The sequence below is a fragment of the Rutidosis leptorrhynchoides genome, chromosome 11 (assembly GCF_046630445.1).
Source record: "Rutidosis leptorrhynchoides isolate AG116_Rl617_1_P2 chromosome 11, CSIRO_AGI_Rlap_v1, whole genome shotgun sequence".
In the NCBI taxonomy this organism is placed as follows: Eukaryota; Viridiplantae; Streptophyta; class Magnoliopsida; order Asterales; family Asteraceae; genus Rutidosis; species Rutidosis leptorrhynchoides.
This window is the reverse complement of record NC_092343.1, coordinates 179,816,176-179,888,264: the sequence shown is the minus strand read 5'-3', so window position 1 is coordinate 179,888,264 and position 72,089 is coordinate 179,816,176. Positions and strand designations below refer to the sequence as shown.

The following is a 72,089-nucleotide window of genomic DNA, read 5'->3' as shown; positions in this document are numbered from 1 at the left end:
TTTCACAATTAACAGTTTGTACAAAAGAATTACAATCTTTATGAAGATATACGTTCATATATATATTCTTCGGATGTAATCATGGGTTTAATGAGTTAATATAAGATTAAACTCCTTTGATTTACGGTTGAAACGAGAATAAATAATCTCCAAAACCTTAGAGATTTCATATTTGTCACCGAATATTTCACTAATGAAGTTATGAATCAATACTTCATCGTTCATTAATGTTGATATACTTCGGTATATGAAGTTGGTGCTCGTGGAATTCTTGTGAAATTCATAAGGCACTAATGATGTTTTCTAGAAAGTTTCGAGTACATCGAAAATGAAAGTATACAATCAATCATGTATTTGAGCAATACACTTGGTTTATTATGAAATGGAGTTTATTGTGGTGAAGCAGTGATTAATGATTGTTAAGTCATTAACGAAGGAGGTACATCATAGCATACTAGTGATATGAATTAACCAAGTAGTACATACTAGTTAATAGCTTAGTATGAAAAGGTTTATTATTGTTTCAAACTATATATATATAAAGTATACATATATAATTCTTCAGGAAGAATGAGTCAATACATCTTAACTCATTATTACTAATATTCCTTGGTATCTATGGGGTGTATGATGTTGATGTTTGAGGTACTGAGTGTGATGTTGAGGCGTGGGATGCGGATGTTGTTGTTGGTAGTACTGGTGGTGATGATGCTGATGCGGGTATTGCTGCTGTTGGTGTAGTAGGCGTAAGTCTACCTTCTAAAATGCGTATTGTACTTTCCAGAGACGCTATTCTTTCTTCAAGCCTATCACGAAGCTCCCTGACTTCTTCCACTAATCCTACTTGATTAGTAGTCAGGAGTAGGGGTTGAATTACAAACATAATTCTATGCATGCGCTCCTCGAGGCGGAATATTGTAACACCGACCATTTTTTTTTTTATATATATATATACACAGCGGAAGACTTCATTTACATAATTACCCTTATTCGATAACAACATGATTACCATAAGTCCTTAGTTAATTACTTTATTACAAACCACAAGTGTTACGTTATTACAAAACATTATTTAAACAAAAGTCCACATCAGAGTTGGTTGTCAAACATGTCATCTGCTGTATCACCCATCCCGACTAGCAGTACCTAAACCTGCAAGGGGGAAAACATGTGGGGGATTAGCGCACCGCTAAGTGAATGGAATCTATCTAACAGATATAGCTTAAGTCACACACAAGCTATATACATCAACAATACCTGCTAACTACCAACTAGCATACAAAAGACAATACGAGGATCGGCGGCTTGTACGAGCACACGACTCCCAGCTGATCGGGCCTGAGTCTACCGATAGTCCCTGCTACTCAATTAACAGTATAGTTATCCAGATGCAGGGGGTGCATCGTTCACACTATACTCCACAATCAGTAGCCTATGGACCCAACCTCCCCTAGGCACGGTTGACCTCATACGGACTCTAACCTCTCCTAGGCACGGTCTCGAGTCCCCAGTCTCCCTAGGCCCGACTGGTGCCATTCACACAGTGTACACATAATTCACATACAACATCAGGCAAACGATATTATTCTATCATGGCAATTCCTACACTATGCATGGTAAAAGAGTCAACCACAGTAGCATGATATGCTACTTAAACTCTATCCGTAGATAGACCCACTCACCAATTACCAGCAACTGCTCAGTTATTATTTCTGAGCTTCTTCCTTGTCCTTATCTCCTGAGAACCGCAAAAACCAAGTTAGAATAGTGTTCCCATCAAGATTAGACACACTGACAGCGAATTATAGCAAATTAGTAAAAAATGCGTCCGCTAAAATTTTCATGCTTAACACTTATGCATTTTCAGAATTTACATCCTGAAAATCATAAAAACACACGGACAGCATAACGGCTAAAAATCAACACTTAGTAAAAATTTCACTGCCTAAGACCATCGGTCGATGGTCCCATCCATCGGCCGATCTTCAACACACCATCGGTCGATGGTCTCCCCCAATCGGTCAATCGTCAAAATTACATCAGTTGGTCAGAAGTCATACACCATCGGTCGATGGTCCTATCCACCGACCGATCGTCCCTCACCATCGGTCGATGGTCAACGACCATCGACCGAAGGTAGTTCATCAGCTGCAACAGCAGCAAAGTGACGGGTTTCAACCCAAAATCACCAAATCTCGACTTTAGACACGTTTTTGACCTCAAAACTGAACACAACTCGTACACTAAACTTTTTGGAACATAAACCCACAACATTCAAACACAAACAACATCAATTTCTACCAATTTGACACAAAACCCCATTTTCATAAAACTTGACTAAAACACCCATTTTGACACTGATTTGATCACGAAATTAGATAAACTTTACCTTGTTAGAATCACAACAACATAAGGAACGATTTGACACCAAAATCAAGCTTTAATTCGAGATCAAATTATTTAGGGTTGTTTGAAGGAGGTGAAGTTAGGTGAGAGTGAGTGAGAGGAAGGTTCAGGAGCAATTAAGAGGAAATTAGCTGGTCTCACACTTAATTTGGGGTTAAAACCTCATACCCCACAACACACGGGTATTTACCAGTTATCTGATATCTTTCGCACAAGATTAGGTAACCCAAACGAGGTCCAAATAAAATAAACAAACCTGATCTGAGACCCTTGTCACAAACTGGTCACAATACAACTATAATAAAACACTAATAAAATAATTAAAATAATAGCACTTAAGACTAAGCACAAACCCTAAGGGCAAAATAGGCAACTTACAACTAGCCCGGGTTTCAGTCTGTTACAAATATTCTGGCAAAGAGTGTGAAAACTGTATTGCGAATTGGTTATCCGGTGAGCGCGTCAAGTTCTCCGATGTTGGGAGGTAAATTTTGTTCGTTGTAGGGTTCACCCTCTTCATTCCTCCATCTAGTGAGTATGTCTCGAATCCATCTGCATCTCCTCCAGAAAGAAGTGTAGTCAACCAGTTGAGGCATTTCGGTCACACTACCTTCAGAGTCTTCAGAATCGCCCTCAGAACTATAGGAACTCGAACTTTGTGCAGGATCCATCTTACACGGTCAGATAAAGGATTTTTCTATATGAAATGATTTTTGGATATCAAATGATATTCTAATTACATATATTACCTATATATAGTAAAAAGGATCCCGTAGATTACGGAGGGAATTAAGGAAATGTGTCAGACAAGGTCTATTGTGATAGATATGATAAGATATGATTTGTCTATACTCCAATTATGGTAGTATGACTTGTCGAGATCATAAAATGATGAGTATGCAATCTAATAATCTTTCGATTAAAGACTTTCAATTCGTACACTGTGATAACCCAATGACATTTTTCCGGTTTGCAAACCGATGCATAAAGGCATAAGGCATATAGGTACGTGATATATAACAGGGAGTTACATACGTTTGAGTGTGAGTAGTAACAAATATAGGAGTTTCAAAAATCATGGATAATATTTCATGTAATACATATGTAATACACAAAACCATGATAGATGACATAGGAATGTCAAGAATTTCAGAAATCATGGTGTCGCTTTTAAATGCGGTGGCGTAATTGGATAGTACTTAGGAAAATTCTTAGATTGGCTTGGCATTCTAAGATAAGTAAAGTTTTTAAAGTATAGTGTAGCATTTAACAGTTAAAGGCAACAATTAAAGGCACTATGGTCAAGGAAAGTTGTAGTCCTACATTGCTAAGGTACCTAATTGTATAAGGCACACATAAAATGCAATCCTGGTTCTCTACAACAAACCTGCTCTGATACCAATCTGTCACACCCCCAAATAGGGCCTAGGGTATTTGTGACTAATTATATCAAATCACAGTTGTATAAACGAGAATGACTCTATATGAGACGTTTTGAATGAAACATTTATTAATAAAACAGCGGAAGCATTAAAAGTTTTACATCAAATTCAAACTGAAATAATAATAGTAGTCTTAATGTAAAGTAAATGTAATGAAATGAAGACTCCATGTAGCAGCATTCAATTCATCAAGTAGCAGTCATGGAAATCATCTTATTCGTCACCTGAGACAAAACATGCTTAAAGTGTCAACCAAAAAGGTTGAGTGAAGTTCATAGGTTTAATAAAAAGTTTGACCGTTGTTTTAGATCACAAGATTTAGTTTGTAAAGTTGATCTCGAAAGATCGAAAGAAATAGTTATGCCAATTCGTGATATTTAAACTAAACGATAGTATGCCCCATGACAAGTTAGTTCTACTTGTCGGTTTAATTTCATTATCAAGTAATACAAAGACATAGTCAAATGTATCGGGGACGTTACTCCCGATAGGCCTACCCCAAATAACCTAGCATGCCGAGCACTTAAAAATATCACTGTAGGGACTTTAGCCGAACAAAGCCGGGTATAGCATAGTTTAAGCAGTTTGGTACTTGTGTCTAAAGTGTAAAAAGTAAAAAAAAAAACATAGCATGTGTCTCACCCCAAAAGTAAATAAGTTTTGCTAGCAATAAAGAGGGGCTATGAATTCACCTTAAATAGTAGTTGAAGTATTCCACGCAAGAAAGGAAAGTAAAGCAAGTAAGTGACCGGGATATCAACTAGAAGTAGTTCTTCAAGAGAGAAATGAGAGATTAAGGTGCAAGTTTGAAATGAAAAATGTATGTTGTATTTATATTTGAAAATGTTAGGTAAAAAATAAAATAAGTAAAAGAAATAAAAAGAAAAATGTATATTAAATCTTAAAATAATAAAAGTAGTTTGTATTTTTATTAAAATTAATTCTTAAAAGTTAAAATAAGAAAAAGTAGTTTATATTTTTTATTAAAAGTAAATCTTAAAAGTTAAAATAAGAAAAAGTAGTTTGTATTTTTATTAAAAGTAAATAAGAAAAAATAGTTTATATTTTTATTAAAAGTAAATCTTAAAAGTTAAAATAAGAAAAAGTAGTTTGTATTTTTATTAAAAGTAAATCTTAAAAGTTAAAATAAGAAAATGTAGTTTGTAATTTTATTAAAAGTAAATCTTAAAAGTTAAATTAAGAAAAAGTAGTTTGTAATTTTATTAAAAGTAAATCTTAAAAGTTAAAATAAGAAAAAGTAGTTTGTATTTTTATTAAAAGTAAATAAGAAAAAGTAGTTTGTATTTTTATTAAAAGTAAATCTTAAAAGTTAAAATAAGAAAAAGTAGTTTGTATTTTTATTAAAAGTAAATCTTAAAATTAAAATAAGAAAAAGTAGTTTGTATTTTTATTAAAAGTAAATCTTAAAAGTTAAAATAAGAAAAAGTAGTTTGTAATTTTATTAAAAGTAAATCTTAAAAGTTAAAATAAGAAAAAGTAGTTTGTAATTTTATTAAAAGTATATCTTAAAAGTTAAAATAAGAAAAAGTAGTTTGTATTTTTATTAAAAGTAAATCTTAAAAGTTAAAATAAAAAGTAGTTTGTATTTTTATTAAAAGTAAATCTTAAAAGTTAAAATAAGAAAAAGTAGTTTGTATTTTTATTAAAAGTAAATAAGAAAAAGTAGTTTGTATTTTTATTAAAAGTAAATCTTAAAAGTTAAAATAAGAAAAAGTAGTTTGTATTTTTATTAAAAGTAAATCTTAAAAGTTAAAATAAGAAAAAGTATTTTGTATTTTTATTAAAAGTAAATCTTAAAAGTTAAAATAAGAAAAAGTAGTTTGTAATTTTATTAAAAGTAAATCTTAAAAGTTAAAATAAGAAAAAGTAGTTTGTAATTTTATTAAAAGTAAATCTTAAAAGTTAAAATAAGAAAAAGTAGTTTGTATTTTTATTAAAAGTAAATCTTAAAAGTTAAAATAAAAAGTAGTTTGTATTTTTATTAAAAGTAAATCTTAAAAGTTAAAATAAGAAAAAGTAGTTTGTATTTTTATTAAAAGTAAATCTTAAAAGTTAAAATAAGAAAAAGTAGTTTGTATTTTTATTAAAAGTAAATCTTAAAAATTAAAATAAGAAAAAGTAGTTTGTATTTTTATTAAAAGTAAATCTTAAAAGTTAAAATAAGAAAACGTAGTTTGTATTTTTATTAAAAGTAAATCTTAAAAGTTAAAATAAGAAAAAATAGTTTGTATTTTTATTAAAAGTAAATCGTAAAAGAAAAAGTAGTTTGTATTTTTATTAAAAGTAAATCTTAAAAGTTAAAATAAGAAAAAGTAGTTTGTATTTTTATTAAAAGTAAATCATAAAAGATAAAATAAGAAAAAGTAGTTTGTATTTTTATTAAAAGTAAATCTTAAAAGTTAAAATAAGAAAAAGTAGTTTGTATTTTTATTAAAAGTAAATCTTAAAAGAAAAAGTAGTTTGTATTTTTATTAAAAGTAAATCTTAAAAGTTAAAATAAGAAAAAGTAGTTTGTATTTTTATTAAAAGTAAATCTTAAAAGTTAAAATAAGAAAAAGTAGTTTGTATTTTTATTAAAAGTAAATCTTAAAAGTTAAAATAAGAAAAAGTAGTTTGTATTTTTGTATTTATTTATTATAAGTAGATATAGTTTTGATTTTTTTTAATAAAATTCTAAAAAAAATTGTTTAATACATTTCTAAGAACATTTAACATTTTATTTCTATATTTGTTTAATTATTAAATACGAATTTTATATAAAAATTATTATTATATTTAGTTTTTATAAAAATTAAAATTTATGATTATTAATTTATAGTTTTTATTAGTTTTATAAATGTTATAATATTATTTATTATTTAGTTAATTATATATTTTATTAACTAAATAACAAAAGTAATATAAATATTATATATATATATATATATATATATATATATATATATATATATATATATATATATATATATATATATATATATTCATTGATGTAATTATGTTATATTATATAACATAATCAAAATTTATAATATTTATAATTATATTATTTATTTTAAGCGTACGTTTATTCGGTCAACGTTAAATTTATTCGTATATAACAACTCGAGGTATTTTAGTAAAATCGGAAGTCGAAAAGTGAGGGTTGTTATACGATGTTATGTTTGACTATAAAGAAACTCTGATGTGTCATTTCGGTTAAAACTGAATTTTGGTTGTAATGTCACGTGACACTAGAATTATTATTTAATATTACTCGTCAAATAATTTGGATATGTAATTAAATATGTTTATGTTATTGTAATGGTTAACTAATACTAATGCTTCCGCCACGTTTAGAAAAAAAAATAAATTTTTTTAGCTATGTCAAAGCTTTAAACTCATTCGCTTTTCCAACTAATAGAACGTAGTTATTGGCTCTATTATTGGGAAGTCGTGAACCCCGATTTAGAGTACACTATCTGTGTCACCTCTTGGTAAGAGAAGTCTATCGGATACAACGTAAGATCGACTGAGGCACACCGGTTGTAGTAAGTCTATCAAGCTTTAGATTCCGACTGAGGACTCTTTCGTAGTGAAACATCTAACTAGACCCCTAGTACATTTTCGGTCTCAGACCATGCTAGTGGTCACCAAGCATATAAACTTCGTACATGCATGCTGAATCACAACGGTTGTTGTAAGTTGCACCTCTGCTAAGTAAGGCCATGGAAACTGGTCAGTGCTGATTAGTACACTGCACCATAATGCGGTCTCAAGCATTGCACCCCGCTTGAGGGATTCTTAGTTAATTCGGAACTGTTTGTTTAAACATATAAAGGATTGGACCGTTAGGATAACCGAACGTGTTCATGGAAGTCAACTTGACTTGACCATGGTGTTCTTTATGGTTGAACTCTTTTAGGGGCCTAACTATCTTTTAAACCCAATCATTAACGAAAGCATTGAAACACATCACGTCTCTCGGATATGGTAAACCTTGTATTCTATTATGCTTAAGAAAGTTTAGACCTTTGTGTAATGTTAATACATCACCCAACCGAGTCGCTCAATTGGATGAGCCATCTGAACATGTATGCTTGTAGTCAGATTGCACGGGCGTCGGGGGTAAGGGACGTTGCTGTCTATTCAGAATCTTCAAGCCTATCGCATTACCTAGTGACATGTCTTATGACAGGGGCGTTTAGGACCAGTGTAATGAATACACGGCCTCTACATATTCATGAGACAACATTAGATAGTCTCGACAGAATAATTGATGAAATCATAGTATGCACTTGTTTTAACCTTATCTGAATTACAAATTTTATTGAATTTACTTTATCTATCTTATAAACTAGAAAAACCCAAAATTAGGTAACCACTACTCCTTTATAACTATCTTAAGCTTTAAATACAGGTTCGATTCTACTGATATCTTAAAAATACGACCCTAGGTCATACTTCTCTTACTCATAATAAGGAGTAGTACGATTTAGGCCCCGCTAAATATAAATTTAAAACAGTACCCCCTCTTGGTGGTTGATTCTGACGTGTTGCGACCTAACGACACTGCATAAATAAAACCGTCCGTTTTGGCCATATCAAGAGGGATGCTAGTTTTTGGCACCGCTGCCGGGGACTTGACATAATATAATACTGCTATCTATCAAACATATTCACAAGCATTCAGTGGTTTCTAAGAAAGACAACTATACACGGACTTGGTTTTTGGATTTTCCGAACTATCTCCAATTATATTGGAACCAAAAGGATCATGCCTCTCCGTAGTCGGTCTGGCCACTTGGTTTGTTGAATAGTTCGTACGAAGCTCTGTTATCAAAATACCAGGGAATCAGTAGCAAGAACCAAAAACATATTCAACCTTCGGATAGTTAGATTAAATTAGAATACTTTAAATTAGATTACCTTAGATTAAGATTACCTTAGACTACCTTAGAAATTTAGTTTATCTGCTTAATATTAAAAACAAAAAGGCATACCCAATGTATGACCCAAACCCGATCTAGACCAGGTCCATTGTTTTTCGTACCTGATCCAGACGCAATAATCTCTAAAGCACGTAAGGAAGCACGAATCAGAAATCAAATGGCGTTATGCATTACTTTAGCACAAAATACCAAACCCTCGATTGAAGGTCAAGTGTAGTGACCCGAACTTTTCCATGTTTATATATATTAATTGAGATTGATATTTACATGATTAAATGTTTCCAACATGTTAAGCAATCAAACTTTTTAAGACTTGATTAATTGAAATGTGTTTCATATAGACAATTGACCACCCAAGTTGACCGGTGATTCACGAACGTTAAAACTTGTAAAAACTATACGATGACATATATATGGTTATATATATAGTTAACATGTTTTTATTATAAGTATGTATCTCATTAGGTATTTTAACAATGAGTTGTATACATAAAAATGAGACTATTAATTTAAGAAACTCGAAAAAGATATATATAACGATTATCGTTATAACAACGTCTTACTAGGTACATATGAATCATATTAAGATATTGATACACTTGGTTAATTATGTTAAATGATAAGTAAATATATTAGTAAGTGTATTAACAATGAAATACATATGTAAAAATAAGACTACTAACTTAATGATTTCGAAACGAGACATATATGTAACGATTATCGTTGTAACGACATTTAACTGTATATACATCATACTGAGATATATTATATATCATAATATCATGATAATATAACAATTTAACATCTCATTTGTTATAATAAACAATGGGTTAACAACATTCAACAAGATCATTAACCTAAAGGTTTCAAAACAACATTTACATGTAACGACTAACGATGACTTAACGACTCAGTTAAAATGTATATACATGTAGTGTTTTAATATGTATTCATACACTTTTGAAAGACTTCAAGACACTTATCAAAATACTTCTACTTAACAAAAATGCTTACAATTACATCCTCGTTCAGTTTCATCAACAATTCTACTCGTATGCACCCGTATTCGTACTCGTACAATACACAGCTTTTAGATGTATGTACTATTGGTATATACACTCCAATGATCAGCTCTTAGCAGCCCATGTGAGTCACCTAACACATGTGGGAACCATCATTTGGCAACTAGCATGAAATATCTCATAAAATTACAAAAATATGAGTAATCATTCATGACTTATTTACATGAAAACAAAATTACATATCCTTTATATCTAATCCATACACCAACGACCAAAAACACCTACAAACACTTTCATTCTTCAATTTTCTTCATCTAATTGATCTCTCTCAAGTTCTATCTTCAAGTTCTAAGTGTTCTTCATAAATTCCAAAAGTTCTAGTTTCATAAAATCAAGAATACTTTCAAGTTTGCTAGCTCACTTCCAATCTTGTAAGGTGATCATCCAACCTTAAGAAATCTTTGTTTCTTACATTAGGTTATCATTCTAATACAAGGTAATAATCATATTCAAACTTTGGTTCAATTTCTATAACTATAACAATCTTATTTCAAGTGATGATCTTACTTGAACTTGTTTTCGTGTCATGATTCTGCTTCAAGAACTTCGAGCCATCCAAGGATCCATTGAAGCTAGATCCATTTTTCTCTTTTCCAGTAGGTTTATCCAAGGAACTTAAGGTAGTAATAATGTTCATAACATCATTCGATTCATACATATAAAGCTATCTTATTCGAAGGTTTAAACTTGTAATCACTAGAACATAGTTTAGTTAATTCTAAACTTGTTCGCAAACAAAAGTTAATCCTTCTAACTTGACTTTTAAAATCAACTAAACACATGTTCTATATCTATATGATATGCTAACTTAATGATTTAAAACCTGGAAACACGAAAAACACCGTAAAACCGGATTTACGCCGTCGTAGTAACACCGCGGGCTGTTTTGGGTTAGTTAATTAAAAACTATGATAAACTTTGATTTTAAAGTTGTTATTCTGAGAAAATGATTTTTATTATGAACATGAAACTATATCCATAAATTATGATTAAACTCAAAGTGGAAGTATGTTTTCTAAAATGGTCATCTAGACGTCGTTCTTTCGACTGAAATGACTACCTTTACAAAAATGACTTGTAACTTATTTTTCCGACTATAAACCTATACTTTTCTGTTTAGATTCATAAAATAGAGTTCAATATGAAACCATAGCAATTTGATTCACTCAAAACGGATTTAAAATGAAGAAGTTATGGGTAAAACAAGATTGGATAATTTTTCTCATTTTAGCTACGTGAAAATTGGTAACAAATCTATTCCAACCATAACTTAATCAACTTGTATTGTATATTATGTAATCTTGAGATACCATAGACACGTATACAATGTTTCGACCTATCATGTCGACACATCTATATAAATTTCGGAACAACCATAGACACTCTATATGTGAATGTTGGAGTTAGCTATACAGGGTTGAGGTTGATTCCAAAATATATATAGTTTGAGTTGTGATCAATACTGAGATACGTATACACTGGGTCGTGGATTGATTCAAGATAATATTTATCGATTTATTTCTGTACATCTAACTGTGGACAACTAGTTGTAGGTTACTAATGAGGACAGCTGACTTAATAAACTTAAAACATCAAAATATATTAAAAGTGTTGTAAATATATTTTGAACATACTTTGATATATATGTATATATTGTTATAGGTTCGTGAATCAACCAGTGGCCAAATCTTACTTCCCGACGAAGTAAAAATCTGTGAAAGTGAGTTATAGTCCCACTTTTAAAATCTAATATTTTTGGGATGAGAATACATGCAGGTTTTATAAATGATTTACAAAATAGACACAAGTATGTGAAACTACATTCTATGGTTGAATTATCGAAATCGAATATGCCCCTTTTTATTAAGTCTGGTAATCTAAGAATTAGGGAACAGACACCCTAATTGACGCGAATCCTAAAGATAGATCTATTGGGCCTAACAAACCCCATCCAAAGTACCGGATGCTTTAGTACTTCGAAATTTATATCATATCCGAAGGGTGTCCCGGAATGATGGGGATATTCTTATATATGCATCTTGTTAATGTCGGTTACCAGGTGTTCACCATATGAATGATTTTTATCTCTATGTATGGGATGTGTATTGAAATATGAAATCTTGTGGTCTATTGTTACGATTTGATATATATAGGTTAAACCTATAACTCACCAACATTTTTGTTGACGTTTAAAGCATGTTTATTCTCAGGTGAATATTAAGAGCTTCCGCTATTGCATACTAAAATAAGGACAAGATTTGGAGTCCATGTTTGTAAGATATTGTGTAAAAACTGCATTCAAGAAACTGATTTCGATGTAACATATTTGTATTGTAAACCATTATGTAATGGTCGTGTGTAAACAGGATATTTTAGATTATTATTATTTGATAATCTACGTAAAGCTTTTTAAACCTTTATTTATGAAATAAAGGTTATGGTTTGTTTTAAAAATGAATGCAGTCTTTGAAAAACGTCTTATATAGAGGTCAAAACCTCGCAACGAAATCAATTAATATGGAACGTTTTTAATCAATAAGACCGGGACATTTCAGTTGGTATCCGAGCGTTGGTCTTAGAGAACCAGAATTTTGCATTAGTGTGTCTTATCTAGTATGTTAGGATGCATTAGTGAGTCTGGACTTCGACCGTGTTTACTTGAAAAATGATTGCTTAACAAATTTTGTTGGAAACTATATATTTTTAACATGTGAATATTATGTGATATATTAATCTCTTAACGCGTTTGATATTATGTGATAGATGTCTACCTCTAGAACAAGTCCCATTGACTCACCTAATAATAATGAAGAGTCAAATGTAAATTGGAATGATTCGTGGACTGATTCATAAGTTCCCGAAGAGGAACCGGAAGAAGAGTCGGAACCGGAAGAAGAATCGGAACCGGAAGAAGAATCGGAACCGGATGAAGAAATAGAACCGGTGGGGGAAATAATAAAACGGTTAAGTAAAAGAAAATCCTCAACCAACCGACCAAGGTTAATTATGGTCAATGGTGTTTCCGCCAAGGAAGCAAAATATTGGGAGGATTACCAATTCTCCGATGAATCGGATTCCGACGAGAATTCCGATGATGTTATAGAAATTACCCCAACTGAATTTAAAAAGGCAAAAGAAAATAATAAGGGAAAGGGCATAAAAATAGAGAAATCTAATTCCAACCCCGATGAACTTTATATGTATCGTCAACGCCCGAAGTCCTTAAGTTGTAACAATGACCCGGGAACCTCTAAACCACCAGGTTTTTCTAAACCAATGTGGACAACGACGGCTCGTATTAGGGGAACATCATATATCCCTAGAAACTTGGCAAAACGAACCAAAACTGAAGAAGAAGAAACGAGCGAGTCGGAATAAGATAGTTGTATTCGTATGGTGTAATATATGTAATATAGTGTTCTTATGCTTTATGATATATGTAAAAATTGCTTGTATTAATAAGTATTTTTTTATGAATCTAACTCTTGTCTATTTTACAGTTTAAAAACACAAAATGGATAGACAACCCAATATTTTAAGAGACCTACCCGGAGACATGATTGATGAAATCTTGTCTAGAGTCGGCCAGAATTCCCTGGCACAACTATTTAAGGCGAGATCAGTTTGTAAGACATTCGAAGAACGTTCCAAGAATGTCTTGGTTTATAAGAGACTTTCGTTTGAAAGATGGGGGATATCACATTGGGAAACCCATAAGTTACGATGTGTTTACTTTGACGCATATATTGCGGGGAACCCAAATGCTATTTTACGCAACGGGTTAAGAAATTATTTTGACTCAATATATCCGAATATTGGACTTCGTGATTTAGAAAAAGCGGCTAACATGCAACATAAAGAAGCATGTTATGCTTACGGATTAGTAATGTTCGCTTCTCACCAAAGTGAGAACAAGAACATCGGGCTACAACTATTAAACAAAACGTTTCCACAAGTGACGGAGTCGGTAATTGGGGTAAGAAATGAGGTTTTTAGATTATTACGGGACTGTTGGACATTACGTAACCCTCTTCCCTTTGACGACGTTACAACGTCTTATCAACGGCCATAACGGTTATGTTGCACAAGACCAAGGATGGGAAGTAGTCCTAGTAAAACCAGAATGCATGACTTGTTTCTGGACGTATGAATTACGTGTCTTTATTGCCTTTGCTGAACGACTTGTGTACTAGCTAGAATTATCTTCACAACTATCTTGTATCAAAGTTATTGTGTGCTATATTTCATGCTTTATGTAAAATAAGCGGTATTGTAAGTTTGTAAAATATTGTATAAAAGTTTGAACGCGAAATATTATTATAATCAGTTTTTCATATAGAATTGTAGTAGTTGAATTGTATATTAGCTACTAAGTATGAACTTAACGGGTAGGTACTACCCAAATTTAAACTTATAAAACGCTAATATGAAGAAAAAGCTTTTATAAATGAGTTCATATTATGCTACGAAATACTATTAACTACTCTTAATATTCTGTATGATTAACTTGTTCCATTTAACTATTTTGAAGGAAAGGGCACCGACTACTCGACACACCGTGAATATGAATGAAGAGGAATTCCGTACTTTTCTAGCTTCAAACATAGCCGCAGTACAGGCTGCGCTACATACCAACAATAACCTTGGATCTAGCAGTACAGGAAATCGTGTAGGATGCACCTACAAAGAATTCACTGCCTGCAAACCTTTGGAATTTGATGGAACCGAAGGACCGATCGGATTGAAATGGTAGACCGAGAAGGTCGAATCGGTGTTTGCCATAAGTAAGTGTACTGAAGAGGACAAAGTAAAGTACGCTACGCATACCTTCACAGGTTCTGCGTTAACATGGTGGAATACCTATCTAGAGCAAGTAGGACAAGACGATGCGTACGCACTACCGTGGTCAGCATTCAAGCACTTGATGAACGAGAAGTACCGTCCCAGAACCGAGGTCAATAAGCTCAAGACAGAACTTAGAGGGTTACGAACCCAAGGATTTGATATTACCCCGTACGAAAGACGATTCACAGAATTGTGCCTATTGTGTCCGGGAGCATTCGAAGATGAGGAAGAGAAGATCGACGCATTTGTGAAAGGATTACCGGAAAGAATCCAAGAAGATATAAGTTCACACGAGCCCGCCTCCATACAACAGGCATGTAGAATGGCTCACAAACTCGTGAACCAAATTGAAGAAAGAATTAAAGAACAGACTGCTGAAGAGGCCAATGTGAAGCAAGTCAAAAGAAAGTGGGAGGAAAACCGTGATAAGAATCACCAATACAACAACAACAGCAATTACAACAATAATCGCAACAATTATCCCAACAATCGCAACATCAATCGCAACTACAACAAACGGCCCAACAACAACAACAACAGCAACTACAACAATCATCCCAACAACAATAATAACCGCAACAACAACAACAATCAGAAGCAGCTATGCCAAAGGTGTGAAAAGAATCACTCGGGGTTCTGCACCAAATTTTGCAACAAGTATAAAAGAAATGGTCATAGCGCGGCGAAGTATGAGGTCTACGGACCAGGGGTTAATAGAACGAAAGGAACAAATGGTGTCAGAACGAGTAATGGTGGAGCAAGTAGTGTCGGAGCAAGTTATGCCAATGTAGTTTGTTATAAATGTGGAAAACCGGGCCACATTATTAGAAATTGCCCGAACCAGGAGAACACGAATGGACAAGGCCGTGGAAGAGTTTTCAATATTAATGCGGCAGAGGCACAGGAAGACCCGGAGCTTGTTACGGGTACGTTTCTTATTGACAATAAATCTGCTTACGTTTTATTTGATTCGGGTACGGATAGAAGCTATATGAGTAGAGATTTTTGTGCTAAATTAAGTTGTCCATTGACGCCTTTGGATAGTAAATTTTTACTCGAATTAGCAAATGGTAAATTAATTTCAGCAGATAATATATGTCGGAATCGAGAAATTAAACTGGTTAGCGAAACATTTAAGATTGATTTGATACCAGTAGAGTTAGGGAGTTTTGATGTGATAATCGGTATGGACTGGTTGAAAGAAGTGAAAGCGGAGATCGTTTGTTACAAAAATGCAATTCGCATTATACGAGAAAAAGGAAAACCCTTAATGGTGTACGGAGAAAAGGGCAACACGAAGCTACATCTTATTAGTAATTTGAAGGCACAAAAACTAATAAGAAAAGGTTGCTATGCTGTTCTAGCACACGTCGAGAAAGTACAAACTGAAGAAAAGAGCATCAATGATGTTCCCGTCGCAAAAGAATTTCCTGATGTATTTCCGAAAGAATTACCGGGATTACCCCCACATCGATCCGTTGAATTTCAAATAGATCTTGTACCAGGAGCTGCACCAATAGCTCGTGCTCCTTACAGACTCGCACCTAGCGAGATGAAAGAACTACAAAGCCAATTACAAGAACTTTTAGAGCGTGGTTTCATTCGACCAAGCACATCACCGTGGGGAGCTCCTGTTTTGTTTGTCAAGAAGAAAGATGGTACATTCAGGTTGTGTATCGACTACCGAGAGTTGAACAAACTTACCATCAAGAACCGCTACCCACTACCGAGAATCGACGACTTATTTGATCAACTACAAGGCTCGTCTGTTTATTCAAAGATTGACTTACGTTCCGGGTATCATCAAATGCGGGTGAAAGAAGATGATATTCCAAAGACTGCTTTCAGAACACGTTACGGTCATTACGAGTTTATGGTCATGACGTTCGGTTTAACTAATGCACCAGCTGTGTTCATGGACCTTATGAACCGAGTGTGTGGACCATACCTTGACAAGTTTGTCATTGTTTTCATTGATGACATACTTATTTACTCAAAGAATGACCAAGAACACGGTGAACATTTGAGAAAGGTGTTAGAAGTATTGAGGAAGGAAGAATTGTACGCTAAGTTTACAAAGTGTGCATTTTGGTTGGAAGAAGTTCAATTCCTCGGTCACATAGTGAACAAAGAAGGTATTAAGGTGGATCCGGCAAAGATAGAAACTGTTGAAAAGTGGGAAACCCCGAAAACTCCGAAACACATACGCCAGTTTTTAGGACTAGCTGGTTACTACAGAAGGTTCATCCAAGACTTTTCCAGAATAGCAAAACCCTTGACTGCATTAACGCATAAAGGGAAGAAATTTGAATGGAATGATGAACAAGAGAAAGCGTTTCAGTTATTGAAGAAAAAGCTAACTACGGCACCTATATTGTCATTGCCTGAAGGGAATGATGATTTTGTGATTTATTGTGATGCATCAAAGCAAGGTCTCGGTTGTATATTAATGCAACGAACGAAGGTGATTGCTTATACGTCTAGACAATTGAAGATTCACGAACAAAATTATACGACGCATGATTTGGAATTAGGCGCGGTTGTTTTTGCATTAAAGACTTGGAGGCACTACTTATATGGGGTCAAAAGTATTATATATACCGACCACAAAAGTCTTCAACACATATTTAATCAGAAACAACTGAATATGAGGCAGCGTAGGTGGATTGAATTATTGAATGATTACGACTTTGAGATTCGTTACCACCCGGGGAAGGCAAATGTGGTAGCCGATGCCTTGAGCAGGAAGGACAGAGAACCCATTCGAGTAAAATCTATGAATATAATGATTCATAATAACATTACTAATCAAATAAAGGAGGCGCAACAAGGAGTTTTAAAAGAGGGAAATTTAAAGGATGAAATACCCAAAGGATCGGAGAAGCATCTTAATATTCGGGAAGACGGAACCCGGTATAGGGCTGAAAGGATTTGGGTACCAAAATTTGGAGATATGAGAGAAATGGTACTTAGAGAAGCTCATAAAACCAGATACTCAATACATCCTGGAACGGGGAAGATGTACAAGGATCTTAAGAAACATTTTTGGTGGCCGGGTATGAAAGCCGATGTTGCTAAATACGTAGGAGAATGTTTGACGTGTTCTAAGGTCAAAGCTGAGCATCAGAAACCATCAGGTCTACTTCAAAAACCCGAAATCCCGGAATGGAAATGGGAAAACATTACCATGGATTTCATCACTAAATTGCCAAGGACTGCAAGTGGTTTTGATACTATTTGGGTAATAGTTGATCGTCTCACCAAATCAGCACACTTCCTGCCAATAAGAGAAGATGACAAGATGGAGAAGTTAGCACGACTGTATTTGAAGGAAGTCATCTCCAGACATGGAATACCAATCTCTATTATCTCTGATAGGGATGGCAGATTTATTTCAAGATTCTGGCAGACATTACAGCAAGCATTAGGAACTCGTCTAGACATGAGTACTGCCTATCATCCACAAACTGATGGGCAGAGCGAAAGGACGATACAAACGCTTGAAGATATGCTACGAGCATGTGTTATTGATTTCGGAAACAGTTGGGATCGACATCTACCGTTAGCAGAATTTTCCTACAACAACAGCTACCATTCAAGCATTGAGATGGCGCCGTTTGAAGCACTTTATGGTAGAAAGTGCAGGTCTCCGATTTGTTGGAGTGAAGTGGGGGATAGACAGATTACGGGTCCGGAGATTATACAAGAAACTACCGAGAAGATCATCCAAATTCAACAACGGTTGAAAACCGCCCAAAGTCGACAAAAGAGCTACGCTGACATTAAAAGAAAAGATATAGAATTTGAAATTAGAGAGATGGTCATGCTTAAAGTTTTACCTTGGAAAGGCATTGTTCGATTTGGTAAACGAGGGAAATTAAATCCAAGGTATATTGGACCATTCAAGATTATTGATCGTGTCGGACCAGTAGCTTACCGACTTGAGTTACCTCAACAACTCGCGGCTGTACATAACACTTTTCACGTCTTGAATTTGAAGAAATGTTTTGCTAAAGAAGATCTCACTATTCCGTTAGATGAAATCCAAATCAACGAAAAACTTCAATTCATCGAAGAACCCGTCGAAATAATGGATCGTGAGGTTAAAAGACTTAAGCAAAACAAGATACCAATTGTTAAGGTTCGATGGAATGCGCGTAGAGGACCCGAGTTCACCTGGGAGCGTGAAGATCAGATGAAGAAGAAATACCCGCATCTATTTCCAGAAGATTCGTCAACACCTTCAACAGCTTAAAATTTCGGGACGAAATTTATTTAACGGGTAGGTACTGTAGTGACCCGAACTTTTCCATGTTTATATATATTAATTGAGATTGATATTTACATGATTAAATGTTTCCAACATGTTAAGCAATCAAACTTTTTAAGACTTGATTAATTGAAATGTGTTTCATATAGACAAATGACCACCCAAGTTGACCGGTGATTCACGAACGTTAAAACTTGTAAAAACTATACGATGACATATATATGTTTATATATATAGTTAACATGTTTTTATTATAAGTATGTATCTCATTAGGTATTTTAACAATGAGTTGTATACATAAAAATGAGACTATTAATTTAAGAAACTCGAAAACGATATATATAACGATTATCGTTATAACAACGTCTTACTAGGTACATATGAATCATATTAAGATATTGATACACTTGGTTAATTATGTTAAATGATAATTAAATATATTAGTAAGTGTATTAACAATGAAATACATATGTAAAAATAAGACTACTAACTTAATGATTTCGAAACGAGACATATATGTAACGATTATCGTTGTAACGACATTTAACTGTATATACATCATACTGAGATATATTATATATCATAATATCATGATAATATAACAATTTAACATCTCATTTGTTATAATAAACAATGGGTTAACAACATTCAACAAGATCATTAACCTAAAGGTTTCAAAACAACATTTACATGTAACGACTAACGATGACTTAACGACTCAGTTAAAATGTATATACATGTAGTGTTTTAATATGTATTCATACACTTTTGAAAGACTTCAAGACACTTATCAAAATACTTCTACTTAACAAAAATGCTTACAATTACATCCTCGTTCAGTTTCATCAACAATTCTACTCGTATGCACCCGTATTCGTACTCGTACAATACACAGCTTTTAGATGTATGTACTATTGGTATATACACTCCAATGATCAGCTCTTAGCAGCCCATGTGAGTCACCTAACACATGTGGGAACCATCATTTGGTAACTAGCATGAAATATCTCATAAAATTACAAAAATATGAGTAATCATTCATGACTTATTTACATGAAAACAAAATTACATATCCTTTATATCTAATCCATATACCAACGACCAAAAACACCTACAAACACTTTCATTCTTCAATTTTATTCATCTAATTGATCTCTCTCAAGTTCTATCTTCAAGTTCTAAGTGTTCTTCATAAATTCCAAAAGTTCTAGTTTCATAAAATCAAGAATACTTTCAAGTTTGCTAGCTCACTTCCAATCTTGTAAGGTGATCATCTAACCTCAAGAAATCTTTGTTTCTTACATTAGGTTATCATTCTAATACAAGGTAATAATCATATTCAAACTTTGGTTCAATTTCTATAACTATAACAATCTTATTTCAAGTGATGATCTTACTTGAACTTGTTTTCGTGTCATGATTCTGCTTCAAGAACTTCGAGCCATCCAAGGATCCATTGAAGCTAGATCCATTTTTCTCTTTTCCAGTAGGTTTATCCAAGGAACTTAAGGTAGTAATGATGTTCATAACATCATTCGATTCATACATATAAAGCTATCTTATTCGAAGGTTTAAACTTGTAATCACTAGAACATAGTTTAGTTAATTCTAAACTTGTTCGCAAACAAAAGTTAATCCTTCTAACTTGACTTTTAAAATCAACTAAACACATGTTCTATATCTATATGATATGCTAACTTAATGATTTAAAACCTGGAAACACGAAAAACACCGTAAAACCGGATTTACGCCGTCGTAGTAACACCGCGGGCTGTTTTGGGTTAGTTAATTAAAAACTATGATAAACTTTGATTTTAAAGTTGTTATTCTGAGAAAATGATTTTTATTATGAACATGAAACTATATCCATAAATTATGATTAAACTCAAAGTGGAAGTATGTTTTCTAAAATGGTCATCTAGACGTCGTTCTTTCGACTGAAATGACTACCTTTACAAAAATGACTTGTAACTTATTTTTCCGACTATAAACCTATACTTTTCTGTTTAGATTCATAAAATAGAGTTCAATATGAAACCATAGCAATTTGATTCACTCAAAACGGATTTAAAATGAAGAAGTTATGGGTAAAACAAGATTGGATAATTTTTCTCATTTTAGCTACGTGAAAATTGGTAACAAATCTATTCCAACCATAACTTAATCAACTTGTATTGTATATTATGTAATCTTGAGATACCATAGACACGTATACAATGTTTCGACCTATCATGTCGACACATCTATATAAATTTCGGAACAACCATAGACACTCTATATGTGAATGTTGGAGTTAGCTATACAGGGTTGAGGTTGATTCCAAAATATATATAGTTTGAGTTGTGATCAATACTGAGATACGTATACACTGGGTCGTGGATTGATTCAAGATAATATTTATCGATTTATTTCTGTACATCTAACTGTGGACAACTAGTTGTAGGTTACTAACGAGGACAGCTGACTTAATAAACTTAAAACATCAAAATATATTAAAAGTGTTGTAAATATATTTTGAACATACTTTGATATATATGTATATATTGTTATAGGTTCGTGAATCAACCAGTGGCCAAATCTTACTTCCCGACGAAGTAAAAATCTGTGAAAGTGAGTTATAGTCCCACTTTTAAAATCTAATATTTTTGGGATGAGAATACATGCAGGTTTTATAAATGATTTACAAAATAGACACAAGTATGTGAAACTACATTCTATGGTTGAATTATCGAAATCGAATATGCCCCTTTTTATTAAGTCTGGTAATCTAAGAATTAGGGAACAGACACCCTAATTGACGCGAATCCTAAAGATAGATCTATTGGGCCTAACAAACCCCATCCAAAGTACCGGATGCTTTAGTACTTCGAAATTTATATCATATCCGAAGGGTGTCCCGGAATGATGGGGATATTCTTATATATGCATCTTGTTAATGTCGGTTACCAGGTGTTCACCATATGAATGATTTTTATCTCTATGTATGGGATGTGTATTGAAATATGAAATCTTGTGGTCTATTGTTACGATTTGATATATATAGGTTAAACCTATAACTCACCAACATTTTTGTTGACGTTTAAAGCATGTTTATTCTCAGGTGAATATTAAGAGCTTCCGCTGTTGCATACTAAAATAAGGACAAGATTTGGAGTCCATGTTTGTATGATATTGTGTAAAAACTGCATTCAAGAAACTGATTTCGATGTAACATATTTGTATTGTAAACCATTATGTAATGGTCGTGTGTAAACAGGATATTTTAGATTATCATTATTTGATAATCTACGTAAAGCTTTTTAAACCTTTATTTATGAAATAAAGGTTATGGTTTGTTTTAAAAATGAATGCAGTCTTTGAAAAATGTCTTATATAGAGGTCAAAACCTCGCAACGAAATCAATTAATATGGAACGTTTTTAATCAATAAGAACGGGACATTTCATCAAGGAGGACCGATCAGATTTCCAGAGATTCAAGGACACTCGTTCGAGTTAAAGCATCACATCATACAGCTCATCCAAAACAACTGTCAATTTCATGGATTACCGAATGACGATCCTAATTCTCACCTTTATAAATTCATATCTCTTTCAAACTCCTACAAACAGCCAGGGATAGGACAAGATATAGTCCGGCTATACTTGTTTCCCTATTCTCTCACTCATCATGCTCAAACATGGTTCGAAGGACTGGAGAAAGATTCTAACACGTCATGGACGGAGATGGCTACTAAATTCCTAACCAAATATTTCCCTCCTTCTAAACAAACCAAGCTTAAGAATGACATCATTAACTTCAAACAAAGTTATGATGAATCTCTTTACATTGCATGGGAGCGATTCAAAACCCTGCTGAAGAAATGCCCTAATCATCAGTTAGAACGGTCAGCTCAAATCTGTACCTTCTACAATGGTCTTACGGTAAATCACAGGATGACGATCGATGCAACAGCTCAAAGAAATCTGATAAACCAAACTGCAGACGAAGTATGGGAGTTGCTCGAGAACATGATAATGCATCATCATGACTGGAACAGTGGTGAAACAACTTTAACATCTGCCCCACTCTCTGCACTTAACAATCAAACAGAGCCCATCAAATCCTTCACGGATAAGATGGAATCTCTCGCTAAACAACTCGGAGAATTGAAGACGCAGCCGCAGCAGGTTAACCAGGCTCAGGCCTGTGTTAATAGTACCAACCCGCAACCCACTGAAGAATATCAAGTTGAGTACGAAAACCCTGGCGGTTCAGTCTGTTACGTTCAATACCCAGCTCTTCAACCAAATCCCGAATTCAATCAACAACCTAGGGTTAACCAATTTCAACGAAGCAACCAGCCTTTTCGCTATCGCTACCCACCTTATCCAGCCCAATAATCTCAATTATCCTATGATCAACCACTTCCACTCACTGGTCCGCCAGTTGAAGAAAATTCCCTAACCACCCAAATTACAAAAGTAACCAACCCCACTCTCGGAGCTGACGATCAATTGACTCAGTTCATTCAAGGACAACAATAGCTAAATCAGAGAACTGCATCCAGATAAGACCAGACGGAGATACTAATGAGAAATCAATTAGCTCTGCTCAAAAGTCTAGAGACGCAGCTCGGACAGTTATCACAACGCCTTGAAACCCGGCCACAAGGGAGGTTACCGAGTAATACTATCCAAAATCCCCACATAGAGGAAGCTAAACAAATGGATTCTATAATCCCAGAGGAAGAACTACGGAGAAGGTCAGCTATGCTCAAAAACAAGTCAAGATATACACAAAAGCTGCTCATTTCAACTCTAGTTTGTGTACCCTACCTTGGAAGGCTACAGGAGGAACCATCCAAGCTTGATTCCTTCAAACTCGATGGAAGATTCCTGGACACCATGTCCAAAGTCCCCAACTAGAAGAGATACATCTGAAGGCTTCTCTCTACTAAGGAGAGGATACTAGATTCTAACAAAATTCCACTGAATGAAGAATGCTCGGCATTACTCAGAAACTCTCTACCACCAAAACTAGGAGGCACGGGCCAATTCATTTTCCCATGTTCGATATACCAATCTGGAACCATTCATGCGCTAGCAGATTTAGGAGCAAGTATCAACCTAATCCCCTACTCTCTCTTCAAGAGGTTAGAGTTAGGAGACTTGTCACCAACTAAAATGACAATCCAACTTGCCGATCACACAATTCGATATCCTAAGGGCATAGTTGAGAACGTCTTGGTGAAAGTCGACAAATTCTTGTATCCTATGGATTTCGTAGTAATGGACAATAAGGAAGACCTACACACACCAGTAGTGTTAGGAAGACCTTTCATGAATACGGCTAGGACTGTCATTGGTGTGTACAATCAAACCTTGATCTTGTGATTACATGGGGAGAGCATTACCTTCAAAACTGACCGACCTACCAATCTTTCTGGACAGGCAGAGATATTTGCTATTTCCACCAGACGGATCACTTCTGATGATGAGTCTTCACCACCAGCCAATGATATCGAAATGGGTGTCGAATCATAGTCTGCAGATGACCCAAAAATGGAAGAAGAGGATCCCAAGAGGAAGAGGAAGAATCTGAAAAGGAAGAGGAAATGGAAGACGTAAAAGAAATTGCGATAATACCCTCTCTAAGCATAAAATGTCACGAAGAATTAATGAGGCTTGAGACAGAAGATCACAGTTTAATCATTTGTTTCAAGAAGAAGACTGATAAGGTTGAGGTTAAAGATCTAGAAATTGACCCTGCAAGTGTCGAAGTAAAGAACCAAAATATTGAAGAATCTCGTTCATCAAATGAATCTTCAGATGACTATTATACCGATGATGACGAGGAAGAGCAACATGAAGATATTCTAGATAACTCACAGTCTCCAACCGAACCAGATCAAGGGGAGCCAGACTCTTCTTCAGAACGGATTCTGGTCATATCTACACACGCCGACATGATATCTTAGACACCGATGAATTTGAAGATATTCTCGAAGCCATCTATAAATCAACAATTGATTTCATGCTACGCTTAACGGAACGAATCATGGCTATCCGAGAAGAATACAACCTCTATCTCCAAAGAGAAAACAATGATGTTGAAATCCTAGAAGAACGCATTCAAGACTTTATCAATACCCTTCACGATCATATCTACCACGAAGAAAGGCAACGAGAGCACAATTCAGTAGTCCAAACTATCCTTGTGACAAGATTTTTTCGAGATCAGAAGATCATTTACTCTAAGGTTTACAACGCCTTAGCAGGATCTGCACTTCTTTTCTCAGCAAACCAACGAGCACTACCGACTCTCATCCGTAAGCATATGGATCTTTCCACCGGATGCCCGACTTACCACTCTGATTTGCAAATGATCGAGGATATTCGCAGCTTTTTTTCTCTCTTAGAAAAAGATAACTTCGAAAGCACACCAGACAGGCTAGTGATTTATGTAACAGTTGATCACCATGCTGATATGATTATCAAAGAGTTGCGAGACGCAGTCACAGAAGAAGTACGATCATCTGTTCTCTCATCTGTTCTCTCATCGTGAACCAGACCGAGTCAACATTGCCATCTATGTTATGAAACAGATAGCACGTATTTTCCACGAATCCACGGATCCAAGTTTTACATTTAAATCCGGATGTCGGGTAATATACTCAAGGACGGAGACATTAATGTTCGGATCAGGATTGCTTTTCACTTCTTTTCAGCTTCGCCTTTTGACTAATCTGTGCAAAGTTACAGACTCTTACTGTGGAGATCACCATTTTGAAGATTTCGAATTACTGAAGATACAATTTCTAACACTGTTTGAAGACCTCCGAAATGAGCATCCTATCAGAGAGATAATCACCACAAGCACTGCCTCTATGATTGACATTCATGGATCAACCAGCATAACCATTGACCATATTCTCATCGGACTTCAAGACTTATCACGAGCCGAGACTGCACACTACCTATCTTTCAGAAGATGTTCAAGAGAAGTACCGGATCTTCTACCACTTTTGGTCTGACACTTTCTCAGTATTTACCCGCCAAGACTCACATTCCCTAGAGAAGACCAAGATTACAACCACCAGTGAGGAATGTTTGCTTTCTAAGCATCACTAAGGTCAAGCCAACGACCTTAAACAAAAGCGCTTCTCGGGAGGTGATATCGCTCCATTTATATATATTTTATTTCGTGATATCTACCTCACTTTGCTCAATTTTTGACTATCTCGAAGCCTATTTAGTGTGTTATTGAGCTAATTGGTAAATTATGGGCTAAGGAGTTGATTTGGTGTAAAATTAACCAAATCATGGGCAAAATTGGCTAAGAAAATGACAAGTGCAGGAAACAGCTCCAAAAGCGCCACTCCTTAAGGCCCAAAAGCGCCGTTCCATAATGAAAAGCGACGCTATTATGCACGAGTTGTCTCCATTTTTCTTCAGTGAGCAAAAGCGTCGTTCTAAATGTCAAAAGTGTCGCTCCTGATCAGCCAAAAGTGTCGCTCCTCAACAAAAGCGTCACCCCTGTTCAGAGCTAAAAGCGGCGTTCCAAAGTCAAAAGTGCCGCTCCTCACCAAGCCAAATGCGCCACTCCTGAAGTAAAAGCGGCGCTCCTGACGCTGTTTCAGCCCAAATTTTCAACACTATAAAAGGAACGAGATTAGGTCATTTTTCATATGCATCTTTGGGAGCAGCTGCGTAAGGTCCGAATTTCACACACTAAACCCTAATTTCATCATCCATTGGTGTTTAAGGGTGGATTCAAGGAAGCTAGCTCAAGATTCATCATTGTTTAGCTTATATCTTCATCTTCTTTACATTTTGGGTTGTAATCTTCACTTTACTTTTCATACTTAGCATTGATTACTTGTAATAACTTGAAGATGATGATGATTTACATTTCTATGCTTATTATTAGTTTTATTTTAGCCATGATTGGCTAAATCTCATGTGTTTGCTTATCTATGAATCTCTAATGCTAGTGTTTGCCCCAAATCAATTGATTATTATTGTTTGAATGAATTACATGATCATGTGTTGTTGAGTTGGCTAAAGATCTATTACTATGAGTTTGTTTTAGGCTTGACTTTGATTACATATGTTGTGTAGCTCTCTTAGTGATTTGAAAAGTGAATCAATATGTGCTTCAACACCTTAGGTGATCTAGATAACTAGTTTTGGAATTGCAAGTGATTATGTTCTTGATCTAGGTTGGTTTTCAATTAGCCTCTAGTCAACATAGTAATGCCAATTATCTTAAGTGATTTTGATAGTTGGAGGTTTTAAGTGATTTTAACCTATGCTCAATCTCAATGACCAAATCATGCTTAACTCGATCTTAAGATATAAAGCTTATGTGAATTCGTGGATTATAATTTGATTTGAGGTTTAGTAGTGATGCTAAACATTTAATAGTTCAACAACTAATGAGATAGCAATATAGGCAAAACGGGGCAAGCCAAGCATAGAGAGGATTAAATAAGTGAACACGTCTTAGTTAATTTGTTTTAAGTCTTAATACTTCGCTACTTGTTTCTTGTCACTAGTTTAATTGATAAATTTAGGTTTGTTTAATTGTGCAAGTTTTAGTTATTAGTTGATAGCAATCGAACACCCCCCCCCCCCCAATCAAACAAACGATAGGACAATTGATAGTTTCAAATATCCAACTTACATCATGTCTCTTGGGACGAACTTGATAAGAATACTTACATTCAAGTGCTATAATAACCAGGTTCTAAGTGCTCGTTAGTTGTGTGTGCTTGATTGTAGTGTTTAAATCAAATATAAATTTAGAGGGTAAAAGAATTATATCGCATGAACGCATCACACTTTCTTGGCGCCTCTGCCGGGGATGTCGTTAGCTTAGTTGGTTATTTGATTTAAAATTTTAATTGTCTGATCCTTTCATAGGGGTTCACCCTTACGGAAGTTACTTTTCGCAATTTATATTATTATTTTTGTTTGGAAAACCGCTTGTGTTTGTGTTGTGATTGAAGGATAGGTACCTTTGGTATATGAAAATAAGGTCTCACAAGGATCAAGAATTCACACAACCATTTTCCGATCCGGAAAGACACGTGCACGGGGTTTATAATCGTAGAGAAGAAAGGGTATTAAGAAAGAATTTTGAAGCTTTGCCATTTTGTTTAGAAGAGATGGATCCAAATGGTAATCTGATTCACGATGAAGAGGGATCCTAATGGTCCTCCGGTTAATCAAGAATTATTGAATGATCCAAACGACACGCCAATGTGGAACGCTATATTGGTTGAACCAACAATGATAGCACCGGCTATTACAAAACCACCAATTGAAGTAGATAATTGGAAGATCGAGGGTAACTTTTTCACATTGATCAAGGATACATACTTTCATGGGTTGATAGATGAAAATCCGTTCGAACATATTCAATACTTTAATGATCTTTGTGATATTTACAAAACAAAAAACGTCACCGATGACGTTTTTAAGCTAAGGGCATTCCCTTTCACACTTCAAGGAGACGCAAAAGCTTGGATGCGAAGTTTACCATCCGATTCCATAAGGTCTTTGATCATATACATACATATGTATATGTATATGTATATTTCTAGTGCAAAAAGCTACATAAAGGCAGAATACACAAGACATTAAACCGCGGTAAATATAAATGTATGTGGTGAAACTTTGCGGAATATTAAAGATTGCGTAGGCTTCTCGCAGTACTTGTGCGGAATGCCTAAGTGCGCGTACATCTTACTTCCGCGTAGGCCTCAAACCTATAAATAAGGAGCTTGGCCTCTCATTTGTAGGTTGTTGATTCTGGAAGGATTGCCCTAGCCATATTGATCTCTCTTGTGAATTCGCCCGAGACTTGATCTTTGTTGGCTAAGGTAATTTATGAAGACCGGCACATAGTTGTTGATCGTTTAGCACTTAACAAAATATGACAATAAGGTCCAAAAATCCAAATCGACATCTATTATACCCCATAATTGCACTCGATCCTTGATTAGCCTTCATTGGATAATCTAGGATTGATCAATTGGCGCCATCCGTGGGACACTAATAGAATTGAAATGAGAAATTTGCGTTCCTTTTAATCAAGCCATTAAAATTACATTGCAGAAAACTGTTCTTGATCGAAAGAAAGTGAAAACTTGAAAGTATTCTTGAGTAGAAATGACTACGAGCAACAAAAAGAAGAGTGCAAGCACTATAGGTGCATCTGACCCGAAAAATGTCTCGAATTTTGACTTTCAAGCAAGTCCTGAAGTTAGCCAACAAACTAAAGAGTTACTTACAAAGGCATCAGCAAGCGCCAAAGTAAATGAAGAAACACAATCAAATGTTATGGTTGAGAAAATGACTACGGTAAAACGAAATTTCCAACAAGCGTGTGAGAAACAAAAAGCAGAAGAAATGAGGTTAAAATTAACCTCTACAAGTGCACAGGCAAAGACGGACAAAAGTTCAGCCAATGAAAGCAATGCGCGTAACATCACTAAAAATGCGGAGAAGGAAATGCCCAAAAGGACTGTGAAAAGAGTGCTTACGCCCTTAGAGGCAAAACAATTGTTGAAGAAAAGAGGTTTTGACCTCCATATCCCGAATAACTATGAATGGCCGCTCAATGATATTTCACCAACGGCGCAAAGATTAATAATAAATCATGATACAAGCGCGAGAAATGAAATTCAAGATCAAAATGCTTTTGGTTCGCCTGTATTAATTCTAAAAAAGGCAAGAAGCACTAAAACTCTATTGTAGAATTCTGATAATTCTGATACTTCTGAAAATTTTGAAAGTGATCAAGAGGTGGTTGAAATTGCCAAATTAAAATGCAAAAGGCCTCCCACGCCTGTTCTGCGTTATTATGAAGAAGGAGAAACATCTCAGGCTGCAAAAATGCAGAATGCGTAGACATTTTTTTCGGATATGTTCAAAAAGTTGGCACCAAAAGATATGCAACACAAGTTTGAACGACCAGATGTCATTCAGCAAATGATTGAAAAGTATTGCGCAGAAAATAAAGAAGCGCGGCTAAAGAAAGCAACTGAAATAATGTTCGCAATATACAAGTTTGTAGAGAACATATCTGATTACCCGATTACTACACCACCCATTGTGCCCGCAACTCTAGGTGTATATTCGGGGTTAACAGATCTGCTCGACTTTTTGCAGAGATTCGAAGGAGTTGGAAGCACATATAATTGGGATGAACCGGTTGTGTGCCGCGTATTCCCAATGGTGTTACAGGGTTTAGCGTGTGAATGGTTTCAGAATTTAAGCGCAAGAAGCATTGTCAGATTCATAGACTTAAGAGAAAAATTCCTTTTGCAATTTCAAAATTTGTTGCCGCAAAAGAAGACGCACGTTGAATGTCATGAAATCAAGCAAGGCTTCAAAGAGACATTGGGAAGTTTGTTGACAAGATACATTTATGAATGCCAGAAAATCCCAAACCTTAATGAGGACCAGAAGATTTATGGATTTGTGCATGCGATAAATCCGCAGAAGCACCCAACTCTTGTACGTCGTTTACGAAGAGATGTACCGCGTAATTTTGCCAAAGTCATGCAGGAAGCATATGACTAAATTCGTTGTGGAGAGGACATCAATATAGTGCAGAATTGTAGTTGGGGCAAGGACAGGAGTTGGCGCGATGAAAATGATACATACCGTGATGGTAATGGGGAAGGGTATCGCGATTATAAGCGCGGATCTGGGCAGCAACGAAGAAATAATAATGGTGAAATTGGCACAATGATCGACAGCGCAATAATGGGGATGGTGCCAATCAAGGTTATAATAACATTGACAAGAAATACACGCGAAATTGGAATAATGATTCTTTTGCCATCATCCAAACATTATCAAAAGTGCCAAAAGAGATACTTCTACAAGAACGTGTTGCTAAGGCATTTCCAGACCCTCCGTAGTTGAGCGATAATAATAGTTGTGACAAGTCTAAATTTTGTATCTTTCATGATGATTATGGTCACGATACAAATAGATGTCACGACCTTTTTGAGCTAATTGCAGATGCGGTTGGGCAAGGGAAATTGAATCATTTGTTACTTAGCAAAGAAACGAGCACAACATATGCAATAGCTATACCCGCGTTGGCAAGCACGCCAAAGACGCCTAATGTTAATACAGTGGTACAGCAAGAACGCAAAGCACCCGCAGTCAGGAACTTAGGTGCAAATGTGGTCGGCAAGAAGGATAGTTTGCAAGAAATTCAAGTAATCAATATGGTGAATATTAATGGTAATGTGCAATAGCAGAAGCCTTTTGAAGGCTATGAAAAATGGCAGCTCGAGCCTATAACCTTTACGTCGATAAAAGATTGCGGATTGTCGGAGGAGCCAATAGTAATATCGTGCAAGATTGCTGGAACTGGTATACAAGTAATGAAAGTGCATGTTGACACTGGAAGTAGTGTCGATGTTATGTACAATCAATGTTTTCGAAAACTTCCAAAAGATATTCAGTCAAAACTCAAGTCAATTGCGATGTCTTTGTCAGGTTTTTCAGGTGAATCCGCATGGCCTATAGGGCAGTTGGAATTAGAAATTGAAATCATGGATGAGCAAAACGCAATGTTAGTGCGCAAAGCTTTCTTAAACCTGTATGTCATGAACACTGTGTCATGCTACAATATTCTTCTAGGGTGCACGGCTGTGTGTAAGTTGGGTATAATTTCCTCAACAATTCATGGCATGGTAAAATTTGCAACTTCTAACGGTATTGCGAAGGTTACATCTGCGGTTTCAGAACCATTATGCGCGTCTATAATGGTGGATGAAAATATTGGAACAGAAGGCCATGTTGTTGTTGCTAGCGCAGATGTGATGATGATCGAATGATGTTGATAGCAAAAATTTGACGTTCAAAAGAAATGTTATAATGCAAATGTTATTAGTATGAATATCAATAGTATTTGTTGAAGACGCTATTGTTTAGAAGTGGGTATCATGAAATATGGCAAATGTATCTTGGCAATGTATGCTGCTTGTTAAACACAAGAATGTGAATAAATAAAGAAAGTTTTTTTAACTTCTATTCTGATGTCATTATACGCGGGCAAAATTATATTGCGTAAACCGCGGTAGCAATGCATATGTAACATGGCAAATTAAGCATGTTGAATTCATAAATTAATGAAACAATTTAATAAATTCGGCATAAGTGATGGTAAATCCCACTTAATGCAAAATTAAAATCAGATCAAGTGAAAATAAAGCTATTGTAATCAATAGCCCAATATTATAAAACCGCATTTATGGTCTTGTGCGAAATAAATAATGATCGAAAAGATATGCTTGAGTGAAACTTGTTGACTTGAAAAAATTGCATAAGTAACAAGCTCACAGTGTGTAAGTGATGGTAAAGCCCACTTATTGTTTCATTTAAATAATTGAAAAGTGTATGCAAAAAGATTGATACTTATAATTTTCCCAAAGTATTTGATGAAGCAATACTTGGATGCTTCGCATAAAACATATATTTGCCTAAGGATCGTTTCGGCGGACTTAGAAGATTCATAATGTGCATAAGCACGTGCAAACAGGCTGTTTCACATAAGTAATTGTTTGTTATGTGCACAATAATAAACAATGAAATTGTAAAGAACAATGCTAGTAATTATGAATATTGACAAAGTACTTAAGCGCTATAAATAAACAGCAACTGATAGAAAAATATTAACATTGATAAACCGCGTAAGTTGGCGGTTACAAGTTACAAAATGAAACGCAAAGTATATTGTGAAATAACTAAGGGTTACAATTTTAAATCCACAACATCTTTAAAAGTGACATCTTCCTGGTTACTGAATGCGATAAGCTCAGGAATGTCAATGCGTTCTACCGCTTTGCTGGTTTCTGCGTAAATATCTTTCACAACCTCTATATCGCAGATCTCCTTCTCAATCACTTCTGGATATGATGCACCAATACCATATGCAGCTGAGATTATGGCTAAAAACTCGCAACATTCACGAAGTCTAACCGCGTTGAGAAATGATTGAAATTTCTCAGTAACCGGTTTAAAATCCATGATTTTATGACCAAGTTCGGGTAAGTAAGCGACAAGCTGCTTGAACTGATCATCTGCGGTTGGAAGCTGAGATTGAGATTCTATGGCTGTGATAAGCGTGGTGACTTGAGCCTCAGAAGCTTTAAGTGCGGTCTATGCAGCCTCAAGTTCTTTCTTTAACTTTGCATTCTCTTTCTCAAGTCGTGAAGCTTTTTTATTAGCTTGCTTTGCTGCATTGATTTTCACTTCAACTTCATTAACTAAGCTGTCACGGCGGCGAATGTCGTTAACTAAGAAACACACTGTAGAATAGCAGTTCTGTATTCTAGCACTTTCCATAGTTTCATCATCGATTTTGTGCAGTTCCGCAAGAATGTCTTCAGGGACTGCGTGACCAAGTTGCTTGATCTGGTCTACGGCCGTCTCTCTGTCAATATCAACATGTTCGTGGAGATGGTCAAATTTTACATATGTGATCGGACTAGCTGATGCAAAATTTTTGCCAAAAACATCATAAGAAATTTCTTGGGATATGTTGATTTGAGGTCCCTCTTGTTCTTGAGAACTCTTAGTAAGATCAATGGGCTCTGCACAAAATAATTAATAAAAAGTTATTAAATAAATGCAGTAAGAATGCAAGGGAAAAATAGCAAAATAATAGTTAAGAAAGTCACATACCTTCTTCAGACTCTTCGCGGGTAGTGTGTTTGGCGCGTTTCTTCGCCGTTGTTGCAGGATTAGTCGCACTGCTTTTACGTTTACCTTTCTCATGAACATCAGGTATGATGTTAGTATTTATCAATGGCTCCTCAATATCAGTAGCTTTGTTGCCATCTTCTAGAGAGCGGCAGAATGAGGTGAATCCTCTAATGTCTTTCTGGCGCATAAGCTCTGAGAGAGGAATCTATGCGAAAACAGCGCAAATGTGTTACTAATAACATATAAAGATATGCGAATAAATTGTAAAATGATGAAAACATACCATCACCATCTACATCTTTGAAGATTCCTATTTGATTGGGCCACAGCCAGTGAGTTGACACTCTACCTACGTGAAGAGGCACAATTCCATATGGGCGGATTTGTAAGCACGCATTTCTAACTAACTTTAAAGTTTCTTTTTGATATTCGTCAAGATCAACGCGGTCTTTGCTGTTCTTTGCAAATGCGGTTACCCAAGTATCGATGTTTTGATACTCACGAAGGGCAGTTTTATTAACAAAAAAGAAAGATTGTTGCCAATTGCCAATGTTTTCTTTAGGAGTATCCATCACTCCATTGCGGCATTTAAGTGTAAACCAACTTGAGTCATGTGTAAGAATGGTGGAGAATTTACGAAAGACATCTAATGAGATTGGCCTATTAATCGTGTTGCAATACATTTCGAAAAGAATAAGCTTTGCAATCGCGTTAGGATGAAATTGCCCAGGACTCACTGCGAAGAACTGGCACGCACTCAAAAAAAGTCTGTAAGAGGGAACCTAAGGTTACCTAAAAATAGTGAAGTTTCGTAAATAGAAAAGTAATCTTTTGGTGGATTGTTGGCCTTGATACCCGCTGGAGGTGCAATTGGCTCAAATATATCAAGCATTGGATAATTGAGTTTGATCTGCGTAAGTGTGTCATCCGTAATGTTTGAGTCAAAATCATTAACGAATGGACCAGAAACAGATGGAGAAGGAGATGCAGACATGATGAAAATAAGAAATAAATTTTTTTATGTGATTGAAAGTATGCAAAATAAACGCAGAAATTGGATGAATATGATGAAAATTATGGATGCACTTTTTTGAGAGAGAAAATAGCAAGAGAAAGTGAGCTTTGAAATATGCGGCTACATCCTTTATTTATACCCTCAAGATTGCAATGTGCCATTTACATGCAATCATCACAAATCAATGGCTATTAAAATGCGTTGGAATATCAACGGCTAAATATATAGCCGTTAGAATTAATGATAAGACGCAGGCAGGTTATTTGGAAAATACGCATAACTGCGTATGAAAGTATAGATATGCGAATACTTTTTGAAGATCCCGAAAGCTACAATTTTTATTTTTTAGAGTTTATTGCCTTACATTTTCTGCAAAAATGTAACGCAATGAACTGGGGTACTTGATCATATACATACATATGTATATGTATATTTGTAGTGTGAAAATCTACTTAAAGGCAGAAGACACAAGACATTAAACCGCGGTAAATATAACTGTATGCGGTGAAACTGTGCGGAATATTAAAGAGTGCGTAAGCTTCTCGCAGTACTTGTGCGGAATGCCTAAGTGCGCGCACATCTTACTTCCGCGTAGGCCTCAAACCTATAAATAGGGAGCTTGGCCTCTCATTTGTGGGTTGTTGATTCTGGAAGGATTGCCCTAGCCATATTGATCTCTCTTGTGAATTCGCCCGAGACTTGATCTTTGTTGGCTAAGGTAATTTACGAAGACCGGGACATGATTGTTGATCGTTTAGCACTTAACGAAATATGACAATAAGGTCCCAAAATCTAAATCGACATCTATTGTACCCCTTCATTGCACTCGATCCTTGATTAGCCTTCATTGGATAATCTAGGATTGATCAGTCTTTTCAAGAATTAACAAACGAGTTTATCAATCATTTCTTTCCACCGTCAAAAGTAGAGCGACTTAGAATGAAGATTAATGGGTTCACACAACGGGGTGACGAGAGTTTGTATGATGCATGGGTACGATTCAAGAAGCTACTAAGAGTTTGCCCACCGTATGGTTTGATGAAGAAGGAGTATATCAACACATTCTATCGAGGTTGTAATATGTTAACGAAGCGATATCTTGATTCTTCATCCGTTGGGGTATTTATGTACAAATCACCAAATGCGGCCGAAATTATGCTAGAAGATATCTCGGTCAACACATATGAATGGGCACCTTCACCTCGAGATTTAGCAAGGACGAATGTAGCACAAGTCGAGAGTGAAAATGGGCAAGTGACGTTTGCAAGCTTGAACAATCAATTTCAAACATTCGAGAAACAATTGAAGAAGATTCAACAAACGGTAGTTGTAATGCAAGTAGGTTGTCATCGATGCGAGGGTCCACATCTCACAAAGAATTGTCCTCAAATTACTCAATGCAATCATGTTGATCTAGATGATATTCCCATGAATTCGGATGCTCATGTGAACTACGTGAGTAATCAAAACAACCAACGGGGAGGAACATCTAACCAAAGCTACTACAATCCTAATCAAAAACAAGTATCATTCACCAACCAAACTAATACACCACCCAGATTCATGAACCAAAACCGAAATCAAGGTTACAACACCTATAACCAAAACTGAAACAACAACTTTCAATACCAAAACCAACAACCTTACAATAATCAAGCAAATTTAAATTATCAAAACAACCAAGGTTATACTCAATCACAAAACAACCAAGGTTACAATCAATAACCTCAACCAAACAATCAACAATCCCAACCTTCGAAGAGCTTAGAAGAAATCATGCAAAACTACATCAAGAAGGTAGAATCAATCGAAGCTTTTCTAATGAAAGAGAATGAATTCTTAAAGCAACAAATCCGAAACCAACAAGCCTCATTCCAAAACCTTGAGAGTGTCGTTGGCCGACTTTCAACCCAAGTTGCTGAAAGATCACAAGGAACTTTACCTTCAAACACTCAAGTCAACCCGATTAACAATTACAACAATAACCGTCAACATAATCAAAACCAACAACACAACAACTCAAGACTGATTCTTATTGAAAGCACCAACCAAAACCCCTAATAACCCAACCTAAAATGAAAATGTCAACGCCATAAGCACTCGAAGCGGTTTAACCACTAAAGGGGTCGAAGATCCTCAACCACAACCCTTTATAACCCATGAACCACTACCAAGTTTTATTGAAGAGGATACCGGGGTTAGTAAGGAGAAGGGTAAAGAAAAGGTCAACTCAACCGAGGGTACGGGTAATGATGAATCGGGTAAGAAAAAGGGTGATGAGTCTTCAAGGATTATGAGACCGGTGCCATATCCAAAAGCTTTAAAGAAGGAAAAGTTGGCGGCTCAATACAAAAAGTTTCAAGAAATGATGAAAAATGTAGTGACCCGTCCTAATCCATCCGGACGAAGTCTTCAACATTTGGTATCATTGCGAGGTTCTGAACTCTATATGCCATGAACGACTCCATGTAATATCTTTAAAATGAGCAAATGCACAGCGGAAGGTTTCTTTCATACCTGAGAATAAACATGCTTAAAAGTGTCAACCAAAAGGTTGGTGTGTTCATAGGTTTATCGTAAACAATAAAATTCAGTACTTTTGATAGACCACAAGATTTAAATGTGCATGGTACAAATGGGCCCGAATCCTATATCCACTTGTAATGTACAGGCGATATCTTTTAAATATAGTACACCTTTCTCGTGTACGAAACCATTTTCATAAATCTTAGTAACAGTACACATATCTCGTGTACAAAATATCATACACATAACATGTGTATAAAAATCATTCTCTCAATACATAACATTCACTTTGCTTTCATCGCTTGGCTTAGTAACCGACCTTAACATATAATGCGCATCATAATATCCCCAAAAAATAGAACATCTCTTCTGTATAAATATATAAACCTCGAAGTACTAGACACCACACCCACTAGCTCTTTCGTCTAGTGAACATTCTTAGTGGGGGTGTTAAACTCGGTAGCTACCTTTAGGATTCGCGTGAATTAGGGCCATACCTGTTTCTAATTCTTTGGTTACCAAGCAATAATAATTAGGGGAAAATATTCACAACAATTTGTGGCAATTATCACGTCCAAATAATTCAATAATAATCCACCGAACTTCTGTCTGCATAATAATACATCCGAGGAATGTTTTGCTTGTGTCTATCTCGTCAAACATTTATAAAAGCATCTCATGTATTCTCAGTCCAAAAATATAGATTGCAAAAGCATTTAATAAAACAGTTATAAAAACAGCGCATGTATTCTCAGTCCCAAAAATGTAAAGAGTAAATGGGAATCAAATGAACTCACAATACGATATTTTGTAGTAAAAATGTTCATACGACGGAACTGAATAATGCAGGGTTGGCCTCGGATTCACGAACCTATATCAGTTATATATATTAAAACACTTAATCACAATCAAACAAGTTTATATATTAATATTTTAATAATTTTTTATGTCATGTTAATAAATAGATTAATTGTAACTATTTTATATATATTATATATTAAATTCTTATTAAAGTATTTTAATGTATATTATTTATTACAAATATTATATAATGCTTTAAAGTTAATATTTACCTATACGATTATATATACCCAAAAATATATTTATGTATGCTATGTAAATTAATTAATGTTAGATAATTATAGATAATAACATTTTAAAGAAAATAGCATGTAATATTATTATAGTCATTATATATGTAGTAAAATATATTTTTATATAAGTATCTTTTGTTTGTTAAAATAATAATTATAATAATACTAAAATAATGATAATACTAATAATAAAATGTTATATGTTAATACCTATAATAATAATATTAATAATAATAATAATAATAATAATAATAATAATAATAATAATAATAATAATAATAATAATAATAATAATAATAATAATAATAATAATAATAATAATAATAATAATAATAATAATAAGATGATAATATTAATAAATGAATAGATAAGTAACTACCTCAAAGGAGTAGTCCTAAAAAAAATGCCCTAGTCCGGGTTTGAACCTGCGACGTCCCGCTAACCCGAAACACCCATTAACCAATACTATGCAGCTTCTTTCCTGTAATAACACAACTAAATTTTATTTAACCTATATCTCTGTCTGTTCTACTTCTTCTTTTTCTAAAAAAAATGAATATGCCACAGCCTGGATTCGAACTCAAGACCTCTCGCTTACACACCCATACCACTAACCATTGCTCTGCTTATCATTTTTTTGTTGTAATACGAATTTAAATTGTTTTATCCCTTATTTCATTTTTCTTTTTCTAACCCAAATACATAACCCATTCTAATTGTGATCCATTATATCATCATCATTATTATAGAACATAAATCCGATTATCACCATAAAATCACGATCTTAACATCATCTAACCATCATTTTATCATCTTCAAATCATCATCATCATTATAACCATCATCATCTATATCATCATCTATTAACCATCATCTAATGTGTGTGTTTGTTTTGGTATCGGACAAATACCAGGAAGCATAAGTCGATGGATTTGCAAGTGTTTGCCCAATTTGTCTCAAAAGTCTAATCAGGAAAAATAAAAGCCCAACGGAAATTGTATGGTGGTTCTCCTGAAATAAACAGCTGGAAAGGGTTCGATCCTTATCACAAACTTTATCAAAAATACGTTCCTTTAATGGTGCCATTGGTCGGCCATAATGAAGAAAGAATAAACTAATGATGGCAGTTTGTTTATTCGGGCAAATAACAAAAAAAAAAAAAAAGGTAAACTGCATTGGTTACTTGGATTAATGATTTGATGAAAGTGGAATTTGGGATCCAAGAAGAATGTCCCCATCGAGACCCCTTTCCCCTCTTCCTTTATTTGTGAAATAATTATCAATCAATCAATCACTTTACTTCCTTCATTCTAGGAGACAAATCATAGCAAAAAAAATAAATAGTATATGATACAGTTCAAAGATAATAAGTGCAAGTGGCGGGGGTTTGTGGGTTTCGAAGGAAAAAAAATAATAATCACGAGCTGCACTAGAAGCAACAAAGTAGCAGCCTTGTGGATGCTGGAACATCTCGAGCAGAAAAAAATATATCAAAAGTGTTGGTTTGTGTTTGATGCTTTGGCCCAAAAGGAAAAAGAACTCGGCCCAAGTATTTGTGTTTCAAAGGCTTGCTAACGTATCCATCTAAACATGAGTTGTGGGGTTATTTGATTTACTAAATTGCACTTTTCATAATTGTGTTAATATCTACCCCATAAACCACTAACGTAAAAGATGGCATGTGGGGTATTCAAGTGATTGATAAATGTTGGCAGTAATAAAATATTGGCAAGTGGGTTACTTGTTTTCAATGAATGTCGGCCATCAGAGAAGGAATACAAGAAAAGAAAACGCCTTTATAAACTTCCATAATTGTTATCATTTTATGCACCTAGTCATCTTCACTTTATATAAACACTCGCTCGTCATTTTTACTTATTCAATATCTTCAAGAAAGAAGTAGTGTGGGTCTATTACTCAAATAGCAGCAGCAAATGAAAAGTGCAACAAGTTGTTTGGGTCTGTTTTGGTTGGTGAAGCACTGCAGTGAAAAATATAGGCGGTTATTTATAGATAGTCTAATGGAAATTGTAAGTGGTGGTGTTGGTTTAATGGTGGGTTTTTGATGATTGAAGTGGTGTTGTGGTGTTGACTTTCACGAAGGAAAAACAGAAGAAACGGTTGTAATTAGCAGGTGGTTTCGTGGTTTGATTTCTGGCAAAAACAGAAGGGAGACCGAGGAGTTTCAAAGGTAGTGGTGGTTATGATTATATTCGAAGGTGGTGGAGATGAATTAATGGGTTTGAGGTGTTAGTTATTGAGATTTGTGATTGGAGATGGTTTAAGTGGGTTCATGATCATAACAAAAATGGAAGTTAGAAACGTAAGGTGATGGTGATGGTTGATCGAAGTAAGAAGAATAAGGTCACGTAATGGTGTGGTTTGTGTTCTTGTAAGGTTTATAAAGGGGTGGAGAAATTGAAGAAATTTTATCCGCATTATAGAATGATCATCTATTATATAATGTTAGTGTTATCGACATGAAGAATCAAGCCCAAGAAGAAACAACCAAAAATATATAAAGCAGAAAGTGAAGTGTAATAGATTCGTACGATATCTACAGCACAAGATTCGATTACAGTTTGTTTCATAGCTTTGATTGGGTCGACAGAAGAATCAATCGGTTACAGATAAATATATATATATATATATATATATATATATATATATATATATATATATATATATATATATACAAGTTGAATAAATTTGATTGTTTGATATCGATATGTAATAAAATTTTGTTTTGTAATGTGAATTTATCTCGACGTGTAACAAATTTGAGTTATCCGTATTTGTGATTCATGCCGTCGACTCTGTAAATGAGATATTTTTACAGTACTATATTCGTTTGATTTTGTTTTGTAGCAACAATTGTTCGACATGAAATATTCGATCAGGAAGAAATTGAAAATAAATTAAAGTAGATTGTGATTGTTAATAGATTTGTACGATTGATTCTTGATATCTAATAAACTGGAGACAAACAATTTGATTACAGTCTTGATAGATATATACAACTGAATTGGATTCATATGATTTTATATAATTATTATTAATAATTAATAATTATAATTATATTAATAATAATCTAAATACAAATAATAATAATAATAATAATGTTAGTAATAATAATAATATTAAGAGTCATAATAATAAGTCACAATAATAAACATTTTTGGTGTAATTGATAATAATAATAATATTATTAATGGTAAAAATAACACTAATTAAATTTATATTGATAATAATATTAGTAATAATAATAGTATAACAAATTAAATGTATCAATTTCATATTTATATATTATATGTAGTAGTATTAATAATACTGATATTAATATTAACATTATTGATATTTACAATGACGTAATAGTAATAATATTAGTATAACACTATATTTTTAACTTGAAACCTAAATTTAATATATTAATATTAATTATTTATATTTAATATATACACATATTGAATGTTTAATATTTATACATTTTATATATTATAATATACATACAATCAATAATTTATGTATATCAATCATATATATATATATATATATATATATATATATATATATATATATATATATATATATATATATATATATATATATATATATCAACTACTACATATTTAATTAGGTTTTAAATAACAAGTTTAAGTTTTTTTTCATAATATCTAATCACATAATAGTTTATTAATCTATTTAATTTATAATATAATTATTTACATGTATAGTTATATATATATATATATATATATATATATATATATATACACACACATTTCTATTTACGATTAAAGGTTCGTGAATCGTAGGAAATAGTCACAGGGTAATGAAAACAGCTCAAAATTTTTGAGACTCAACATTACAGACTTTGCTTATCGTGTCAAAATCATATAAAGATCAAGTTTAAATTCGGTCAGAAATTTCCGGGTCGTCATAGTACCTACCCATTAAAGAAATTTCGTCCCGAAATTTGATCGAGATCGTCATGGCTAACAATAAAAATGTTTTCCTGACGAATATGAGCTGATAAATAGAGTTTTATTAATGTTGAGTAATATGGATAAGATAATTCAATTACTCGAAGAGTACGGGTGAAGCTATCACAAAATAGTGAAATGAGAAATAAAGATTCGTCTTAATTTTTAACGTAGTCACGATTAAATTCCAGAATTTCAATAAATTTAAAGAAATCTTCTACTCAGAAAGTAAATGTAATCGCACGATTTATTAGCAAACTGTCAGAATTACGGAAAACGGAAATATCATGGAAAATATTTCCGTGATATGCTTAGAGATTAAGTAGAATGAAAGAGTTATGTAACATGGTTCATGATGAGGGTATGATCTGTGAACCATCATCACGTTCCATTAGAAATTCAGCATGACTTACTGTAATATAATCACGTTAGTCGGGCGTCATTATATTATACTAACTCATGCTTCAACTCCCAACACTACTCCAGAAACATTCATAATTTAAACTCAAATTTTGCAGAAAGATAGAAACTAAAACAGTTTCTTTTATGATGTAACATAGAAAGTATGAGGAGATAGATAATTTCAGACAAAAATATTTATGAATATATCTTCAGAAATATCGAAGATATTTATGATAATATTTTGGAATTTCTAAGATCGAAGGTTGATGAAGAAAATCCTTCCGCAAGGATTTAGAATAAATAAGGAGCAAGGTATTCGCTAAAGAGTTCATCAGATACAGAATCATATGAATTCATTAAGTACAGGTTTAGTCCTTGTGATTTGTCCACAGTCTCCTTTATAGTTTTGCATAACCCGCTTTTTAGTACCACTTTTCTTTTGAGTGTTTCCAACACTCCATTCTTTATCATCAAACTTTTGGCCATTAAGACCATCTATAGTTTTACTACTTCATCAGCATTCAAAGTTATCATAATTGAATCGTTGGTTATCAATTCGAGATGTTTCAAGAATTTCGAAGAGTTTAAGCGTAGATTGTAATCGTCAAGATATAAAGGATGGTTTAAGATAGAATCAAGTGGCAACTTGAGGAATTATTTAACTGTAGTAGATGTAACTTATTAACGATATTTTAAGTCAAAATGTTGTAATTAATATTTCCTACTCTTTTAATACTTTTTAATTGTCCAATGTTAGTAGTCCAATAGTCCAATATTCTAATATATAATCTTAGAATTTTAAATATTTAATATTAGAAGATGATGAAGAAATTTTACGTAATTAATTAATTGGTTACTAATCACTTTTTATTTTGTCCATTATTTTCTTCATTATGCCACTTGTCAAATCTTGACTTGAATTATGATTGGTCACAATTCGAATATGAAATTGAATTGGAATGAAAATGGTTATTCTTTGGTGAACGAATACGTATATATGTGGTTGTATATAGAATAGTAAATCACTGTTTAATCAGATTTGAAGAATGTACAGTGTAACATGTTAATGTGAAATCTAAATATTCCTCGGGTATTACCTACTCGTTAAAATATTTTCACCATTAACAGTTTATACAAAAGAATTTTTAATTACAATCTTTATGAAAATATACTTGCATATATATTTCATTCAGATGTAATCATGGATTTAATGAGTTAATATGATATTAATCTCATTTGATTTACCCTTAGAACTAGAATACATAATCTCTAAAACTTTAGAAATTACATAATCGCCATGTTAAACGAAGATAATCGATGTAGAACGATATGTAGAACGAAGATAAAGTAGATAAAACGATACATAGAATGATGATTATGTTCGAGGTACAGAATGAGATGTTGAGGCATGTGATGTTGAAACTTGAGTTGTTGGTGGTCCTGGTGTTGATGTCGGTGGTACTGTTGGTGCCGGTGTTGTTGCTGAAGCTGGTAAGTTTTGCACCATATTTTCCAAAGCCACTACTCGAGCGCGAAGCTCGTTGACTTTTTCTATTACTCCGGGATGATTGTCGGTTAAAACGAGCGGATGGATAAGGTTTAGAATTGTAGATGTTATGTAATCGTTGCAAGATAATCTGGAAATGAGAGTGAAAATGGTGTTTTGGACTGGTTCGCCGGTAAGTGCTTCAAGTTCTTCGTCAAGAGGGCAATTTGGTTGTTGGAAAGGATCGCCTTCTTTTCGTCTCCATTGATTTAGTCGAATACGAACCCATCCCCAATTCATCCAGAATTGATGATGTCTGATTGGTTGATCCATTCCGGTTACACTGCTTTTGGAACTCGAGTGAATATCCATGTCGGAATAGCTATCGGGATCCGAGGGACTCGAATTTGTGGTTGGATCCATCTTGTACAATCAGGGAAATGATTTTTGATATGTAATGATTTTCGGATGTCAGATGATATTCTAATTACATAGAATACCTAATACCTATATATAGTACAGAAGATCCCGTGGATTACGGAGGGAATTAAGGAAACGTGTCAGACAATGTCTAATGTGATGGAATATGAATTCGTCTGTACACTAGTTATGCAATAATTGCAATACGACGTGTCGAGACTGAAAATGATAAGTAGATATTTTTCGACAAGGAATGATATGCAAACTTTTGACATGCAGACAAGGTCCAAATCTAGACTTATTAATGTATCCTAACAACTACTAGGTCAAAGTCCAGACTCACTAATGCAAGACCTGGTTCGCTAAGACCACCGCTCTGATACCACCTGTAGTGACCCGTCCTAATCCATCCTGACGAAGTCTTCAACATTTGGTACCATTGCGAGGTTCTGAACTCTATATGCCATGAACGACTCCATGTAATATCTTTAAAATGAGCAAACGCACAGCGGAAGGTTTCTTTCATACCTGAGAATAAACATGCTTAAAAGTGTCAACCAAAGGTTAGTGAGTTCATAGGTTTATCGTAAATAATAAAATTCAGTACTTTTGATAGACCACAAGATTTAAATGTGTATGCTGCAAATGGGCCCGAATCCTAGACCCACCTGTAATGTACATGCGATATCTTTTAAATACAGTACACCTTTCTCGTGTACGAAACCATTTTCATAAATCTTAGTAACCGTACACATATCTCGTTTACAAAATATCATACACATAACATGTGTATAAAAATCATTCTCTCGATACATAACATTCACTTTGCTTTCATCGCTTGGCTTGGTAACCGACCTTAACATATAATGTGCATCATAATATCCCCAAAAACAGAACATCTCGTCTGTATAAATATATAAACCTCGAAGTACTAAACACCACGCCCACTAGCTCTTCCGTCTAGTGAACATTCTGGGTGGGGTGTTAAACCCGGTAGCTACCTTTAGGATTCGCGTGAGTTAGGGCCATACCCGTTTCTAATTCTTAGGTTACCAAGCAATAATAATTAGGGGAGAATATTCACAACAATTAGTGGTAATTATCACGTCCAACTAATTCAATAATAATCCACAGAACTTCTGTCTGCATAATAATTCATTCGAGGAATGTTTTGCTTATGTCTATCTCGTCAAACATTTATAAAAGCATCTCATGTATTCTCAGTCCAAAAATATAGATTGCAAAAGCATTTAATAAAACAGTTATAAAAACTGCGCATGTATTCTCAGTCCCAAAAATATAAAGAGTAAAACGGAATCAAATGAACTCAAAATATGATATTTTGTAGTAAAAATGTTCATACGACAGAACTGAATAATGCAGGGTTGACCTCGGATTCATGAACCTATATCAGTTATATATATTAAAACACTTAATCACAATCAAACAAGTTTATATATTAATATTTTAATAATTTTTTATGTCATGTTAATAAATAGATTAATTGTAACTATTTTATACATATTATATATTAAATTCTTATTAAAGTATTTTAATGTATATTATTTATTACAAATATTATGTAATGCTTTAAAGTTAATATTTACCTATACGATTATATCTACCCAAAAATATATTTATGTATGCTATGTAAATTAATTAATGTTAGATAATTATATATAATAACATTTTAAAGAAAATAGCATGTAATATTATTATAGTCATGATATATGTAGTAAAATATATTTTTATATAAGTATCTTTTGTTTGTTAAAATAATAATTATAATAATACTAAAATAATGATAATACTAATAATAAAATGTTATATGTTAATACCTATAATAATAATAATAATAATAATAATAATAATAATAATAATAATAATAATAATAATAATAATAATAATAATAATAATAATAATAATAATAATAATAATAATAATAAGATGATAATATTAATAAATGAATAGATAAGTAACTACCTCAAACGAGTAGTCCTAAAAAAAATGCCCAAGTCCGGGTTCAATCCGCGACATCTCGCTAACCCGAAACACCCATCAACCAATACTCTGCAGCTTCTTTCCTATAATAACACTTAACTAAATTTTATTTAACCTATATCTCTGTCTGTTCTACTTGTTCTTTTTCTAAAAAAATGTATGCCACAGCCTGGTTTCGAACTCAAGATCTCTCGCTTACATACCCTTACCACTAACCATTGCTCTGCTTATCATTTTTCTGTTCTAATACGAATTTAAATTGTTTTATCCCTTATTTCCTTTTTCTTCTTTCTAACCCAAATACATAACCCATTCTAATTGTGATCCATTATATCATCATCATTATTATAGAACATAAATCCGATTATCACCATAAAATCACGATCTTAACATCATCTAACCATCATTTTATCATCTTCAAATCATGATCATTATAACCATCATCATCTATTAACCATCATCTAATGTGTGTGTTTGTGTTGGTATCGGACAAATACCAGGAAGCATAAGTCGATGGATTTGCAAGTGTTAGCCCAATTTGTCTCAAAAGTCTAATCAGGAAAAACAAAAGCCCAACGGAAATTGTAGGGTGGTTCTCCTGAAATAAACAGCTGGAAAGGGTTCGATCCTTATCACAAACTTTATCAAAAATACGTTCCTTTAATGGTGCCATTGGTCGGCCATAATGAAGAAAGAATAAACTAATGATGGCAGTTTGTTTATTCGAGCAAGAAACAAAAAAAAAAGGTAAACTGCATCGGTTACTTGGATTAATGAATTTGATGAAAGTGGAATTTGGGATCCAAGAAGAATGTCCCCATCGAGACACCTTTCCCCTCTTCCTTTATTTGTGAAATAATTATCAATCAATCAATCACTTTACTTCCTTCATTCTAGGAGACAAACCATAGCAAAAAAAATAAATAGTATCTGATAGAGTTCGAAGATAATAAGTGCAAGTGGCGGGGGTTTGTGGGTTTCGAAGGAAAAAAATAATAATCACGAGCTGCACTAGAAGCAACAAAGTAGCAGCCTTATGGATGCTGGAACATCTCGAGCAGAAAAAAATATATCAAAAGAGTTGGTTTGTGTTTGATGCTTTGGCCCAAAAGGAAAAAGAACTCGGCCCAAGTATTTGTGTTTCAAAGGCTTGCTAACGTATCCATCTAAACATGAGTTGTGGGGTTATTTGATTTACTAAATTGCACTCTTCATAATTGTGTTAATATCCACCCCATAAACCACTAACGTAAAATATGGCATGTGGGGTATTCAATTGATTGATAAATGTCGGCAGTAATAAAATATTGGCAAATGGGTTACTTGTTTTCAATGAATGTCGGCCATCAGAGAAGGAATACAAGAAAAGAAAAAGCCTTTATCAACTTCCATAATTGTTATAATTTTATGCACCTAGTCATCTTCACTTTATATAAACACTCGCTCATCATTTTTACATATTCAATATCTTCAAGAAAGAAGTAGTGTGGGTCTGTTACTCGAATAGCAGTAGCAAACAAAAACTGCAAAAAGTTGTTTGGGTCTGTTTTGGTTGGTGAAGCACTGCAGTAAAAAATATAGGCGGTTAATTATTGATAGTCTAATGGAAATTGTAAGTGGTGGTGTTGGTTTAATGGTGGGTTTTCGATGATTGAAGTGGTGTTGTGGTGTTGACTTTCACGAAGGAAAAACAAAAGAAACGGTTGTAATTAGCAGGTGTTTTTGTGGTTTGATTTCTGGCCAAAACAGAAGGGAGACCGAGGAGTTTCAAAGGTAGTGGTGGTTATGATTATATTCGAAGGTGGTGGAGATGAATTAATGGGTTTGAGGTGTTAGTTGTTGAGATTCGTGATTGGAGATGGTTTAAGTGGGTTCATGATCATAACAAAAACGGAAATTAGAAACGTAAGGTGATGGTGATGGTTGATCGAAGTAAGAGGAAGAAGGTCACGTAATGGTGTGGTTTATGTTCTTGTAAGGTTTATAAAGGGGTGGAGAAATTGAAGAAATTTTATCCGCATTATAGAATGATCATCTATTATATAATACTAGTGTTATCGACATGAAGAATCAAGCCCAAGAAGAAACAACCAAAAATATATAAAGCAGAAAGTGAAGTGTAATAGATTCGTACGATATGTACAACACAAGATTCGATTACAGTTTATTTCGTAGCTTTAATTGGGTCGATAGAAGAATCAATCGGGTACAGATAAATATATATATATATATATATATATATATATATATATATATATATATATATATATATATATATATATATATACAAGTTGAATAAATTTGATTGTTCGATATCGATATGTAATAAAATTTTGTTTTGCAATGTGAATTTATCTCGAAGTGTAACAAATTTCAGTTATCCGTATTTGTGATTCATGCCATCGACTCTGTAAATGAGATATTTTTACAGTACTATATTCGTTTGATTTTGTTTTGTAGCAACAATTGTTCGACATGAAATATTTGATCAGGAAGAAATTGAAAATAAATTAAAGTAGACTGTGATTGTCAACAGATTTGTACGATTGATTCTTGATATCTAATAAACTGGAGACAAACAATTTGATTACAGTCTTGATAGATATATACAACTGAATTGGATTCATATGATTTTATATAATTATTATTAATAATTAATAATTATAATTATATTAATAATAATCTAAATACAAATAATAATAATAATAATGTTAGTAATAATAATAATATTAAGAGTCATAATAATAAGTCACAATAATAAACATTTTTGGTGTAATTGATAATAATAATATTATTAATGGTAAAAATAATACTAATTAAATTTATATTGATAATAATATTAGTGTAACACCCTCGAAGCGGGCCTAGATGTTAGATTACTATTTTTTACCCTCAGAGTGTGTGGTGTTATTATATGCTTTTATTTTAATTTTATATTTATTATTAAATAATGATGTGGTTAGGACCAGTTTGTGACAAGGGTCACAGAACAGGTTTGTTGATCTAATTTGGACTTCATTTGGGTTGCCAAATGATGTACGAAAGATTTTAGATAACTGTTAAATACCCGTGTGTTGTGATGTATGGATTTTTAACCCTTAAGTGTGTAGGTGGGGAGAATTATCTCCATTTTTCTAGATTCTTCCCCAATTATTACTCCTGTACGTTCATCTCCATTTCACCAAACCCTAATCATCAAAACTTGTTCTTGGGCTCAAATTGATCTTAGAATCGTGTTCTTTATTGTCTACTGATTCTATCAAGGTAAGAATCACAAGTTTTCATGCTTTAATCTTTGAGAAAATTGGATTTTTGTGTAAGTTTTTACAAAGTGTGTAATTTGGGTCAAAGTGGTTAAATTTGATGTTGTTTGAGTCCAAATCTTGTGGGTTTATGTTTCTACATGGTTAGTGTCTTTGATTTGATCAGTTTTGATGTCGTAATCGAGCTCTAGGGCAAGAATTGGTCGATTTTGGGTGAAACCTGTCACTTTGTTCTTCAGCTTCTGCAGATAAACACAGTCGGCTGACTGTCTCTTGACAATCGACTGACTGACTCGACCATCGACCGAATGACTCGACCATCGGTCGAGTATGTCTGTGAGAGACCATCGATCGAGTGTCTAGACACTCGGCCGAGTGAGTGTAGACAGTCGGCAGACTGTCTCTTACAGTCGACCGAGTGTCTTTGGCAGTGTAAAATTTTACTAAGTGTTGATTTTTAGCCGTTATTCTGCCCGTTTGTATTTTGATGATCATAATATTATAACTAACTTGTGAGTATTGTTTTCAGGTGATACAGACGAGGAGAAGACTCGGTGACATTAGACTACCGAGTGATGTCGGTATTGGTGAGTGAGACTAACTGGAGAACATAGTATATAGTAGCATGTTATATTAAGATTGCCATGCTTGTTAGATATACTTATTGTTGTGGTTAGTTAGTACGTTGTGATGACTGCATGTTAGTTGATGCTTGTCTGCTGGAGCCCAGTGCGTCCCTATTATGTGGTAGCCTCGGTAGGAGAGATCAACATGCGGTATCCTAGACAACCGAGGTGTATATATATGTGAATGACGCGTCCGTCGCGTGTGGATTATATATATATACACACGGTGGTAGAGGAACTTCTGGTAAGCCCCAGTCCGATCAGCTGGTGGTTAATGGTTTGACCGAGCTGCTAGAGTCTCTGTAGACGGCACTTGGGTGATGTTTGTGTGTTAGACTTGGTGACATGATTAGTATGACGGTTTCTGTATACTATTGCCTGTAGTTAGTCGTACTCACTTAGCTTCGTACTAACCCCTTCCTCTTCCCTGCAGGTTGACTGTTGCATACTTGATAGATTCCAGGGAGACGGATTCTTGGGAGATATGTTTGACTAGTCGGAACTCTGATGTCGCGTCTTTTCTATAAAAGTTGTAACTACGTTTAATATAACACCCGATCATTTATTTATTTACGTGTTTATTATTAATTGGATTTTATACATATAATATATCTATAAATTGGTCTTCCACTGTATATATATATATATATATATATATATATATATATATATATATATATATATATATATATATATATAATCTGGGGTGTTATAAGTTGGTATTAGAGCGTAGGTTTGGCAGCATGCGCACGGAAGTGACATGTTCCCAAACTGTGTGTCGAGTCAAACATATCTTGGGGGTGTTTTAAGTGAGCGAAGTAGGTATTGATGAGTTAGTTGGCGGAAACTAACAGGTTATATACTAAGCTTTTGTGTGTGAGATGTTGTGATAAGACAGGTATGAAGATCGATTCCACCCTGCTGGTACCCCGCTGACCCTCAGTGCTGACAGAACTTCGGTGAATGCATTTTTATGCCGATTTGGATGAAGGATTTAACGAGTATTAGTTGACGTGGCTCCAATGATGAGGATTCAGTTGCAGAGTTGATGAGGGTTAAGGGTGCTGGTGCGATCGAGGTGTTGATAGAAACAGAAGATGTCTTCTTATTCATAATGGTACATTCTTGTTACATTACTGTAACTATTATTATTATTATTATTGAACCTGTAGATTGTGTTCATGTCTTTGTCGAATTTTGTATGTGTTGTTAGGATAATCTGTGATGAGTAGTGATTCTAGCTGCGATTGAGTAATTATTCCTGTAAGATAGAAGTAAATGATAGTTGACGGATCTAGTTACGACGATTGTGTCTGGAACTACCCTTGCCACTATCGGGATTTTATTCCCTTAGACTGATTGCTATGTTCTGTGAGACTTTATAGACATGACCTTAGGAATATTGTGTCATCCTGTTGTGAATTGTTGTTATATGACCTGTTATACTATACATGAGACTACTGTTGACCTAGACTGGAAGAATTGAGGTGAATAATTTGTAGTATTAACCAAGATGAATATGAAGTCATTTCCTAACCGTTGACTGATGGGACACACGTAGTGACCCATAAAGACTGATTAGGGTAGTGACCCCTTGATGAGTAGTGAAAGTCTCGAACCCTATTGTGTAACTATGTGAAGTGTAGTCTTCATGCTTGGCGACCTTGACTGAACCAGTAGATGACGGACCCTATGATATTGTTGTATAACGGGACTAGTTGTGTTGGACTTAGGTAAAATATAATTCCTTTCCATGGATGGGCGTGACACACCTAATGGCCCGTAAGGATTGGGATAGAGTAGTAGTTTTCTTGTCTTCTAATAAGAGGACCCAGACCCTGTTGTTACTGTCGTATCTATATAGTTTGCGTGTCATGTATGATGTAAACTTTTGGTTCAGATGTTTGTGATCGTAGTAAGACCTGGAGGATTCGGTTTTCCTGCCTTAGACTCATGTGAGTTGGTGCTGACATTTAAGAAGTATGTTTGAAAGGAGCTTTCCATGTAGTCTTGATTGAAGATAGGAAAATTATGTTTTGTTGTTATGTGAGGATTATTACTAGCCTAGCCGTACCATTACAGGACTTGACTAGCTATGTAGGACTCGTAGAGTTATCCTAAGAAGTTGTTAACTATTGTGAATTGATGTGACTCATTAGATGTCAGTGTAGGAGATGTTCGTTTAGTAACTTTCTTGGAAGTGGAGAAGACTTTAATCGAAATAGGAATTCATTTCAAGCTGAATTGTGATGAATTTTGACTAGGTCGGGAGACGTGATTAGAACAGTGATCATATTACTGTTAAGGTAGAATCATTGATCTGATAGTTCGATAGTGACTAATGTGAATATCTTATCTTTTGAAGATTTGAATGCAGGATCGAGGACGGACAATAATAGTATTTGCAAATAAGATGAAGTAAGTAGGTATAGTTTATTGAATGTTAGGTCAGATTTTCAAATGTGGTTGCTAAAGAGGACTTAGTAGAATTAAGATCGAGCTAGAACCAAGTTAAGTGTTTACTTACAAGACTTCTTGCGGTTTTGATAGTCTTAGATTGTAAAATCTATTTGATTGGGGTATAGTGGAGAATTTATAACTACCAGTGACTTGAGAAAATAGACCGTGTTGTATTGATAAACTCTATTAAGATCTTGTTTCGAAATACTCGAAATGAAAGTGTGATTTAGAATGATGTATTACGTCTGGCCAACGGTAATACATTGTAAGTAAATCATATAGTAGTTTCGAGAGTCGAAAGAGATGTATCGAGTGTTAGATCAAGTGTTGTTTGAGGATGATGGTGATTTTCGATGAACCGTGGACCGAGAGTAGACTTTTCCGACATAGTAAGGTTAGTTGAACCATATCTGGACTAGGCTATTGATGACCGTATAAGCCTTAGTTTTGAGTTCTGATGAAGTTTGAAGCAAAATTAAGTCGATGCAGAGATAGTTTTAGTGGTGTCAAACGCGTGTATTGATATCATTTGACGGATTTAATTGTTAGATGGATGTTTATTGCTTGTGGTAGTGGATATCGTTGACTTGAAATCCATGTTCGAATGATTAATGTTGGTTTAATATTGCATTTGTAAGTATTTCTTCTAATGATGATATGAATAAAGTTATGTTTTAAGTGATGAATTTTGGGTAAGTATCAACCTAGATAAGTGATTCATGACGAAACCCTTAAATATCGAACTTGAACTAGGTATTTAATTGCGGGTTCTGGTAGCATTTTAACCAAGTGACGATCTTTCTGATGTAACTGTAGCAGTGGTGGGCATGTGTATTGATGTTACTTGAGGAAATTAATACTTGGATAATTACTTTCAGAATGTGTGGACAATTATTCTTTTCTCAAGATTTGTGATTTAATAATTGAATTGATTTGAAATTGGGTTGGTAAGCATTTCTTCTATGATTGAGTTGACCAGAATCACGATTTAGTCGTTGAATAATTGGGTGAATATTGAACCAGATAAGCGAATTTCAATGAAATTCTTAAATATCGGGATTGAAACAAGTATTAAATTACAGAGTTTGGGAAATTTAGTGTAATCCTAGTTGATTTGGCTATGTTGTAGTGATGAAACTAGCTAAGTTTGTGTATTCTAAGGTAAATGATAACCATTATTCAGTGTTCTAGAGTGAGTTGATCTAGGAGATTCTATGATGGTGACTCGAAAAAAACCTCAAATCATGATTGACAGATTTCAGGTAGTGGGTCATTATTAGTGACTCGAGAGTTAGTGTGTAAAACCTAGACATGAGATGGAATTTTCGTGATATTTTGTAAGATTATTGATAGATCAAGTTTGGAATTCAGACGAAATTATACTTGTTCAGTTATTAGATAGCGGCAGGTTATCAGCATTGAATTTCTTTAGCTAGTGGTAAAGACTGTTTTCTAGACCAGAATTTGAAGAACGATTCGGATATCGTGTAGTGTAAGTAAGTAAGTTTGCAGATCGGCATATAGCGGGTCTTGACCCTTGGGTAGTAGACTAGCAGATGGTGTATTTGACTTAGACCGATAAGATAACTTTTGATCTACGAGAATGAACGGAGCTTTGTAAGGCATATGACGGTAGGACATGATTTGACTTAGTTCACATTGTGGCCCGTTGTGGCAGTTTGTAATACCCATGACCTTTGTTGATTTGGTGATGTAGAATTGTGGGCTTAACTAAGTTGCGTCATCATGTGACACGTTGACAACAGACTGATGACTTAGAATAAACTGAATATAAGATTTGATGGGTTAACTTTATGGGTAATCTCTAAATTTGATGGATCAGTCCGATTCAATGAAATTGACAGTGTATAACCGTTGGTATCTTCAGAAAGTGGGGTGTAGTGACAGTTTGACGTGAAACTTTTTGTGGAAGTCAATTAAGTTGATGATGGGTCTATATAATACTTTTGGGCTATCTTGTATTATCTGAATGTTATGTTGCATGATTGGAGTTGGTCGTAACAGAAAGGGTTAGCATTGACTTAGTGACGGTGAGTTTTTAAATTAATGATTTTCGCTTATAGGTTGGCAGATGAGAAAACTAATGAACCTTGGTAATGCTTGTTATCTTAGGATGTGTTTTAGTGTAGCTACCGGTGTGACCGATTGTGTTGGTATTTGTTACCTGTGACCCGTGTTGGCTATGACTTAGTAGATTCCGAGGACGGAATCTCTTTAAGGGGGTAGATTTGTAACACCCTCGAAGCGGGCCTAGATGTTAGATTACTATTTTTTGCCCTCAGGGTGTGTGGTGTTATTATATGCTTTTATTTTAATTTTATATTTATTATTAAATAATGATGTGGTTAGGAGCAGTTTGTGACAAGGGTCACAGAACAAGTTTGTTTATCTAATTTGGACTTCATTTGGGTTGCCAAATGATGTACGAAAGATTTCAGATAACTGTTAAATATCTGTGTGTTGTGATGTATGGATTTTTAACCCTTAAGTGTGTAGGTGGGGAGAATTATCTCCATTTTTCTAGATTCTTCCCCAAATATTACTCCCGTACGTTCATCTCCATCTCACCAAACCCTAATCATCAAAACTTGTTCTTGGGCTCAAATTGATCTTAGAATCGTGTTCTTTGTTATCTACTGATTCTATCAAGGTAAGAATCACAAGTTTTCATGCTTTAATCTTTGAGAAAATTGGATTTTTGTGTAAGTTTTTACAAAGTGTGTAATTTGGGTCAAAGTGGTTAAATTTGATGTTGTTTGAGTCTAAATCTTGTGGGTTTATGTTTCTACATGGTTAGTGTCTTTGATTTGATCAGTTTTGAGGTCGTAATCGAGCTCTAGAGTAAGAATTGGTCGATTTTGGGTGAAACCCGTCACTTTGTTCTTCAGCTTCTGCAGATAAACACAGTCGCCCAATCGACCGACTGACTCGACCATCGACCGAGTGTGTCTGTGAGAGACAATCGACCGAGTGTCTAGACACTCGGCCGAGTGACTGTAGACAGTCGGCCGACTGCTCTTACAGTCGATCGAGTGTCTTTGGCAGTGTAAAACTTTACTAAGTGTTAATTTTTAGCCGTTATGCTGCTCGTTTGTATTTTGATGATCATAATATTATAACTAACTTGTGAGTATTGTTTTCAGGTGATACAGACGAGGAGAAGACTCGGTGACATTAGACTACCGAGTGATGTCGGTATCGGTGAGTGGGACTAACTGGAGAACATAGTATATAGTAGCATGTTATATTATGATTGCCATTCTTGTTAGATATACTTATTGTTGTGGTTAGTTAGTACGTTGTAATGACTGCATGTTAGTTAATGCTTGTCTGCTGGAGCCCAGTGCGTCCCTATTGTGTGGTAGCCTCGGTAGGAGAGATCAACCTGCGGGTTGGGTTCCTCATGTGGTAGCCTAGACAACCGAGGTGTATATATATGTGAATGACGCGTCCGTCGCGTGTGGATTATATATATACACACGATGGTGGTGGAACTTCTGGTAAGCCCCAGTCCGATCAGCTGGTGGTTAGTGGTTTGGCCGAGCCGCCAGAGTCTCTGTAGACGGCACTTAGGTGATGTTTGTGTGTTAGACTAGGTGACATGATTATTATGACGGTTTCTGTATACTATTGCCTGTAGTTAGTCGTACTCACTTAGCTTCGTGCTAACCCCCTCCTCTTCCCCGCAGGTTGACTGTTGCATACTTGATAGATTCCAGGGAGATGGATTCTTAGGAGATATGTTTGACTAGTCGGAACTCTGATGTCGCGTCTTTTCTATAAAAGTTGTAACTACGTTTAATATAACACCCGGTCATTTATTTATTTACGTGTTTATTATGAATGGGATTTTATACATATAATATATCTATAAATTGGTCTTCCGCTGTATATATATATATATATATATATATATATATATATATATATATATATATATATATATATATATATATATATATATATATATATATATATATATACATATATATAAAATCTGGGGTGTTATAATTAGTAATAATAATATTATAAAAAATTAAATGTATCAATTTCATATTTATATATTATGTATAGTAGTATTAATAATACTGATATTAATATTAACATTATTAATATTAATAAGGACGTAATAGTAATAATATTAGTATAACACTATATTTTTAACTTGAAACCTAAATTTAATATATTAATATTAATTATTTATATTTAATATATACACATATTGAATATTTAATATTTATACATTTTATATATTATAATATACATACAATCAATAATTTATGTATATCAATCATATATATATATATATATGTATATATATATGTATATATATATATGTATATATATATATATATATATATATATATATATATATATATATATATATATATATATATATATATATATATATATATATATATATATATATATTTCAACTACTACATATTTAATTAGGTTTTAAATAACAAGTTTAAGTTTTCTTTCATAATATCTAATCACATAATAGTTTATTAATCTATTTAATTTATAATATAATTATTTACATGTATAGTTATATATATATATATATATATATATATATATATATATATATATATATATATATATATATATATACACATACATACATTTCTATTTACGATTAAAGGTTCGTGAATCGTAGGAAATAGTCACAGGGTAATGAAAACAGCTCAAAATTTTTGAGACTCAACATTACAGACTTTGCTTATCGTGTCAAAATCATATAAAGATCAAGTTTAAATTTGGTCGGAAATTTCCGGATCGTCACAGTACCTACCCGTTAAAGAAATTTCGTCCTGAAATTTGATCGAGATCGTCATGGCTAACAATAAAAATGTTTTCCTGACGAATATGAGCTGATAAATAGAGTTTTATTACTGTTGAGTAATATGGATAAGATAATTCAATTACTCGAAGAGTACGGGTGAAGCTATCACAAAATAGTGAAATGAGAAATAAAGATTCGTCTTAATTTTTGACGTAGTCACGATTAAATTCTGGAATTTCAATAAATTTAAAGAAATCTTCTACTCAGAAAGAAAATGTAATCACACGATTTATTAGCAAACTGTCAGAATTACGGAAGAACAGAAATATCATGGAAAATATTTCCGTGATATGCTTAGAGATTAAGTAGAATGAAAAAGTTATGTAACATGGTTCATGATGAGGGTATGATCTGTGAACCATTATCACGTTCCATTAGAAATTCAGCATGACTTACTGTAATATAATCACCTTGGCCGGGCGTCATTATATTATACTAACTCATGCTTCAACTCCCAACACTACCCAGAAACATTCATAATTTAAACTCAAATTTTATAGAAAGATAGAAACTAAAACAGTTTCTTTTATGATCTAACATAGAAAGTACGAGGAGATAGATAATTTCAGACAAGAATATTTATGAATATATCTTCAGAAATATCGAAGATATTTATGATAATATTTTGGAATTTCTAAGATCGAAGGTTAATGAAGAAAATCCTTCCGCAAGGATTTCAAATAAAAAAGGAGCAAGGTATTCGCTAAAGAGTTCATCAGATACCGAATCATCTGAATTCGTTAAGTACAGGTTTAGTCCTTGTGATTTGTCCACAGTCTCCTTTATAGTTTTGCATAACCAGTTTTCTAGTACCAATTTTCTTTTGAGTATTTCCAACACTCCATTCTTTATCATCAAACTTTTGGCCATTAAGACCATCTACAGTTTTACTGCTTCATCTGCATTTAAAGTTATCATAATTGAATCGTTGGTTATCAATCCGAGGTGTTTCAAGAATTTAGAATAGTTTAAGCGTAGATTGTAATCGTCAAGATATAAAGGATGGTTTAAGATATAATCAAGTGGCAACTTGAGGAATTATTTAACTGTAGTAGATGTAACTTATTAACGATATTTTAAGTTAAAATGTTGTAATTAATATTTCCTACTCTTTTAATACTTTTTAATTGTCCAATGTTAGTAGTCCAATAGTCCAATATATAATCTTAGAATTTTAAATATTTTATATTAGAAGATGATGAAGAAATTTTACGTAATTAATTAATTGGTTACTAATCACTTTTTATTTTGTCCATTATTTTCTTCATTATGCACTTGTCAAATCTTGACTTGAATTATGATTGGTCACAATTCGAATATGAAATTGAATTGGAATGAAAATGGTTATTCTTTGGTAAACGAATACGTATATATGTGGTTGTATGTAGGATAGTAAATGATTGTTGAATCGGATTTGAAGAATGTACAGTGTAACATGTTAATGTGAAATCTAAATATTCCTCGGGTAATACCTACCCGTTAAAATACTTTCACCATTAACAGTTTATACAAAAGAATTTTTAATTACAATCTTTATGAAAATATACTTGCATATATATATTTCATTCAGATATAATCATGGATTTAATGAGTCAATATGATATTAATCTCATTTGATTTACCATTAGAACTAGAATACATAATCTCTAAAACTTTAGAAATTACATAATCGCCATGTTGAACGAAGATAATCGATGTAGAACTATATGTAGAACGAAGATAAAGTAGATAAAACGATACATAGAACGATGATTATGCTCGAGGTACAGAATGAGATGTTGAGGCATGTGATGTTGAAACATAGGTTGTTGGTGGTACTGGTGTTGATGTCGGTGGTACTGTTGGTGCCGGTGTTGTTTCTAAAGCTGGTAAGTTTTGCACCTTATTTTCCAAAGCCACTACTCGAGCGCGAAGCTCGTTGACTTTTTCTATTACTCCGGGATGATTGTCGATTGAAACGAGCGGATGAATAAGGTTTAGAATTGTAGATGTTATGTAATCGTTGCGAGATATTCTGGAAATGAGAGTGAAAATGGTGTTTTGGACTGGTTCGCTGGTAAGTGCTTCAAGTTCTTCGTCAAGAGGGAAATTTGGTTGGTGGAAAGGATCGCCTTCTTTTCGTCTCCATTGATTTAGTCGAATACGAACCCATCCCCAATTCATCTAGAATTGATGATGGCTGATTGGTTGATCCATTCCGGTTACACTGCTTTCGGAACTCGAGTGAATATCCATGTCGGAATAGCTATCGAGATCCAAGGGACTCGAATTTGTGGTTAGATCCATCTTGTACAATCAGGGAAATGATTTTTGATACGTAATGATTTTCGGATATCAGATGATATTCTAATTACATAGAATACCTAATACCTATATATAGTACAGAAGATCCCGTGGATTACGAAGGGAATTAAGGAAACGTGTCAAACAAGGTCTAATGTGGTGGAATATGAATTCTTCTGTACACCATTTATGTAATAATTGCAATAAGACGTGTCGAGACTGAAAATGATAAGTAGATATTTTTCGACAAGGAATGATATGCAAACTTTTGACATGCAGACAAGGTCCAAATCTAGACTCATTAATGTATCCTAACAACTACTAGGTCGAAGTCCAGACTCACTAATGTAAGACCTGGTTCGCTAAGACCACCGCTCTGATACCACCTGTAGTGACCCGTCCTAATCCATCCGGACGAAGTCTTCAACATTTGGTACCATTGCGAGGTTCTGAACTCTATATGCCATGAACGACTTAATGTAATATCTTTAAAATGAGCAAATGCACAGCGGAAGGTTTCTTTCATACCTGAGAATAAACATGCTTAAAAGTGTTAACCAATGGTTGGTGAGTTCATAGGTTTATTGTAAACAATAAAATTCAGAACTTTTGATAGACCACAAGATTTAAATGTGCATGGTACAAATGGGCCCAAATCCTATACCCACCTGTAATGTACATGCGATATCTTTTAAATACAGTACACCTTTCTCGTGTACGAAACCATTTTCATAAATCTTAGTAACCGTACACATATCTCGTTTACAAAATATCATACACATAACCTGTGTATAAAAATCATTCTCTCGATACATAACATTCACTTTGCTTTCATCGCTTGGCTTGGTAACCGACCTTAACATATAATGCGCATCATAATATCCCCAAAAATAGAACATCTCGTCTGTATAAATATATAAACCTCGAAGTACTAAACACCACGCCCACTAGCTCTTCCGTCTAGTAAACATTCTGGGTGGGGTGTTAAACCCGATAGCTACCTTTAGGATTCGCGTGAATTAGGGCCATACCCGTTTCTAATTCTTAGGTTACCAAGAAATAATAATCAGGGGAGAATATTCATAACAATTAGTGGCAATTATCACGCCCAACTAATTCAATAATAATCCACAGAACTTCTGTCTGCATAATAATTCATTCGAGGAATGTTTTGCTTGTGTCTATCTCGTCAAACATTTATAAAAGCATCTCATGTATTCTCAGTCCAAAAATATAGATTGCAAAAGCATTTAATAAAACAGTTATAAAAACAGCGCATGTATTCTCAGTCCTAAAAATGTAAAGAGTAAAAGGGAATCAAATGAACTCAAAATATTTTGTAGTAAAAATGTTCATACGACGGAACTGAATAATGTAGGGTTGGCCTCGGATTCACGAACCTATATCAGTTATATATATTAAAACACTTAATCACAATCAAACAAGTTTATATATTAATATTTTAATAATTTTTTATGTCATGTTAATAAATAGATTAATTGTAACTATTTTATATATATTATATATTAAATTCTTATTAAAGTATTTTAATGTATATTATTTATTACAAATATTATGTAATGCTTTAAAGTTAATATTTACCTATACGATTATATATACCCAAAAATATATTTATGTATGCTATATAAATTAATTAATGTTAGATAATTATAGATAATAACATTTTAAAGAAAATAACATGTAATATTATTATAGTCATGATATATGTAGTAAAATATATTTTTATATAAGTATCTTTTGTTTGTTAAAATAATAATTATAATAATACTAAAATAATGATAATACTAATAATAAAAATGTTATATGTTAATACCTATAATAATAATAATAATAATAATAATAATAATAATAATAATAATAATAATAATAATAATAATAATAATAATAATAATAATAATAATAATAATAATAATAATATTGATAATAATAATAATAAGATGATAATATTAATAAATGAATAGATAAGTAACTACCTCAAAGGAGTAGTCCTAAAAAAAATGCCCAAGTCCGGGTTTGAACCCGCGACGTCCCGATAACCCGAAACACCCATTAACCAATACTCTGCAGCTTCTTTCCTGTAATAACACTTAACTAAATTTTATTTAACCTATATCTCTGTCTGCTCTATTTCTTCTTTTTCTAAAAAAAATGAATATGCCACAGCCTGGTTTCGAACTCAAGACCTCTCGCTTACACGCCCATACCACTAACCATTGCTCTGCTTATCATTTTTCTGTTGTAATACGAATTTAAATTGTTTTATCCCTTATTTCATTTTTCTTCTTTCTAACCCAAATACATAACCCATTCTAATTGTGATCCATTATATCATCATCATTATTATAGAACATAAATCCGATTATCACCATAAAATCACGATCTTAACATCATTTATGAAATGTCCCGTTCTTATTGATTAAAAACGTTCCATATTAATTGATTTCGTTGCGAGGTTTTGACCTCTATATGAGACGTTTTTCAAAGACTGCATTCATTTTAAAACAAACCATAACCTTTATTTCATCAATAAAGGTTTAAAAAGCTTTACGTAGATTATCAAATAATGATAATCTAAAATATCCTGTTTACACACGACCATTACATAATGGTTTACAATACAAATATGTTACAACAAAATAAGTTTCTTGAATGCAGTTTTTACACAATATCATACAAGCATGGACTCCAAATCTCGTCCTTATTTAAGTATGCGACAGCGGAAGCTCTTAATAATTACCTGAGAATAAACATGCTTAAAACATCAACAAAAATGTTGGTGAGTTATAGGTTTAACCTATATATATCAAATCATAATAATAGACCACAAGATTTCATATTTCAATACACATCCCATACATAGAGATAAAAATCATTCATATGGTGAACACCTGGTAACCGACATTAACAAGATGCATATATAAGAATATCCCCATCATTCCGGGACACCCTTCGGATATGATATAAATTTCGAAGTACTAAAGCATCCGGTACTTTGGATGGGGTTTGTTAGTCCCAATAGATCTATATTTAGGATTCGCGTCAATTAGAGTGTCTGTTCCCTAATTCTTAGATTACCAGACTTAATAAAAAGGGGCATATTCGATTTTGATAATTCAACCATAGAATGTAGTTTCACGTACTTGTGTCTATTTTGTAAATCATTTATAAAACCTGCATGTATTCTCATCCCAAAAATATTAGATTTTAAAAGTGGGACTATAACTCACTTTCACAGATTTTTACTTCGTTGGGAAGTAAGACTTGGCCACTAGTTGATTCACGAACCTATAACAATATATACATATATATCAAAGTATGTTCAAAATATATTTACAACACTTTTAATATATTTTGATGTTTTAAGTTTATTAAGTCAGCTGTCCTCGTTAGTAACCTACAACTAGTTGTCCACAGTTAGATGTACAGAAATAAATCGATAAATATTATCTTGAATCAATCCACGACCCAGTGTATATGTATCTCAGTATTGATCACAACTCAAACTATATATATTTTGGAATCAACCTCAACCCTGTATAGCTAACTCCAACATTCACATATAGAGTGTCTACGGTTGTTCCGAAATATATATAGATGTGTCGACATGATAGGTCGAAACATTGTATACGTGTCTATGGTATCTCAAGATTACATAATATACAATACAAGTTGATTAAGTTATGGTTGGAATAGATTTGTTACAAATTTTCACGTAGCTAAAATGAGAAAAATTATCCAATCTTGTTTTACCCATAACTTCTTCGTTTTAAATCCGTTTTGAATGAATCAAATTGCTATGGTTTCATATTGAACTCTATTTTATGAATCTAAATAGAAAAAGTATAGGTTTATAGTCGGAAAAATAAGTTACAAGTCATTTTTGTAAAGGTAGTCATTTCAGTCGAAAGAACGACGTCTAGATGACCATTTTAGAAAACATACTTCCACTTTGAGTTTAACCATAATTTTTGGATATAGTTTCATGTTCATAATAAAAATCATTTTCTCAGAATAACAACTTTTAAATCAAAGTTTATCATAGTTTTTAATTAACTAACCCAAAACAGCCCGCGGTGTTACTACGACGGCGTAAATCCGGTTTTACGGTGTTTTTCGTGTTTCCAGATTTTAAATCATTAAGTTAGCATATCATATAGATATACAACATGTGTTTAGTTGATTTTAAAAGTCAAGTTAGAAGGATTAACTTTTATTTGCGAACAAGTTTAGAATTAACTAAACTATGTTCTAGTGATTACAAGTTTAAACCTTCGAATAAGATAGCTTTATATGTATGAATCGAATGATGTTATGAACATCATTACTACCTTAAGTTCCTTGGATAAACCTACTGGAAAAGAGAAAAATGGATCTAGCTTCAACGGATCCTTGGATGGCTCGAAGTTCTTGAAGCAGAATCATGACACGAAAACAAGTTCAAGTAAGATCATCACTTGAAATAAGATTGTTATTGTTATAGAAATTGAACCAAAGTTTGAATATGATTATTACCTTGTATTAGAATGATAACCTACTGTAAGGAACAAAGATTTCTTGAGGTTGGATGATCACCTTACAAGATTGGAAGTGAGCTAGCAAACTTGAAAGTATTCTTGATTTTATGTAACTAGAACTTGTAGAATTTATGAAGAACACTTAGAACTTGAAGATAGAACTTGAGAGAGATCAATTAGATGAAGAAAATTGAAGAATGAAAGTGTTTGTAGGTGTTTTTGGTCGTTGGTGTATGGATTAGATATAAAGGATATGTAATTTTGTTTTCATGTAAATAAGTCATGAATGATTACTCATATTTTTGTAATTTTATGAGATATTTCATGCTAGTTGCCAAATGATGGTTCCCACATGTGTTAGGTGACTCACATGGGCTGCTAAGAGCTGATCATTGGAGTGTATATACCAATAGTACATACATCTAAAAGCTGTGTATTGTACGAGTACGAATACGGGTGCATACAAGTAGAATTGTTGATGAAACTGAACGAGGATGTAATTGTAAGCATTTTTGTTAAGTAGAAGTATTTTGATAAGTGTCTTGAAGTCTTTCAAAAGTGTATGAATACATATTAAAACACTACATGTATATACATTTTAACTGAGTCGTTAAGTCATCGTTAGTCGTTACATGTAAATGATGTTTTGAAACCTTTAGGTTAACGATCTTGTTGAATGTTGTTAACCCATTGTTTATTATAACAAATGAGATGTTAAATTGTTATATTATCATGATATTATAATATATAATATATCTTAGTATGATATTTATACAGTTAAATGTCGTTACAACGATAATCGTTACATATATGTCTCGTTTCGAAATCATTAAATTAGTAGTCTTATTTTTACATATGTATTTCATTGTTAATACACTTAATAATATATTTACTTATCATTTAACATAATTAACCAAGTGTATCAATATCTTAATATGATTCATATGTACCTAGTAAGACGTTGTTATAACGATAATCGTTATATATATCGTTTTCGAGTTTCTTAAATTAATAGTCTCATTTTTATGTATATAACTGATTGTTAAAATATCTAATGAGATACATACTTATAATAAAATCATGTTAACTATATATATAACCATATATATGTCATCGTATAGTTTTTACAAGTTTTAACGTTCGTGAATCACCGGTCAACTTGGGTGGTCAATTGTCTATATGAAACCTATTTCAATTAATCAAGTCTTAACAAGTTTGATTGCTTAACATGTTGGAAACATTTAATCATGTAAATATCAATCTCAATTAATATATATATATAAACATGGAAAAGTTCGGGTCACTACAGTACCTACCCGTTAAATAAATTTCGTCCCGAAATTTTAAGCTGTTGAAGGTGTTGACGAATCTTCTGGAAATAGATGCGGGTATTTCTTCTTCATCTGATCTTCACACTCCCAGGTGAACTCGGGTCCTCTAAGAGCATTCCATCGAACCTTAACAATTGGTATCTTGTTTTGCTTAAGTCTTTTAACCTCACGATCCATTATTTTGACGGGTTCTTCGATGAATTGAAGTTTTTCGTTGATTTGGATTTCATCTAATGGAATAGTGAGATCTTCTTTAGCAAAACATTTCTTCAAATTCGAGACGTGGAAAGTGTTATGTACAGCCGCGAGTTGTTGAGGTAACTCAAGTCGGTAAGCTACTGGTCTGACACGATCAATAATCTTGAATGGTCCAATATACCTTGGATTTAATTTCCCTCGTTTACCAAATCGAACAACGCCTTTCCAAGGTGCAACTTAAGCATGACCATCTCTCCAATTTCAAATTCTATATCTTTTCTTTTAATGTCAGCGTAGCTCTTTTGTCGACTTTGGGCGGTTTTCAACCGTTGTTGAATTTGGATGATCTTCTCGATAGTTTCTTGTATAATCTCCGGACCCGTAATCTGTCTATCCCCCACTTCACTCCAACAAATCGGAGACCTGCACTTTCTACCATAAAGTGCTTCAAACGGCGCCATCTCAATGCTTGAATGGTAGATGTTGTTGTAGGAAAATTCTGCTAACGGTAGATGTCGATCCCAACTGTTTCCGAAATCAATAACACATGCTCGTAGCATGCCTTCAAGCGTTTGTATCGTCCTTTCGCTCTGCCCATCAGTTTGTGGATGATAGGCAGTACTCATGTCTAGACGAGTTCCTAATGTTTGTTGTAATGTCTGCCAGAATCTTGAAATAAATCTGCCATCCCTATCAGAGATAATAGAGATTGGTATTCCATGTCTGGAGACGACTTCCTTCAAATACAGTCGTGCTAACTTCTCCATCTTGTCATCTTCTCTTATTGGCAGGAAGTGTGCTGATTTGGTGAGACGATCAACTATTACCCAAATAGTATCAAAACCACTTGCAGTCCTTGGCAATTTAGTGATGAAATCCATGGTAATGTTTTCCCATTTCCATTCCGGGATTTCGGGTTGTGGAGTAGAACTGATGGTTTCTGATGCTCAGCTTTGACCTTAGAACACGTCAAACATTCTCCTACATATTTAGCAACATCGGCTTTCATACCCGGCCACCAAAAATGTTTCTTGAGATCCTTGTATATCTTCCCCATTCCAGGATGTATTGAGTATCTGGTTTTATGAGCTTCTCTAAGTACCATTTCTCTCATATCTCCAAATTTTGGTACCCAAATCCTTTCAGCCCTATACCGGGTTCCGTCTTCCCGAATATTAAGATGCTTCTCCGATTCTTTGGGTATTTCATCCTTTAAATTTCCCTCTTTTAAAACTCCTTGTTGCGCCTCCTTTATTTGAGTAGTAAGGTTATTATGAATCATTATATTCATAGATTTTACTCGAATGGGTTCTCTGTCCTTCCTGCTCAAGGCATCGGCTACCACATTTGCCTTCCCCGGGTGGTAACGAATCTCAAAGTCGTAATCATTCAATAATTCAATCCACCTACGCTGCCTCATATTCAGTTGTTTCTGATTAAATATGTGTTGAAGACTTTTGTGGTCGGTATATATAATACTTTTGACCCCATATAAGTAGTTCCTCCAAGTCTTTAATGCAAAAACAACCGCGCCTAATTCCAAATCATGCGTCGTATAATTTTGTTCGTGAATCTTCAATTGTCTAGACGCATAAGCAATCACCTTCGTTCGTTGCATTAATACACAACCGAGACCTTTCTTTGATGCGTCACAATAAATCACAAAATCATCATTCCCTTCAGGCAATGACAATATAGGTGCCGTAGTTAGCTTTTTCTTCAATATCTGAAACGCTTTCTCTTGTTCATCATTCCATTCAAATTTCTTCCCTTTATGCGTTAATGCAGTCAAGGGTTTTGCTATTCTGGAAAAGTCTTGGATGAACCTTCTGTAGTAAGCAGCTAATCCTAAAAACTGGCGTATGTGTTTCGAAGTTTTCGGGGTTTCCCACTTTTCAACAGTTTCTATCTTTGCCGGATCCACCTTAATACCTTCTTTGTTCACTAAGTGACCGAGGAATTGAACTTCTTCCAACCAAAATGCACACTTTGAAAACTTAGCATACAATTCTTCCTTCCTCAATACTTCTAACACCTTTCTCAAATGTTCACCGTGTTCTTGGTCATTCTTTGAGTAAATAAGTATGTCATTAATGAAAACAATGACAAACTTGTCAAGGTATGGTCCACACACTCGGTTCATAAGGTCCATGAACACAGCTGGTGCATTAGTTAAACCAAACAGCATGACCATAAACTCGTAATGACCGTAACGTGTTCTGAAAGCAGTCTTTGGAATATCATCTTCTTTCACCCGCATTTGATGATACCCGGAACGTAAGTCAATCTTTGAATAAACAGACGAGCCTTGTAGTTGATCAAATAAGTCGTCGATTCTCGGTAGTGGGTAGCGGTTCTTGATGGTAAGTTTGTTCAACTCTCGGTAGTCGATACACAACCTGAATGTACCATCTTTCTTCTTGACAAACAAAACAGGAGCTCCCCACGGTGATGTGCTTGGTCGAATGAAACCACGCTCTAAAAGTTCTTGTAATTGGCTTTGCAGTTCTTTCATCTCGCTGGGTGCGAGTCTGTAAGGAGCACGAGCTATTGGTGCAGCTCCTGGTACAAGATCTATTTGAAATTCAACGGATCGATGTGGGGGTAATCCCGGTAATTCTTTCGGAAATACATCGGGAAATTCTTTTGCAATGGGAACATCATTGATGCTCTTTTCTTCAGTTTGTACTTTCTCGACGTGTGCTAGAACAGCATAGCAACCTTTTCTTAATAGTTTTTGTGCCTTCAAATTAATAATAAGATGTAGCTTCGTGTTGCCCTTTTCTCCGTACACCATTAAGGGTTTTCCTTTTTCTCGTATAATGCGAATTGCATTTTTGTAACAAACGATCTCTGCTTTCACTTCTTTCAACCAGTCCATACCGATTATCACATCAAAACTCCCTAACTCTACTGGTATCAAATCAATCTTAAATGTTTCGCTAACCAGTTTAATTTCTCGATTCCGACATATATTATCTGCTGAAATTAATTTACCATTTGCTAATTCGAATAAAAAATTTACTATCCAAAGGCGTCAATGGACAACTTAATTTAGCACAAAAATCTCTACTCATATAGCTTCTATCCGCACCCGAATCAAATAAAACGTAAGCAGATTTATTATCAATAAGAAACGTACCCGTAACAAGCTCCGGGTCTTCCTGTGCCTCTGCCGCATTAATATTGAAAACTCTTCCGCGGCCTTGTCTATTCGTGTTCTCCTGGTTCGGGCAATTTCTAATAATGTGGCCTGGTTTTCCACATTTATAACAAACTACATTGGCATAACTTGCTCCGACACTACTTGCTCCACCATTACTCATTCCGACACCATTTGTTCCTTTCGTTCTATTAACCCCTGGTCTGTAGACCTCACACTTCACCGCGCTATGACCATTTCTTTTACACTTGTTGCAAAATTTGGTGCAGAACCCCGAGTGATACTTTTCACGCCTTTGGCATAGCTGCTTCTGATTGTTGTTGTTGTTGCGGTTATTATTGTTGTTGGGCCGTTTGTTGTAGTTTCGATTGATGTTGCGATTGTTGGAATAATTGTTGCGATTATTGTTGTAATTGCTGTTGTTGTTGTATTGGTGATTCTTATCACCGTTTTCCTCCCACTTTCTTTTGACTTGCTTCACATTGGCCTCTTCAGCAGTCTGTTCTTTAATTCTTTCTTCAATCTGGTTCACTAGTTTGTGAGCCATTCTACATGCCTGTTGTATGGAGGCGGGCTCGTGTGAACTTATATCTTCTTGGATTCTTTCCGGTAATCCTTTCACAAACGCGTCGATCTTCTCTTCCTCATCTTCGAATGCTCCCGACACAATAGGCACAATTCTGTTAATCGTCTTTCGTACGTGGTAATATCAAATCCTTGGGTTCGTAACCCTCTAAGTTCTGTCTTGAGCTTATTGACCTCAGTTCTGGGACGGTACTTCTCGTTCATCAAGTGCTTGAATGCTGACCACGGTAGTGCGTACGCATCGTCTTGTCCCACTTGCTCTAGATAGGTATTCCACCATGTTAACACAGAACCTGTGAAGGTATGCGTAGCGTACTTCACTTTGTCCTCTTCAGTACACTTACTTATGTCAAACACCGATTCGACCTTCTCGGTCCACCGTTTCAATCCGATCGGTCCTTCGGTTCCATCAAATTCCAAAGGTTTGCAGGCAGTGAATTCTTTGTAGGTGCATCCTACACGATTTTGTACTGCTAGATCCATGGTTATTGTTGGTATATAGCGCAGCCTGTACTGCGGCTATGTTTGAAGCTAGAAAAGTACGGAATTCCTCTTCATTCATATTCACGGTGTGTCGAGTATTCGGTGCCATTTCCTTCAAAATAGTCAAATGGAACAAGTTAATCATACAGAATATTAAGAGTAGTTAATAGTATTTCGTAGCATAATATGAACTCATTTATAAAAGCTTTTTCTTCATATTAGCGTTTTATAAGTTTAAATTCGGGTAGTACCTACCCGTTAAGTTCATACTTAGTAGCTAATATACAATTCAACTACTACAATTCTATATGAAAAACTGATTATAATAATATTTCGCGTTCAAACTTTTACACAATATTTTACAAACTTACAATACCGCTTATTTTACATAAAGCATGAAATATAGCACACAATAACTTTGATACAAGATAGTTGTGAAGATAATTCTAGCTAGTACACAAGTCGTTCAGCAAAGGCAATAAAGACACGTAATTCATACGTCCAGAAACAAGTCATGCATTCTGGTTTTACTAGGACTACTTCCCATCCTTGGTCTTGTGGAACATAACCGTTATGGCCATTGATAAGACAGCGTGTTGTAATGTCGTCAAAGGGACGAGGGTTACGTAATGTCCAACAGTCCCGTAACAATCTAAAAACCTCATTTCTTACCCCAATTACCGACTCCGTCACTTGTGGGAACGTTTTGTTTAATAGTTGTAGCCCGATGTTCTTGTTCTCACTTTGGTGAGAAGCGAACATTACTAATCCGTAAGCATAACATGCTTCTTTATGTTGCATGTTAGCCGCTTTTTCTAAATCACGAAGTCCAATATTCGGATATATTGAGTCAAAATAATTTCTTAACCCATTGCATAAAATAGCATTTGGGTTCCCCGCAATATATGCGTCAAAGTAAACACATCGTAACTTATGGATTTCCCAATGTGATATCCCCCATCTTTCGAACGAAAGCCTTTTATAAACCAAGGCATTCTTGGAACTTTCTTCGAATGTCTTACAAACTGATCTCGCCTTAAATAGTTGTGCCGAAGAATTCTGACCGACTCTAGACAAGATTTCATCAATCATGTCTCCGGGTAGGTCTCTTAAAATATTGGGTTGTCTATCCATTTTGTGTTTTTATACTGTAAAATAGACAAGAGTTAGATTCATAAAAAAAATACTTATTAATACAAGCAATTTTTACATATATCATAAAGCATAAGCACACTATATTACATATATTACACCACACGAATACAACTATCTTATTCCGACTAGCTTGTTTCTTCTTCTTCGGTTTTGGTTCGTTTTGCCAATTTTCTAGGGATATATGATGTTCCCCTAATACGAGCCGTCGTTTTCCACATTGGTTTAGAAAAACCTGGTGGTTTAGAGGTTCCCGGGTCATTGTTACAACTTAAGGACTTCGGGGGTTGACGATACATATAAAGTTCATCGGGGTTGGAATTAGATTTCTCTATTTTTATGCCCTTTCCCTTATTATTTTCTTTTGCCTTTTTAAATTTAGTTGGGGTAATTTCTATAACATCATCAAAATTCTCGTCGGAATCCGATTCATCGGAGAATTAGTAATCCTCCCAATATTTTGCTTCCTTGGCGGAAACACCATTGACCATAATTAACCTTGG

General features: G+C 34.1%; 1 protein-coding gene and 2 non-coding genes across 3 annotated transcripts; 1 reads left to right on the top strand and 2 right to left on the bottom strand.

Annotated features, from left to right (window-relative positions):
• Nucleotides 1-22,767: 22,767 nt before the first annotated feature.
• Nucleotides 22,768-22,873, bottom strand: LOC139878912 (small nucleolar RNA R71). The gene has a single exon (XR_011769774.1). It is a non-coding gene; the product is annotated as a small nucleolar RNA R71 (small nucleolar RNA).
• Nucleotides 22,874-29,906: 7,033 nt separating this feature from the next.
• LOC139875280 (uncharacterized) lies at nucleotides 29,907-31,840 on the top strand. Its single transcript, XM_071862625.1, has 4 exons — nucleotides 29,907-30,500; nucleotides 30,600-30,889; nucleotides 30,985-31,216; nucleotides 31,259-31,840. Exons 1-4 carry the CDS (start codon nucleotides 29,907-29,909, stop codon nucleotides 31,838-31,840), a joined length of 1,698 nt encoding a protein of 565 aa, XP_071718726.1.
• A 3,815-nt stretch (nucleotides 31,841-35,655) lies between these two features.
• LOC139878885 (small nucleolar RNA R71) lies at nucleotides 35,656-35,762 on the bottom strand. The gene has a single exon (XR_011769745.1). It is a non-coding gene; the product is annotated as a small nucleolar RNA R71 (small nucleolar RNA).
• Between the last annotated feature and the right edge of the window lie 36,327 nt (nucleotides 35,763-72,089).

What these genes read in the sequence shown, in the direction of transcription:
- LOC139875280 (XM_071862625.1), top strand. Translation starts at nt 29,907, where the DNA reads ATGTTCAAAAAGTTGGCACCAAAAGATATGCAACACAAGTTTGAACGA. An exon ending in CGCAGAAGCACCCAACTCTT is followed by an intron (nt 30,501 to 30,599) that starts GTACGTCGTTTA and finishes AATATAGTGCAG; the next exon opens with AATTGTAGTTGGGGCAAGGA. An exon ending in TACAAGAACGTGTTGCTAAG is followed by an intron (nt 30,890 to 30,984) that starts GCATTTCCAGAC and finishes CGATACAAATAG; the next exon opens with ATGTCACGACCTTTTTGAGC.